Source organism: Equus caballus, chromosome 10 (assembly GCF_041296265.1).
Source record: "Equus caballus isolate H_3958 breed thoroughbred chromosome 10, TB-T2T, whole genome shotgun sequence".
Lineage (NCBI taxonomy): Eukaryota > Metazoa > Chordata > Mammalia > Perissodactyla > Equidae > Equus > Equus caballus.
Genome location: NC_091693.1, coordinates 26,057,876 through 26,128,088, shown reverse-complemented (window position 1 = coordinate 26,128,088; position 70,213 = coordinate 26,057,876). Strand labels below are relative to the sequence as shown.

The 70,213-nt window shown below is 48.2% G+C and overlaps 4 protein-coding genes and 1 long non-coding RNA gene across 14 annotated transcripts in view; 3 read left to right on the top strand and 2 right to left on the bottom strand.

Annotated features, from left to right (window-relative positions):
- The window catches only part of OR13S2 (olfactory receptor family 13 subfamily S member 2), an 11,524-nt gene extending 2,732 nt beyond the window's left edge, over positions 1-8,792 (bottom strand). The window contains exon 1 of the mRNA XM_070222780.1: positions 8,675-8,792. The gene's annotated coding sequence lies outside the window, so the exon portion shown is untranslated. The remainder of the gene's footprint in view (positions 1-8,674) is intronic.
- Positions 8,793-21,367: 12,575 nt separating this feature from the next.
- ZNF835 (zinc finger protein 835) lies at positions 21,368-28,156 on the top strand. 5 transcript variants are annotated; one of them, XM_014730972.3, is made up of 4 exons: positions 21,437-21,712; positions 22,849-22,938; positions 23,228-23,317; positions 25,768-28,156. In XM_014730972.3, exon 4 carries the CDS (start codon positions 25,813-25,815, stop codon positions 27,436-27,438), a length of 1,626 nt encoding a protein of 541 aa, XP_014586458.1. In that variant the 5' UTR covers positions 21,437-21,712; positions 22,849-22,938; positions 23,228-23,317; positions 25,768-25,812; the 3' UTR covers positions 27,439-28,156. The 5 variants fall into 5 exon arrangements, with proteins under 5 accessions (XP_005596627.1, XP_014586458.1, XP_023507251.1 ...); XM_023651483.2 differs by having other exon boundaries at positions 22,849-23,050; XM_070224954.1 differs by lacking the exon at positions 21,437-21,712 and adding an exon at positions 21,730-21,766.
- A 3,661-nt stretch (positions 28,157-31,817) lies between these two features.
- SMIM17 (small integral membrane protein 17) lies at positions 31,818-61,243 on the bottom strand. 6 transcript variants are annotated; one of them, XM_070224968.1, is made up of 5 exons: positions 61,222-61,243; positions 56,403-56,472; positions 41,999-42,259; positions 39,634-39,710; positions 31,818-33,622 (listed from the first exon to the last, which is right to left on the bottom strand). In XM_070224968.1, exons 3-5 carry the CDS (start codon positions 42,159-42,161, stop codon positions 33,512-33,514), a joined length of 351 nt encoding a protein of 116 aa, XP_070081069.1. In that variant the 5' UTR covers positions 42,162-42,259; positions 56,403-56,472; positions 61,222-61,243; the 3' UTR covers positions 31,818-33,511. The 6 variants fall into 6 exon arrangements, with proteins under 6 accessions (XP_070081069.1, XP_070081071.1, XP_070081072.1 ...); XM_070224970.1 differs by lacking the exon at positions 61,222-61,243 and adding an exon at positions 58,018-58,182 and having other exon boundaries at positions 41,999-42,252; XM_070224971.1 differs by lacking the exon at positions 61,222-61,243 and adding an exon at positions 56,655-56,720 and having other exon boundaries at positions 41,999-42,252.
- Positions 37,226-38,537, top strand: LOC111775462 (uncharacterized). Its single transcript, XR_002811165.2, has 3 exons — positions 37,226-37,350; positions 37,487-37,578; positions 38,306-38,537. It is a non-coding gene; the product is annotated as an uncharacterized lncRNA (long non-coding RNA).
- LOC100147097 (zinc finger protein 420) lies at positions 61,220-68,954 on the top strand. Its single transcript, XM_023651479.2, has 4 exons — positions 61,220-61,986; positions 65,544-65,622; positions 66,026-66,152; positions 66,528-68,954. Exons 2-4 carry the CDS (start codon positions 65,590-65,592, stop codon positions 68,159-68,161), a joined length of 1,794 nt encoding a protein of 597 aa, XP_023507247.1. The 5' UTR covers positions 61,220-61,986; positions 65,544-65,589; the 3' UTR covers positions 68,162-68,954.
- Positions 68,955-70,213: the final 1,259 nt, after the last annotated feature.

Sequence of the window (70,213 nt, the reverse complement as noted above, 5' to 3'; positions counted from 1 at the left end):
ATAGGTTAAAGCTAGATATTAAGAATAATATTAATAACAAAGGTGAGGTATAAAGGAAATCTAAAAGAAAAATAGCATGTCCTGCCATTTATTCATTCATCATTACTTCAACAAATGTTTAACACCCGTTTCCCAAGACTTTGTTCCAGGTACAGAGACAAGCAGTAAAGAAGTTAATGTGCCTGAAATCAAAATAATTCCAGTTGGAGTGGAGATGAGATTATAGCCAACAAGCATGTAAATAAATTACCAAACAAACCCTCCAACCCTGAAGTGGGGTATCGTGGGAACTGGGGAGGAAAGGTATGCAGATTGTGCTGGGTTTTGTCCTTGGTGAAGAGTTTGAACATCCTTAAGGAAAAGGGTCTGCCAAGGGGACTGATAATGGCCCCTACCTCACAGGAAGAGTCACCACGCTCTGGAAGCCGGTGTCACCGTCACCAAGTCTTTTCACTGCTCATGGTCTCAGCTCCTCATCCGGGAACTGGGAAGAATTGCCCCCACCATGTGTAGACGTGAGTTGGGGGACTGAATGAGAGGAGAGCAGTGAGGCAGGAGACTGGCCAAGTCCATCCTAGACACTGAATAAACACAAGCTCTCCCACCTTTCCCCTTACCAACCGGGAGCTCCCACTGCTCCTGGAATGACCAAAGACCTTGCTCTGTTCCCACTGCTCTCCCTTCCCTGAGAAACTGTATCTACATGTATCCTTCACCAAGTCCTGCAACTTCTAGGAATTCATCATACGGATATGATCACACACACAAAATGAGAGATCAACAGGACTAGTTTCAAACACAATTTAAAAAAATGTTAAGTACTAGTTTATATTCCGGAAGATGGAAAACTATCTCAATATCTATAAATTTGGGACCAGGTAAAAAAAATTATGATCCGTCCATAACACAAAATACTATGCAGAAAGGGAAAGAATAAGGCAACTTTTTATACTGATACAAATAGATTTCTAATGCATTGTTAAATGAAAATGAGGGGGAAGAAGTTTGATGGAGGCAGTAAGTGGGACGGGAGCAGTGAGTGTGCTACAGTGAGGGAGAGAACAGTGGGCATGCAGCAATTTTTTTTAAATGGAGGAGAAAATGTGTGTATACCTTTATCTCCTCCTGTGACCTGACACCCAAATTGAATACTGTCATTTGAAGGGGATGCAGGGGGATATGTGTGTAGGATGAGACAGCACAATGAGAACACTACAGTATCTGCCTGGCGCTTGTAGGAATTTGAGTTTCTGACATGAGTGAAAGTGACCCTGCCCTAATCTGAGAGGACAAAAATGCTTCCCAAGGAACTGATGGAAGAATGTTGGGAGAAAAAAAAGTGACCCTGTCAACATGGCAAAGAAGGAGAAGGAAGAGCATACCAGGGAGAGGGAACAGGTTGGAGATGGAAGGATGGAAGCATGGCTGGATGATGAATGAATGGATGTGTGGATGGATGAATGGGTGTGTGGATGGATGGATGGATGGATGAAGAGATAAAGATGTATGGATGCAACATCCTCTTCCCACACTTCTCCCATACCCAGCCACACACCTGGACCTAGAAGGGTCTAATCCAGGAACTTCACCCTTTCCTTCCATGAAGAGACCACACAGAAACAGGATTCAGGCTGCTCTTGAACTTAGAGGAGAAGAAGAACATAATTCCTAGCAGCGCATGTACAAATTCTTGGATCCCAGCACTTTCTCAAGCAGTATCCCTGAGAATAATAATGTCCCATCTCCCTCTCTCTCTATCTTCCCCTTCAGTCTCCCACACAGCCTTCTGAAAGCCCTGTGGAAATGGAGAGGCAGGGAAAGAACTGAGGAAGCTGAGACAGCTGAATAATTGAAAGACCCTTCCCCTTGCAGTCTCTGGAGGTTCCTGGGCACCACCTGGGGAATTGATGCTCATTAGCAGAAGATTGGACGTGAGAGTTGGAAAAAAAAAAACTTTCAGGATCCCTCAGAGTCATTAGAGGAAAATTTCAGTGTGAGTGGTTCCTCTTTCCCACCAGCATCTGTGCTGCTGTGAGTGTGCAGGTGACTGCAGATGGAAACTCACGGCCTGGACATGTGGGTGTGATCCCAGCTACATCACGGATCATTTACAGGGCCTTCTGAGGGTGACACTCCTTATGTGTGAAATGGACAGTGAGATCCCAGTTGTTGTGGCCCCAAGAGGACTCACAGACTTGGAGTGAGAACACTGTGGGTGACTCTGATGTGAGAAAGAGAGAAGCAGCCCTGGACACACAGAGACTGGCACTCACAGCCAGGCCTTGGTGTTCTCCTGTGGAATATCCACAATGTCACAACATACTGACATCAGACAAGGCCATTCTGTGACAGTCATGGGATGAGACATAAGCAAGACCACCTTGTAATCTGTGTGAACACAGACAAAGACGTTCATTGGCCAAATGTAACCAAGGCCTCCCCCACTTTTAGGGTGACTGATGCACCCCAGTTTTCCCCAGCCTGTCCATGTTTTAGGACTGAAAGTCCTGTGTCCCAGAAACTTCTCAGTGCTGTGCAAACTAGGCAGTTGGTCAGCCTACCTGGAATCTTGAGATGGCATGTTGCTATCCTTGGGCTTCAGCTTGTGCAAAGCAATTGAGGGGCTTGGACCCTTAACTGGTTTTCAAAATCTCTCTAGGGAGAAAGTAGGTTTCTGTTTGGTTGTTTGTTGGCCCCAAAGAAACAAAGGCAAAGGCAAAGCTTTCTGGGAAAACCACACGATCTCACTTATACATAGAATCTAAAAATGTCAAGTACGTAGAAGCAGAGAGTGGATGGTGTAATCAGGGGCTGGGAGGTGGGGAGTGGGAGATGTGGGTCAAATGGCACAGAGCTGCAGTTACATGGAATGAACAAGTCTTGAGGTCTAATGTACAGCATGATGACTGTAGTTAATAATACTGTGGTGAACACTGGAAATGTGCTGAGAGAGTAGACCTCAGGTGCTCTCATCACATGCAAAAAAATGGTACCTTCGTGAGGAGATGGAATATTAATTAGCATGATCATAGGAATCATTTCACTATATAGTATATACAGTATATATAGTACATAATGTATATACATTATATCAAATCATCCTGCTGTACACCTTAAATACATACAATTTTTATGCAAAAGTTACATAAAAAGAAGAAATTAAAGAGGACCTACATAAATGGAATCATGGTATGAATTTGAATAGTCAGTCACTGTAAGTTTCATTTTTACCTGTAATAGTTTATAGATTTTGTCATCCCAATCAAAATCCCACATATGTATATGTTTGCAGTTATAAGTGTGTGTGTGTGTGTGACCAGACCAACTGAATCTAAAACTTACATGGGAACATAAAGGACCAACTCTAATGGAAGGCAATGCTTATCTCAAACCTACAAAAATTAACAGTAAGGAAATCTGACCAACAAATCAGCCAAGAGAGCAAAGAAACAGACCAACATATGGAGGTTTACTTCATTTATAGGAAAAAATGGCATTGTCAAGAAGTGAAGAAAGAACAGCGTTTTCAATAAGTGGCTTTAGTCCAAGTCACTACTACTAAGAAAAAATGTGTGATTTTCTCAGACTCAAACTATTCTGAAAATTAGGTTCCCTCTAGAGTGACATCAGCATCATGGCAGAGTGAGCTTGCCCGGACTCTCTCCCCTCCAACATACAACAAAAAGGAGCAACCATATTCCAACAAAAAATATCCTAATAGCACAGGAATCCTCGGAAACCCACAGCAGCAAAATGACGGAGGGTGGAGGGGCTGGAGCGCCACCCCCTCCCCCCCAGGAGCTGGAACAGGGTAAGAGAGATCTTTGCTCCCTCCCCTAACGACTGGGATCGCGGGGGTGAGGGAAGGAGTGGGGCAGGGGGGATATGTGTCCGCAGGATCACCCAGGATTCCCTAGTGCCCTTGCAGCCTGGAGGGAAGCCCTCTAACAGGGTGAAAGCTTTCGCCTGGGGTGACCTCATCTAGCCAAGACCCAGGAGACCAGATAGTGAGAGCTGATTGGGAAACCTGGGTCTGCGGGCAAGAGAAAGTGCCGCCACCCCAACCGGCGCTGTGCCGGCCATCTCGGCTGAAGGCGGAGGGCTCAGAAGACACGGTTCTCAACCCACCCCACCTAGTGGCAACAGGCTGTAACTGCAACTGAATAATATCACTGAAGAAAAACCTTACTTCTAGCGTCAAACAATTCATAAAAGCTCCAGACCAGAAGGAAAACAATAAAAACACAGAATTATGTCCTGAGGACTTGGAAATAAATAAACTAAATGACAATGATTCAGAATAGCTATAGTCAGAAAACTCAATGAGGTAAAGGAAAATGTAGAGAAACAAGTCAACGAGTTCCGGAGTTACTTCACAGAAGAGATTGAAACTATAAAGAAGAATCAATCAGAAATACTAGAGATGAAAAATACAGTTGATCAGATAAAACAAAATATGGATTCCCTGAATGCCCGTGTGGACGCCCTAGAGGAGCAAATTAGCATAATCGAAGATAGACAGGTTGAATGGCTCCAGACAGAGGAAGAGAGAGAACTAAGACTAAAAAGAAATGAAGAAAATCTCCAAGAAATAGCCGACTCAATCAGGAAATGCAACATAAGAATTATAGATATCCCCGAAGGCAAAGAAAAGGAGAATGGAGCAGAAAGCGTGCTCAAAGAAATAATAGAGAACTTCCCAAATCTAGGGAATGAGAGAGAAATGTGTGTGGAGGAAGATTTCAGATCTCCTAGATATGTCAATGTGAAAAGACCTACTGCAAGTCATATAGTAGTATGGCAAAAATGAATGACAAAGAAAGAATACTCAGGGCAGCAAGGCAGAAGAAAAGAACCTACAAGGAACCTGTATCAGACTTTCAGCAGATTCCTCTGCAGAAACCTTACAAACTAGGAGAGATTGGAATGACGTATTCAAAACTTTAAAAGATAAAAATCTTCAGCCAAGAATACTCTATCCAGCAAAAAATATCCTTCAGATAGGAGGGAGAAATTAAATCTTTCCCAGACAAACAAAAGCTAAGGGACTTTGTAGCCATGAGAGCCCCCCTACAAGAAATCCTCAAGAAGGCCCTCATACCTGAAAAAAGAAAAAAAGGGAGAAAGTGGTCACAAAACCAGAGTAGGGAGACACATAGATAGAATCAGAATAGGATAGCAAATATTCAACTATAGCATTAGGATAAAGGGAAGGAAAACACCAAAAGCAAAGACAATCTTGTCACTTTAACCACAAACTCACAACACAAGTTGGAATAAGAGATGGAGGGGAGGGGGAAAGGGACTGAATCAGTCTAGGCTAAGGAAATAAGAGGCCACCAGAAAATGGACTATATTATACACGAGATTCTGAATACAAACTTCAGGGTACCCACTAAACTAAAAAACAGAACAGAGACACAAAAAATAAATAAGTAAAAAGCTAAGAAACCCAGCATAAGAAACTGCAGAAGTCAAAGGGTAGGCTAAAACAGGATGAGAAGCAAAGGAAACGCAGGAAAATCAGAAAATGAGTGACAGAATGACAGCATTAAGCCCTCATGCATCAATAATCACCCTCAATGTAAATGGACTGAACTCTCCAATAAAAAGACACAGAGTGGCAAGATGGATTAAAGAAAAAGATCCAACAATTTGTTGCCTCCAGGAAACACACCTCAGCTCCAATGACAAATACAGGCTCCGAGTGAAGGGGTGGAAGACGATACTCCAAGCTAATGGCAAACAAAAGAAAGCAGGCGTCGCAATATTTATACCAGACAAAGTAGATTTCAAGATAAGGCAGGTAAAGAGAGAAATAGAGGGTCAGTATATAATGATCAAAGGGACACTACATCAAGAAGAAATAATGCTTATAAATATCTATGCACCCAACACAGGAGCTCCAAAGTTCATAAAGCAACTCTTAACAAGCGTAAAAGAAGATATCAAAAATAACATAATAATAGTAGGGGACCTCAACAGCCCACTCACATCATTGGACAGATCATCCAGACAGAAAATCAACATGGAAACAGTGGAATTAAATGAAAAGCTAAAACAGTTGGACTTAATAGACATATATAGAAAACTCCATCCAAAAACAGCAGAATACACATTCTTCTCAAGTGCACATGGAACATTCTCCAGGATGGACCATATGTTGGGAAACAAGGCAAGCCTCTATAAATTTAAAAAAAAAATGAAATAATAACAAGCATCTTCTCCGATCATAATACTATAGAGCTAGAAATTAATTACAAGAAAAAAGCTGAGAAAGGGACAAAGATGTGGAGACGAAACAATATGCTATTGAACATGCAATGGGTCCTCGAAGAAATTAAAGAAGAAATCGAAAAACATCTGGAGACAAATGAAAATGATAACATGCCATACCAACTCATATGGGATACAGCAAAAGCTGTATTAAGAGGGAAATTGATCGCAATACAGACACTCCCTGACTTCAAAACATACTACAAAGCTACAGTAATCAAAACAGCATGGTACTGGTACAAAAACAGGTGCACAGATCAATGGAACAGAATTGAAAGCCCAGAAATAAAACCATACATCTATGGAGAGTTAATCTTTGACAAAGGAGCTGAGGGCATACAATGGAGAAAAGAAAGTCTTTTCAACAAATGGTGCCGTGAAAACTGGAAAGCCACATGTAAAAGAATGAAAATTGACCATTCCTTTTCACCATTCACAAAAACAAACTCAAAATGGATCAAAGACCTAAAGGTAAGACCTGAAACCATAAAATTTCTGGAAGAAAATATAGGCAGTACACTCTTTGCCATCAGTATTAAAAGGATTTTTTCAGACACCATGTCTTCTCAGACAAGGGAAACAATAGAAAGAATAAACAAATGGGACTTCATCAGACTAAAGAGCTTCTTCAAGGCAAGGGAAAACAGGATTGAAACAAAAAAACAACCCACTAATTGGGAAAAAATATTTGCAAGTAATATATCTGACAAACAGTTAATCTCCGTAATACATAAGAACTCGTAATACATAAAGAACTCACACAACTCAACAACAAAAAATTAAACCCAATAAAAAAATGGGCAGGAGACATGAACAGACATTTCTCCAAAGAAGATATATGGATGGCCAATAAGCACATGAAAAGATGTTCATCATCACTGATCATCAGGGAAATGCAAATCAAAACTGCATCAAGATATCACCTTACACCCATTAGAATGGCAAAATAAGCAAAACAAAAAGTAACAAATGTTGTGGAGAAAAAGGAACCCTCATACACTGCTGGTGGGACTGCAAACTGGTGCAGCCACTATGGAAAACAGTATGGAGATTTCTCAAAAGATTAAAAATAGAACTACCGGGGCTGGCCCCGTGGCTGAGTGGTTAAGTTCGCGCGCTCCGCTGCAGGAGGCCCAGTGTTTCGTTAGTTCGAATCCTGGGCGCGGACATGGCACTGCTCATCAGACCATGCTGAGGCAGCGTCCCACATGCCACAACTAGAAGAACCCACAACGAAGAATACACAACTATGTACCGGGAGGCTTTGGGGATAAAAAGGAAAAAATAAAATCTTTAAAAAAAAAAATAGAACTACCATATGACCCAGCCATCCCACTACTAGGTATCTATCCAAAGAGCTTGAAGTCATCAATTCCAAAAGTCCCATGCACCCCTATGTCCATTGCAGCATTATTTAAAATAGCCAAGATGTGGAAGCAACCTAAGTGCCCATGAAGTGACGATTGGATAAAGAAGATATGGTGTATATATATACAATGGAATACTACTCAGCCATAAAAAGGATAAAATCGTCCCATTCACAACAACATGGATGGACCTTGAGGGTATTACATTAAGTGAAATAAGCCAGATAGAGAAAGACGGTCTCTGTATGACTCCACTCATATGAGGAATTTAAACATGTAGACAGAGAGAACAGATTAGTGGTTACCAGGGGAAAGGGGGATGGGGGTGGGCACAAAGGGTGAAGGGGTGCAGCTACAACACGACTGACAAACAATAATGTACAACTGAAATCTCACACGTTTGTAAACTATCATAAACTCAATAAAAATTGACTTAAAAAATTAGATTCCCTCTAAAGAAAAAGATGAAACTAAAGTGAAAAAAAATAAATGTCTTAGAGGATAATATGAGACGCCTTTCTCTGGAGAATGTTTACACTTCTGAACCAGCACAATTGATAAACTCAACTACTTAGTTAAAGTAGTTAGACTACGTTAAGACTAAGCACTCTATCCCTCAAAAAAAAAAGTCAAGATCCAGTGTGGGAAATAATTTGTCACAGATATATTTCAGAAAGAGCTCATATCCTGAACACAGACATAACTCTTATAAAGTAAAGAGAGAAAAAAACTTCAGAAAAAAAATTGGGGAAGAAATTTGAACTAACATATCACAAAGGAGAATATGAAAGGCTATTAGTACAAGGAAAAATCCCCAAACTCGACAGCAACTAGGAAAATGCAAAAGAAAACCCCATGTGATATTACTACAAACCCTTGTATACAGAAAACGTCGAAACAGCGCTAACTGCCAAGTTTGGGGATGGAAGATACATGGCAATACCCATTCACTATTACTTGGAATGTAAATTGGTCAACTCTGGCGATAAATTTGGCAGTATTGTTACCGAACCTGAAGTGAGTTCGCTCACCTGTTGTGCAGCAAGCCAATCTCTGACACCGGGTGTGGTGGAAGAAAGTAGGAATTTTATTTTTGCACAGCGCTGAGCAAGGAGAGAGGGCAGCTAACGCTGAAATCCCAAACTCCCCGAAAAGCTAAAAGGAAAGGTTTTCATTTGGGGCTTTAGGTAGGGGAGGGGGAACATATGGCCTTGTTGGTTGGAGCTTTCCCACCAGCCTGTCTTCGGCCTTGAGACTACTTGCAAACAGGAGGGAGCTCATGACCTTGCTGGTCAGCAGCTTTTCCACCAGCCCGTATCTCTTTGCGGGAGGAGATAGTCCAGGTGCTTGTCCTTGACAGTGTCTGTCTCCATGGAGGATGGTGGATTCAGGAGCCACGAAGCCAGAGAGTAAGCAGGGAATGAGTGTTTTGGTTTTAACCCCATATATGCTGGGTTTAATGTGGGGAAACTGATATCAGGGTCGATATCAGTATTTGCTAAAGGTTAACGTACGAAATTCTATGACAAAGCAATTCCTCTCTCACACGTGCATTTGATGGTCGTGCACGGACCTGAGCGCCAAGACAAGTACAAGAACATTTACAGCAGCGTCAAACAGGAACCACACAAATGTCCACTAACGAGTGTGTGAAAAATTTGACCCAAAAAAAGCAATAAAAATGTCCAAATGTCACTTACATGCAACAACATAGTTAAATCTCACAAATGTGTTGACCAAGATACCCAAGAAGATCTAGTGTATGAATTCATGTATATAAAATCCAAAAACAGCTAAAACGAAATTAGACTGTCAGACACCAGGACTGTGCCTGTGTTTTCGGGGAAGAGCGAGGGTAGTGATGGAAGGAAGCATGAGTCTTTGAAATACTAAAATAGATTATCTTACTAGACATGGGTATGGTTGTATGTGATTACTGTTGAATAATCCATTGCATTGTAAAACTTTGTTCTGTGTACTTTTTCTATACGTATTATATTTCACAATAAGAAGGTTTGAAGTAAACAGACTGTTTACTTTTCCATGACTCAAGAGCGCCCCCCAGGGACTACACAGGCACTTGATGAACTCAGAGGTATTCTCTCAAATTACAATAGAGAAAATAAATGAGATACTTTTATACTGAGTATGTTCATATTTGTTTGGGATTTTTATTTAATAAGACTTTTTCCCCAGATTCCGGTCATTGTGCACATGGCCGGGAAAGGCTGCAGGACTGTGCATATGTCAGCGTCACGCCTCAGTGGGATCCTGCAGCCCTGGCACGGACACAGATGGGTGAGTGACTGAGGCTGGGTGTCACATCAGCTCACCTCCCAGACGGGTGCCTCAGAGCAGAGTGAAATGACACAGGCACGCCCAGCACTCCTGCTGTGAGCGTGGTCCTAGGAGGGTGCGCATTTGACAAGTGAGAACTCTGAGCTCAGAGAGGGGAGTCTCCTGGCTGTCTGGCCCTGAGCCCAGGTCTCTCTCATCAGCACCCCATCCTCTCTCCATGAACATCCAGGGCCAGGTGTCCTGGGCCACCTCCCAGAGGAGGGATTTCAGACCTGGCTTCCCTCTTCCCCCCTTGGCTTGCACATTTGGGGTTTAGGGAGGGTCTTAATAAGGTACATATGGGGCAGGGAAAATGCCTGAGACTCCAGTTTGGTTGTCCATGGAGTAGTCTCAAAAACTCTCTTTCAACCACACACACTCACACTCACACACACACACATACATACACACAGATGAAGAGATGCGTCTGAGTTCTCCTGGGGCTCATACAAACGGGGTTCATAATTACACGAATCACAATATTTCACATCCAACATGTAAACAGATCTGGAAATGACTGTCGTTAAAAGACAGTTTGTTACTCACATTTCCAAGAGGCGGGACCTGCCATGCCAAGAGGGGTCGCATGGGGAAGCACCAGGTGGGTCACCAGGCAGAGTGAGGGGGCTTCTTGATTGTGGCTTCTGTGGGGAGGAAGGGGCGAGGCTGGCTGAGCAGGCTTGCGATGGGCTGGTTTGTATCATTTCAGCAGGCTCTGGTGCATAAGGACTGTTCCCGGGTGTCTGGTCCTGCCCTGGGAGATGAAGGCAGGAGGATAGCCCCTGGGAGTGTGAGAAACCATAGGGGAGGTGGTGGGCTGTGGGCTCAGGATGGGTTGGTTTGCATATGAAGGCACACTCTCAGAAGAGTTGTTTCCCGTCTCCAGGAATTGGCCAGCGCTGGGAGGAGCAGTCCCTCCAGGGTCAGCAATGCCCCAGAAAAAAAAAAAATCAGAAATACAGAAAATAGGGGCCATCCCCATGGTGTAGTGGTTAAATTTGGCCTGCTCTACTTCAGCAGCCTGGCTTCACGGGTTTGGATCCCGGGCAGGGACCTACTCCACTCATCAGCCGTGCTAGGGTGGCGACTGACATACAAAAAACAGAGGAAGATTGGCAAAGATGTTAGCTCAGGGCTAATCTCCCTCAGCAAAATAAAAAAGAAATACAGAAAATAAAAACCATGGTTGGAACATACATCCTCACGAAGGCCCCCTTACTCCCTTTGGATCTTAGCCATCTGTGGAGGTGGATGGTTATCTTCACCGACATCACTTCCCTTGAAATTCCAGGGGATTTAAATATCACATAGATGAGTGTTTCTCAACCAGGGGCAATTTTGCCCCCAGGGGACATTTTTGGTTGTCACCACAGGAGGGGGCTGCTGAGATGCAGGGATGCTGCTCAACACCATACAGTGCGCTGGACAGCCCTGCTTCAGTGCAGCAAAGAAGTATCCGGCCAAAACTTTCAGTGGTGCTGAGATGAAGAGACGCTGATACAGATGATCCCTGCCACACCCTGGACTACTTACATATGGACGGCAGCTCCTCCAGACATGTCCTGTCTGAACACCCTTAGCCATGCACTCTCATCGGCATTGACATTATCAGTAATTGAAATTGATCCATCTCCTGGGCTCAAATATCTCATCTCCATCATCACCTCCCATCTTCCAAGTCAATACCTCTCTTCGCCTGATACTAAAAATCCCTTCATCGCTTTGGGACCGACACGCCGTTGACTCAACCATCTTCCGCTGACCTCACCCCATCCCAAGGTCACCTCCCATGGTCAATCACTAGACTCACTTCCTCATCACACACTAGACTCTCTTTTCCACATTCTGCCTCCTGTTGCTCTCTTAGACAAACCCACCCTGCACAGCTCTGCCTGCCTGCTCTCTTCCTCGCTATGAGGACGCACGTGCTGGTGTGGGCCATCCACTCCCCACTGACTGACAAGGCAGGGGGTACACTGAGAGTCTCTGGGGATGGCAGTCACGGGGGGCTTCCCTGAGGAGGTGACTTCTGATTAGAGGCCTGGATGTGGACAAGAAAGAACCACATAATGACTCGGAGGAGGAGCGGTGGGAGGAACAGCAGGTGCAAAGGTCCTGAGGTTAGTTCTTTGAAGGGACAAAGAAAGGCTGGTTGGCTAGAATCTAGTGATCAAGGGGTAGATAAAGTCAGCAAGGGTTTGGGGATCTCAGCAGGGCCTGGCGGGACACCAAAGAATTTATTCTGAGGAAAGAAAGAAGCCATTGGGGGATTTAATCAAGCTTGTGCCTTCACTTCACTTTCTTCGTTCTCTAATTCATGCAGCTGAATGTGGCTGTGGCAAAACCTCTTGGATTCCACCCCTAAAAAAGATATGTTGGAATCCTAACCCTCAGCCCCTGTGAAGGTGACCTTATTTGGAAGTAGGGTCTTTGTAGCTGATCAAGTTAAGATGAGCACATTAGGGTGGGCTTTAAGCCCTAATGGTGCCCTTATAAAAAGAAATTTGGACACGGAGACACATGCACACAGGGAGAGCACCTTATGAGGATGAAGACAGAGATCGGGGAGATGCATTGACAAGCCAAAAAACACCAAAGATTGCCCGCAGACCACCAGAAGCTAGGAGAGAGGCGTGGGACCGAAGAAGCCAACACTGCTGACACCTTGATCTCGTGCTTCCAGCCTCCAGAACTGCAGGAGAATCCATTTCTGTCACTTAAGCGCTCTGTGTGTGGGACTTGGCTACCGCAGCCCCAGGAAGCTAGGGCACTGTCACTTTAAATTCATGATGACTCCTCTCAAGCGGGCTCTGAGTGTTGCCTGGCAACCAGCCCAGCTGGTCCTGCTCCTCACTCTCCTGCTCCCCCTGAAGAACATCCATTCCCTCTGTGCCCCCACACCCAACACCCATGCAATGTTCTCCCCATTCTCACTCTCCTGGGTGAGCTTGCTTTATTATCCACTGAGAGAGAAGCAACCAGAAGACAATATGCTCAAGCGCTCACTGTCGTTTCTACCCACATGCCACCATCTGTCCTGTGAACCCTGCCTTCCACTCCTTTGAGCTCATCGCAACCAGCTCTCCATCCACGCAGTGACTCCCATCCCTTCTCCCCACCCCTAGGACACAGCTTTAGAAATCCTCTCCTTTCTCCCACTGCATCAGCCCTGGTCCCTCTCCTGGATCATTCGCACCAGTTAACAAATATATCTTATTGCTTTTTTATAATGATATGGGTTGAATTGTGTCCCCCCAAAATTCCTGTGTTGAAGTCCTAACCCCCAGCACCCCAGAATGTGACCCTATTTCAACCAGGGTCTTTGCGGGTATAATTAGTTAAGATGAGGTCATACTGGAGAAGGGTGGGTCCTACTCCAATGTGATCGGTGTCCTTATGGAAAGGGGAAATGGGGTCACAAAGACAGGCACAGAGGGAGAATGCCATGTGAATATGGGAGTTATGCGGCCACAAGCCAAGGAACCGCCTGCAGCGAGGAGAGAGGCCCCAAACCGAGCCTTCCCCAGCGCCGTCAGAGGGAGCGGGCGCGCTGCCACCGTGATCGCAGACCTCCGGCCTCCAGAACTGAGAGAGAACAGGTTTCTGTGGTTTAAGCTGCCCAGTCTGTGGCACTTTGTCCGGCAGCCCTACCAAACTCATAGTTTAAAAAAAATATCTCCCTGAGCCACATTCTCTGCTATGGCCATATTTCTATCTTTAAAATGAAACGTTAAGAAATATTGACTTCAAAATGTTTTAAAAGGCAAAATTAAAAAACATCTAATCAAAAGTTTACAAAATATGACACTATTTCAACTAGATAATTTCAACTCAACCAAATAACTGTTACTGAGGGATGTCGTGCATTTCGTGTGACAGGGCATCCTATGGGTGGCGCGTCCGGGGCCTGTGGAATTCATAACGTCGGTGGACGATGGATTCATCTTATAGTTTCCTATCATTTCCAATTTTCTACTATGAGTACATATTGCCAGAAGAAGGAAAAAAATTCAGTGAATGTTTCGAAAAAGTATTTTAATGAAAAAGCTTAGGAAAGATTGGGAATGAAGAAGCCCCTGTCTCCTTATCTCAGTAAAGACTTGTGGACTGTGTATAAATAAATAAACAAAAAACCCAAACAGGTAGATAAGTAAATAAATAGTGTTCCATGTCAATTATATCTCAATAAAGCTGGAAAAAATTAATTTAAAAAATGAACTTCTCAAAAGAGTTTTCTAGACAGCTCGAATGGGTGGACAACTCCATCAATACTGTTCTTACTGTGGCCTACGGCGCCCTGCGCTCTGCAGGGCCCAGCGGGAAATTCTCAGTCTTCCTTGGCCCAGAAGCATGACTTTACGTGGTTATTTACGCTTCCTCCCTAAATACTTCTTTTCTTGCCTGTCGGACACTGCACCTCGAGGTCCCTGGTTGTTCTGTCTCAGTCTCCTCTGCAGATTCTCTCTTTTCAGAACTACATCTTAACTTTGGCCGGAGCCAGGCACCCATCCTTGGACCTCTCATTTCCTCCTCTGAATGAATTTCAATACCATCTTTTATGCTAGCGACTCCCAAGTTTAGACCTTTAGTCCAGTCCCCTCCCACGAAGCCCAGACTCCTCCATGTAACTGCCCTCTGGAAACCTTCAGTTGAGATCTATAGGAGAACTCAAACGTGGCACCCTCACCAAAGAGACCCTAAAGTGCCACCACCCTGTCTGCCTCTCCCACGATTTCCACCACCTCAGTTAATAGTAACTTGATGATTCGTGTTGCTCAGCGTTGAAAACTTCGGTGTCACGCTTGCCATTGTTTCTGACATACAAATTATAAGCCAGTAGTTATCAATTTCTAGCATACTAGATAATTAACTTATTCAGTCATTAAGAGTCTTTCTTCTTCCAACAGAATAGAAGACCCAGGAAGGCAGGAATTTTTATTTTATTAGGAGATGTGTCCCTGGTGACTAGAGCAGTTTCTGGCACGGTAGGTACTAAAGAGATAGATAGATAGACAGACAGACAGATAGATAGATAGATAGATAGATAGATAGATAGATGGATGACAGATTTGTTGAATGAATGAATAAGCTCTCCAATTCTCATCATAGCCCTATGAGGGAAGTACATTTATTGTCTCCACTTTACTGATGAGAAAATGGAATCTCAATGTATCGATGCTTCTGAAACATTACATATTGTATTTCTGAGACCAAAACCCAGAAGTTCTGATCTGGTGAACCTGATTGGGCCCCAGCATCAGCACCATCACCACCACCACCATCATCATCACCATGGTTCCTATATGGCACTTACCAGGTCAGACACCCTTCTGGGTTCTCTGAACTGCACAACACCCACAAGAGGCGGTGCCGTTCCCAGCATTCTCCCCATCTTACACATGGGAGAAATTAAGGCACACGAGCTAATGTGGCTTAGCCAGGAGCCAAAGCACAGAAGTCTAGCTCCATCATCCACACTTTTAATTACTGTATTTTTCAGCTGTCTCTAAAGCAGTGCCTTTAATCCGTGGGATGGTATATAGCAGAGGCTCATGTAATTAATCCCATTCATCATAACCAGCATATTTTTAATGAAATAAAATAGGAGAGGCTGAAATGTAATTATTTAAACAGCAGCGTGCATTGCTACGGAGGATTTCATCCCTGGGGACACCACCCCGCCCTCCCCGTAAGCGGGGAGGCACACGGAGGCTAAATCGTTGGCCCAAGGACACTCAGCTAGGAGGTGGTGGAATCAGGTTGGAACCTGGGTCCTGTGCAGCACAACCGCGGCGGCTCCTCGCAACGGCTTCATCCTCACCCAGTCAGACCAGCGCCGCGAGGGTTAAAGATAAAGGCGCGTCAGGACGCCGGCTGCACTCCTGGACCGGGCTGCACCGTCGTCATGGCAACCTTTATCTCCTCCGCTCCCCGCACGCGGGGCCCCGGCCTCTGAGAGGCGAGCGGGCAGGAACACGGTGTTCCTTTCAAAGTCAGATCCCTTTTCACTCTTAGAAAATTGCGTTCAGAAAAACGCGTGCATTTTAAGTGTATTCCTTGCGCTTCCAGGAGCCCGTTGGCGAGGATTATTCGGAGGCAGAGGGAGCTTAAAACTGCCTTTCCTGGGCCTAAGGGACTGAGGATCCCAAGCCGGCTTAGAGTGACCTTTGTGCCATCCCCGCCCTCCCCCTTGATCGCAGAGCCATCGCTGCAATCTTCTATTTTTTCCATTTTCAAGGGAAAGACTTCGAGCAGGTTTTCCCCTTCTTCCTGTGGGGCAACAGCGCCCTCACGTGATCAATAGAGCCGACACTCCACCTCCTTTGAGAAATGAGGACGCATGTATCTTTGCAGCCTCTTTGGAGGGGACTGAAGAACAAAATTGTATTTATCGTGGTTTACATTTGGCCTATTTCCTTTTTACTTTTTTGAAAATAGAACTTATTGGTGATTTTTCTAATTATGCTTAGAGCTAACGTTTCTCTTCTGTCTTTCTCTGCCACTTCTCTCTACACATCCCCCTCCTATCCACTTTCCCATGAGACTCCTGCAATGGTTAATTTTTTATGTGTCAACTTGTCCAGGCTCTCGTTCTAAGCGACTGAATCAAATGCTAATTCAGGTGTTTCTGTGAAGGCGGTTTGTAGATGCGGTCAACATCTGCAATCAGCTTGCCCGAAGTAAAGATTACCCTCAATAATGTGGGTGGGCCTCGTCCAATCAGTTGAAGGCCCTAAGACCAAAAACTGAGGTTTCCCAGAGAAGGAATTCTGTCTCAAGACTGCAGCGGCAACTCCTGCCTGAGTTTCCAGCCTGTGGGCCAGCCCAACAAACTTTAGATCTACCACTGCCCACAGTAACCTGAGCCAATTCCTTAAAAGACATCTCAAGCTCTTGATAGATAGATAGATACAGATGATAAATATAAATACATATGTAGAGAGATCTATATATCTATACTATTGATTCTGTTTCTCTGGAGAACCCTAACTGATTCTATTTATTTTATCACCCATTTTTTTAAACTTTTTATTGAGACTATGATAGTTTACAACCTTGTGAAATTTCAGTTGTATATTATTGTTTGTCAGTCTTGTTGTAGGTGCACCCCTTCACCCTTTGTGCCCACTCCCAACCCCACCCTCCTTTCCCCTGGTAACCGCTAATCTGTTCTCTTGGTCTACATGTTTAACTTCCACATATGAGTGGAGTCATACAGAGATTGTTTTTTTCTATCTGGCTTATTTCACTTAACATAATTCCCTCGAGGTCCATCCATGTTGCTGTGAATGGGACAATTTTATCCTTTTCTATGGCTGAGTAGTATTCCATTGTATATATACACCATATCTTGTTTATCCAATCATCAGTTGATGGGCACTTAGGTTGCTTCCATCCCCCACTTTTAAACTGGGAAAACCCAGAAATTAACAGCAACATCTTTCATCACAGTGAGAATCTGGAAACCTCATACGTGCTCTTCAGCTGAGGAGTGGCTCAATAAGTGTAAGGTGGCATTTGTGCACATGCCAACCTTGGACTTCTTTTACCAATAAGGAACAGAGAGATTGAAGTTGTACTTGAGAATACATCATAACATGACAATAATTATGTCTGAAAGGGGCCGACCTGATATGCAAGGTCTGGAAGTAACGTCACTTGAGAAGTAGTTAAAAGATCTTTGCACATTCTTTATAGAGGAGGAGTGTGTGTGTGTGTGTGTGTGTGAGCCCAGATTGTATCCAGTTCACCATATTTATGTGTGTGTGTGACAGATCGCAAAACAATGACCCTAATTTTCCACCCCTCCTTGAACCCACCCCCTTTGCGGCGTGTCCATTTTTCCACTCCTCGAGTCTGGACTGTACTTGTAGTTCGCTTTGGCCAACAGAATGCCATGAAAGTGAAAATGTGTTCATGCAGAGCCTACAATTTGGTGGCTTTGCAGATTCGGCTCGCTCCCCGGGATCCTACCCAGCTGCAAGTGAACAAGGTCAGGCTGGCCTGTTGGAGGACGAGAGACCACGTGGAGCAGAAATGAGCCGCCTCAGCTGAGGCCATCTCAAAGGAGCCAGCCCCCGTCGGCCCCGCAGCTGGCCGCAGAAGCGTGAGTGGGCCGGGTAAGACCAGCCCCGCTGCTCAGCCAAACCCAGCCCACAGCAAATTAAATAAAACATGGTTGTTGTTTATAGGCTCCGTGTTACTTTGCTGGGGAAGCCGCAACAAAGCGCTGCAGACTGGGTGGCTCACACAACAGAAATTCATCGCCACACAGCTCTGGAGGCTGAAAGTCTGAAACCAGGGTGTCGGCAGGGCTGGTTCCTTCTAAGGGCTGGGAGGGAAGGATGTGTCCCAGGCTCCCTTCCTCACTGTGGATGGACATCCACTGCTCCACTGCCCGTATCCTTTCGCCGCATCTTCCTTCTCTGTGTCCAAATTTCCCCTTCTTATAAGGACACCAGACATAGTGGATTCGGACCCACCCGAATGACTTCATTTTAACTCGGTCACCTCTGTAAAGACCCCATCTCCAAATAAGGTCACATTCTGAGATACTGAGGTTAGGACTCCAACACGTCACTGGGGGAGTGGGCACAATTCAGCCCATAACAGGTAAACATACCTTTATAAAGAAAATGCTTGAAAAATCCTACTTAAAGGAAAGGAATGTTTGAGCTGTTCCCTTGAGAAAAATGTCCCTTCTAATGACTTCAGCAGAGTGGACAGGGGGAAGGTAGCAAATCACTGTAGTAAAACCATCACTGTTTTCCATCAAAGAAAAAATAGTGACATTTCTCTTGGTATACATATGGACTATTCTGCTTTTCTTCAGTAAAATCATATGTGCTGCTGTTTTCTATCAAAAATAAAGCTAATTGGGGCCGGCGCGGTGGCGCAGCGGTTAAGTGCACATGTTCCGCTTCAGCGCCCAGGGTTCGCAGGTTTGGATCCCAGGTGCGGACATGGCACCGCTTGTCAGGCCATGCTGTGGCAGGCGTCCCACATATAAAGTAGAGGAAGATGGGCACGGATATTAGCTGAGGGCCAGCCTTCCTCAGCAAAAAGAGGAGGATTGGCAGCAGATGTTAGCTCAGGGCTAATCTTCCTCCAAAAATAAAGAAATAAATAAAGCTAATTTTAATTAAGAACATGGACTTCTGCTTCTGGCCAAGATGGAGTAACAGGGACCAGATTTCCTCTCCCTTATGAAATAACCATAAAATGTGCAAAATAGAAAATACACTGGTTTTTAAGACAGTGGACATCAGGCTACAAATGACAGTGATTTCTGAGATGTGGGAAGTGAAGGAGGGAGCCCTTTGATTGCCCAGCTTACCGTCTTCAGAGAGGTTCCAGGTCACGGTGCAGGGGAGGAATTGGGCCAGGCCCTGTGAACCCCTGAGTGGAAGAGATGGAACTGAGAGAGCAGGAAGACCAAGGTGGCCGGAGTTTGTGGGAAGAGCCCCGAAAAGGATGGAGCTGCAGAGAGAGACCTCCAGAGAGCCGCAGAGTGACCCCTCCAGCACTTAGCAGAGCAATGACCTGAGGCCAGGGAAAGAACCACCCAGAAGGGTTAGAGGGAAGAGTGTGCTCACATCAGGCAGGGACACATATTGTCATAAATGCAGACTCTTCCAGCTTTAAAAGAAGAAAAAGCACAGCCGTGACCCCTACCACCCTCAGGAGATGCTCTTAGCACAGCCCACAGGAACCTGAATTACCTACATCTGCAGCCTCATCTCTTGGCCTTGCCTCTGTCGCAGTCAGCAATTCCCACTAAACTGCCATGTAACAAACAGCCCCTCCACTCAGCGGCCTGCTCCTGGATCGCTCCTCTTGAAGCCCTGAACCACCATATAAGAAGTCCTACCACTCCGAGCCCACTGTGCCGTGAGGAAGCCCAAGCTGGCCACACGGAGATGTCCGGCCGGCCCCAACAGCCACCATGTGGAGAAGAGCCCAGATCCCAGACCAACGGCCCCGATTGAGTCATCCAGCCATCTCCAACTCTCCAAGCCGCCCCAGAGGACACCCCACCATGGAGCAGGGATGAAGCCCTCCCCGCTGTGTCCCGCCTGTCTTTCTAAAGCACAGAATAATGAAACAAGCAGAACAGAATGTTTTTCCACGTGATAGGCCTGAGTACAAGGGTCCTTTCCTCTGTTTGAATAACTCCTGCTTCTTATTTCCCGGGGTAGGGTGGGGGGATGGAAGCTTCTTAGTGATCAAAAATGCTGCAGTTTTCTGAACTCCCAACATGGGTTGTAAAGAATATGTGAGCAATATTTTAAAAATACAGTCATGCATCGCTTAACAACAGTGCTGCGTTCTGAGAAATGCATGGCTAGGCGATTCCGTCGTTGTGCAAACATCATGCAGTGTCCTTACACAAACCCCGATAGTACAGCCCACTACCCACCGGGGCTCCGTGGTGCTAATCTTATGGGACCACCGTCATATGTGCGGCCTGTTCCTGACTGAAACGTTCTATAGCACATGACTATATTCAGATGTAAACCTAAACCAGAAAAAAAAATTTCGGTGGCTTAAACCCACAATCCTTTCTTCTCACACTCATGGGTCTGTGGATTCGCCGGGAGGCCCTGCTCCAGGAGTCCCAGGCTTGGAGACACACTGGGCATGTTCTCACCATGACGAGGCCAGAAGCTTCCAGAAGGATGAGGGGAAACACACGTCTCTTGAGATCTACATATAAAATAAAAATTTGCCGTGTAAAGAAAGTGTGTGTGGTGGTTTAACGAGGAACCTGGGGGAACATGAAATCATGTGTCTCACAAGGAAGGGTGTGTTGGTTTTGGTGAGATACACTTATCTTCCACTCTGTGTTCATGTTTCTCTGCTTTCCCAATTATCAAAAAAATCTTTTTTGCCCATTTTTCTAATGGCCAAGGAAAGAATTTATGAAAGTTAACAAGATTCCATCATAGGAAGCATCTCGTAGGAAACTGGCCAATAGTAAATCCTATGTACATGTGAGCTATTATACTCATTTGCCCAAGTCAGTGGATTTGTCATCTTTGCTCTGGATTGGAATTACATCAAATTCCTGAGACAGACGATTTCCATGAATTAACGGTGAACTGTGGCTTGCAAACCCCAGCTCCCATCCTTTCTGTGCTGTGTGGCCTGGGGTAAGTAATTTAGCCTCTCTGATCCTTAGATTCTTTTTTCTAAGCTTATGGACTCTGCCCCGCCTCTTGAGGCAGAAGAGTCCCGCCCCTATGTTGCTGGCCCCGCCCACCACTCCCCTGGCGGACACACCCAGGCCCCGCCCCCAGCCGTCCCGCCCTCCTCGGCTCTGGTTGCTGGGACCCGTCGTCCCATTGCGTGAAGGCGCAAGGCCTTCTGGGAGTTGCAGTTTCGGTGACCCAGGAGCTGCGGGCCTGAGCGGCGGCGCCCGAGGGGCGTGATGCCTTCTGGGAGTTGTAGTTCTTGGGAGCCGCCCGCGGGCCGTAACTCTGCCGGCGCGCACGCGCAGTCCGCGCCGGCCTGGCGCTTGCGCCTGTCTGCGGTGCGCTCATCCTTGATCTGTGCGGATGGCACATTCGCGCCTCCACGGGACGAGGGGTCACCGGGGATCGGCGAGGGCCCGGTAGGGCCGGAGACCGAGGAGAATCTGACCCGTGCCCACAATGCTGGCAGGAGCCGCTCCGGGCCTTCAAAGCCGTTCCGGAGGCGAGGGCGCCCGTGTGTGGCGTGCGCATGCGCGAGTGAGTGTGCGCAAGTGTGTCTGTGTATGTTCATGATCCCAGCGGCGTGTGCATGTGAGTCCCGCCCCTCGTGTCACCGTGTTTGCACGTGCATGCCCGTGCAACTGTGCATGTGACACTGAGTGTGAGTCCATCCCCGCATGTTGGCTTGTTGGTGACTCCATCAGTTTGTGCCCTCGCTAGTGTGTTACTTGTTCATGCGACTCAGTGTGTGAGACTGCCCCACGTGTCACTGAGTGTTTGCACGTGCCTGACCCCGGCGGCGTGTGCCTAGGAAGGGGAAGTAGTATGCGTAACTGAGCATGTGTCTGTGCATTTGGGGACCTCTGCCCATGTGTGACTTGGGGCATGTGTGGAATTCTCCTGGGTGTGAGGTGTGCGATGAGACGTGTGTGTGTCTGGGTGTGCAGCTGTGTAGGATGGGCCTGCCAGCATGGAGCTGGCGGCCTGGGTGTGCCAGTGTCATTCTGTGTGTGCCTGAGCATGACTGTGTGTGTGGAGGGCCGTGCAGGTTGTGACAGGATGTGTTTGTGAGAGACACCGTGCAGGTATGGCGTCGCTGTGTGTGTGCTTCTGTGCATGGGGAGATCCTGCACACATGTGACTCTGAGCACATGCAAAGCTCTGCCCAGTGCATGTGACTGTGTGTGTTGGGGTGCACCATGGTGGTGATATCCCAGTGCGTTACCTGCCTGTGTGAAGCAGGGTGGTGTTGTGACCTTGTCGTGTGTGCAGCTGCGTGTGCCCAAGACCCTGTGTGAATGCACAAGGGTGACTGTAGGTGTGCTTGGAGCCACGAGGGTGTGCGAGTCTGCCTGTCTCCTTGTGTGTGGGGAGGACTGTGTACCACAACAGAAGGGTGTGTGTGGCAGGGCGGGGGTGGTGTAACTGCCCCCCAAAGTGTGCTTGCATGTGACTCTGTGTGTGTGTCTTTGTGTGACGTGACGTGTGTGTCTGCCTCTGAGAGTGTCTGTGTCTCTTTGGCTGCCTCTTTGCGTGTGTGACCATCCTGGGTTCACCCCGCCCTGAATCCACCTACCCTCCCCCACACAGAAAAAACGTCCTGCGTTTTTGCTCCGTGCACCTTCATCTACCCCACCATCTTCCTTCATGGTCCCTGTTTCTTTCTCCTACAGATGCCAACTGGACCCACTGAGGCACAGTAGCCAGAGTGGGGACCACAGCCTGAGTGACATGGACAGGACCTGATGCTCCCGAGACCACAAGTGGGTACCACTACCTGCTCTGGGGACCCAGCCAGGCCTGACGGGGCTGAGGGCTGCCTGTGGACGGGGACTCCCATCAGCAGAGTTCCGCTGCACAAGACCCTGCACGACGGTCTGACCCTCCCCCCACCACACTTAAGGGCCCTGCTCTCCGCCTCGGTTGCTCTGGTCCAGCCCCCCAACCCCGGCCTTGTACTTTTCCTCTCTGACCCCAGTCATGGTCTTGCCCAAGGACCCTTGCACCTGCTGTGCTTGCAGCCCAGAACACTCACTCCATCACTTCCATCAGGTCTGCGCTCAGAAGTCTCCTTCTCAGTGAGGCCTGTGCTGGGGGGAGAGCATTCCAGGCAGATGGAACAGCCGGTGCAAAGACCCTGAGGTAGGAATGTGCCTGGCACGTTTGTGGAACAGCGAGGAGGCCTGTGGGTGGAACAGGGCAAGCCCAGGGCAGGCGTGAGTGTTGTACAGGATGAGGTTGGAGAGGTGCCATGCAGACTGGAAAGGAATGTGCTTTTGTGAAGCCATTAGTGTATTCAAGCCAGGGAGTGAGAGGAAGAGGGAGAAGTCTGGCAGCCTGGGCGTGGGCCCTGGCACTGCCGCGTCTGCGAGCCTCAGTGAGGAATAAATGAACTAATGCATGGCAAGAGCTTTAAGGATGCTGGGCACACAGCTCTGTTCCACAAGTGCTGGTGGTCATTGCTACTGTAATAACATCCTGTGTTGGCTTCAGAGTGGCCGAGACCAGCGCCTCTCAGACGTTCCTGTGCCCACGAATCCCCTGGGGCTCTTGTTGAAAAGCAGGTTCCAAGTCACCAGGCCTGGGGAGGGGCCCAAGCTCTGCATCTGTCACAGGCGATGCCCACGCTGCTAGTCCTCAGGCCAGGGCAGAGCAGCGAACTTTTGCCACATATGTTCATAATCCCTAAAAAATAAATGGCTTAGTTTTGCCTGTTTTTAGGCCTCAATAGCGTCATTCCTGATGAATTCTTGTGCATCTTTCCTTGTTTGCCGACACTGTGTATTTGAGGCTCTGAGCTGCCGCACCAGCTGACGGGCATTCGTGTCGTGCTGTGAGATGTTCCTTCGTGCGAACACACCCCCGTTTATTTGTCCATCCCTTTGCTAGTGGACGGTTGGATTGTTTCTAGTCTTCGGCAGTTACAGACAATCTCAGACAGGGCTGCTAGTGCACACATGTGCACGTTTCTCTTGCTCACATTCCAGAAGAGGTAATTATTGGGCCACAGCAGATGTGTGTCTTCAGTTTTCCTAGAAGATGCCAGCGGTCCTCCCAGGGCATCCTCCCCCCCAGCAGCAGATTATGCATGGAATGTGGGGGCTGCTTTTTCCTGTGTGTAGGGAGCAGACTGATTTCCTCTGGGAAAGAAAACCATCTCTCTAGGCATGACGGTCAGCTTGGGCTGCCATAAGAAAATACTGATGCGGGGTCGGTGAGCCGAGGAGTCAAAAGAAAGATTTCTTAGACTCTCAAGATCTGGCAGTAGTGCTCTTTTATTTAGAGACTAGTGTGGAATAGCTTGGGGACAGGACCCATGGGCAGTCAGAGCTTCTGCTGCCGCCGCTTCTGCTGCCCCCGCTGGCATGGGGACAGGGCCCATGGGCAGGCAGAGCAGCTGCTGCTGCCCCCGCTGGCATGGGGACAGGACCCATGGGCAGGCAGAGCTGGTGTGTGGGGACAGGACCCACGGGCGGTCAGAGCTCCTGCTGCTGCCCCTGCTGGCATGGGAACAGGTCCCATGGGCAGGCAGAGCTGGTGTGTGGGGACAAGACCCACAGGCAGTCAGAGTTCCTGCTGCTGCCCTGAGTTGAGGGTTAGGGCTAATTTTATAAGGCATGGGTACGTGACTTATTTTTACTGGAGAAAAGAAAAGATGATGTAAAAAGTCATTAAATGATTTCAGTGCAGATGGGGTCTGGTTATTGTGCGGTCATATAACTTTAGATACGAATCTGGCCATATAGATCGGCATGTAGGTGAGGATGCCCTGGGCTTCTCGCCCTGGGCTTCTCTCCCTGGGGCGGTCCTAATTCATACCATAAAAAAAGTCCACTGGGTCGTATAGTTTGGCGTGTAGGCCAGGTCACCTTGGGCTTCTCTAGCTGGGGAAGCCTTAATCCACATCAATACCATAGACTGGGCGGCTTAAGTGACAGAATTTTATTTCCTTGAAGTTTAGGAGGCTGGAAGTCCAAGATCCGGGCGTTGGCACCGTCAGGGTCCTGGTTTGTGGCCCTCGGCTGTGTCCTCACATGCTGGAGAGGGGGCTCTGCTGTCTGCCTTTTCTTCTGAGGACACTAACCCCATCCTGGGGCCCCACCCTCATGACTTCAGCTAAAGCTAATCACCTCCCAAAGGCCCCCTCTCCAAACGCCAGCACTTTGGGGGCTTAGGGCTTCCACATATGAACTTGGGGGGCACCACTCGGGCCATAGCACACGTTACGAGGCTATCTTTAAGAGCTGACAGATTCATATTTTTTCCAGAGATCTTTAAAATTGTTTTCACTTCCGTTAAGTCAGTGGTTCTCAGCCAGGGACCGTTTTGCCCCCCAGGGGACACTTGCAATGTCTGGGGACATTTTTGGTTATCACCCTGGGGGTGGGGGGGGAGGTTGAGGGGAGAGTGCTACTGGCATCTGGAGTGTGGAGGCCGGGGATGCTGGTCAACATCCTGCGATGCACAGCCTGGCCCCACCACAAAGAGTGACCTGACCCAGCTGTCACTAGCCCAGAGGTCAACACCCTGTGCTAAGCCTTTCCACCCTGTGACAAATGACAAAGCTGTTTGGTTTTTTTTCTTTCTTTCAGATCCGGTAGAGATGTGAAACCGAGGCAGCAGCTTGAGAAGCGGGGATGGAAGGACTCTTGACCGTGGGCGGCCCCCAAGAATCGGAGTTGGGAGAAACCTGGAAACACGGGGGTCAGCTCAAGGGCCGACACGAAGGCTGTTTGAAGCAAGAAGCCGAGGGCCACGAGGGGGACCCCACCGGGGCCGGCCTCCCGGAGCGCGATGAGCTGGGCGGAATCCCAGGAACCAGATTGAGACTCCCCACCCCCGAGGTGAGCAGCAGGCCCCAGAAGCGGGGGCCGCCCAGGAAGAGCCCCAAGCCGAAGACCACAGAGGCCAGCGAGGAGGAGCGCGGTGGCGGCCGTAGGAAGCTGTGGGAGTGCGAGGTCTGCGGCAAGGCCTTCAGCTACTGCTCGGCCTTCACACTGCACCGGAGGACGCACACCGGGGAGAAGCCGTTCGCCTGCAGCGAGTGCGGCAAGGCCTTCAGCCAGAGCGTCCACCTAACGCTGCACCGGCGCACGCACACCGGCGAGCGGCCCTATGCGTGCCCCGAGTGCGGCAAGGCCTTCAGCCAGGGCTCCTACCTGGCCTCGCACTGGCGCGTGCACACGGGCGAGCGGCCGCACCGCTGCGCCGACTGCGGCAAGGCCTTCGCGCGCCCCGCGCACCTGGCGCAGCACCGGCGCGTGCACACGGGCGAGCGGCCCTTCGCGTGCGGCCAGTGTGCCAAGGCCTTCGGCAGCCGCGCGGCCCTGCGCGAGCACCAGCGCATCCACACGGGCGAGAAGCCGTTCGCGTGCGCGCAGTGCCACAAGGCCTTCCGCTTCTCCTCGGCGCTGCTGCGCCACCAGCGCACCCACACGGCCGAGCGGCCCTACGCGTGCGGCCAGTGCGCCAAGGCCTTCACGCAGATCGCGCACCTGGCGCAGCACCGGCGCGTGCACACGGGCGAGAAGCCCTACACGTGCCCCGAGTGCGGCACGCCCTTCAGCCAGAGCGCCTCGCTGGCCGAGCACCGGCGCATCCACACGGGCGAGAAGCCATTCGCGTGCGCGCAGTGCGGGAAGGCCTTCACGCAGGTGTCGCACCTGAGCCAGCACCGGCGCGTGCACACGGGCGAGCGGCCCTACGCGTGCCAGGACTGCGGCCGCGCCTTCAGCAACCGCTCCCACCTCGTGCAGCACCACCTCGTGCACACGGGCGCCAAGCCCTACAAGTGCCTGGAGTGCGGCGCCGCCTTCAGCCACGTGTCCTCCCTCATCGAGCACCAGAAGATCCACACAGGCGAGAAGCCCTACCGCTGCGGGGACTGCGGCAAGGCCTTCGGCCAGGGCTCGTCGCTCACACTGCACCGGCGCACGCACACGGGCGAGCGGCCCTACGCGTGCCCCGAGTGCGGCAAGGCCTTCAGCAACCGCTCCTACCTGATCCAGCACCACATCGTGCACACCGGCGAGAAGCCCTACGAGTGTGGCGGCTGCGGCAAGGCCTTCAGCTTCTCCTCGGCCCTCATCCGACACCAGAGGACGCACGCCGACAAGAAGCCCTACTCGTGCAGCCAGGGCCGGGAGGCCTTTGCCCAGCTGCCGCACCTCACCCGACACCTGAGCTCCCACCAGGAGGAGAAGCCGGTCGGCAGCAGCGACCCTGTGGACACCGCGCTGGACCAGCAGCAGAATAACGGCTGACGTTTACCAGGGCCTCCTTCTGCCAGGCACTCCTCTGAGCACTTTCACACCTCATTTCCAACCTCAAGGCACCAGGGGGAGATACCCATCGTCCCCATGTTGCCCGTGAGGAAACCAAGGCTCGGAGAAGCTCAGTGACTTGCCCGAGGTCACACAGGGAGGAAGTCACAGGGCTGGGACTGGACCCCACATCTGCCAGACTCCCCTCCAGCGCCTCCCTGGTTCAGAATTACAAATGTGACCCTCCAGAGTAGACCCAGAGACATCTCTGTGGGTCTCTGGCTGGCCTTTTAATTGATGTTATGATTGAGTTGGCATTTGTTCAATAAATGTAATTGAATAAAAGGTCCATCCCCCTTAGTGAGGTTCACATATTAACTAAGCAGGATCTGAAGGAGAAATGTGGATTCTCTAGGACTTAAGACAGTGCTTCTGACATCAGAGAAAATGAGTGGGAGAAATCATAGCAGGAATAGTTATTCTATGCATATATAAGCACATGTTTATACGAATGTTTGTTTCTATCATAAATATGCTATAAAGTTGTATAGTAGACAGTACACCGATGGTGCACGTGGCATGCAGTTTTCCATCCTGCTTTTGTTCACTCGTATTCTGAGGCACTCTGGATCGTTAGGCAAGGGGATGGGCATTCTCCTTTCGCAACGTTTGGATCTGAGGTCTCTTAGGTAATAGAATCACTTATGATTGTTCTGATCTTCTTGCTGAGGTTTCTTTGGCTCCAGAAAAAAAATCAATGAAAAATATTTTTCAATTATGAGTTAAGAACACCTTTCTTACAAAGTTGACCGACAAATTGTCCTGTGTCATAGGACAACACAGCCCCTTCCGCATAAAAAAGAATTCCCCGTGTTTTAAAAAAATTTTGTTGTGGTTTTTCAATTATACAGAAAAGTGTGAAGTACAATAAACACCCATACATCCACCTAGATTCAATGCCTTTAAAAAAATAATTTTAATAAATACCTATACAAATTTTTAAGTATCAAAAGTTACCATATTTTACAATATATATTTGCTTTTAAAAATAGGTCATGAAAATATGTATGTATATTTTCCTGGTCTATTTCAAAGTAAACTACAGACGTAATCTCACCTCACTGCTGGTGCATCTCTAAGAAAAAGAAAATATCTTCTATGGAACCACAATACCAGTATCACACCTAACGAAATTAATAACTTCTTAACATCCAGTGTCCAATCCATACTCAGATTTCCTTGCCTTTCCAAAAAAGTTTGAAGAAGTGACAACCTATCAGAAAATGATGTGCCAAGCCTTGAAAATAACACAACTGATCTTTAATATAACTGTGAATAGTCGGGGGGAAGCTAAGACCTGCAGTGGGGAGAGACAGACACATTTGCCTCCCTGCCCACGAGCTCCCTCAACGCAGCCCTCCCAAGGGAGCTGGTGAGGGGCCTGGGAGAAGACAATCCGTCTGCGTGTTTCACTTCTGGCATCACGTGCACAGGCCTTGGCACACAGTAGGTCCTGAAAAACCTCTGACCTGGCTCTGGCGTCCTGCAGGGTCAGAAACCACAGTGTCTGAGTCTTCCCTGTGCTCCAGACATCACCTAGGCCACAACACCCAATAGGTCCTCAGGAAGCGCCCGGTGACTGAATGGCTTATCGTACATCTCCAGCCCTGGGAGGCATTCAGGGTCAGGGACCACACAGTTGGTGCTCCCTGGGCTCCAGACGTTGCCGAGCTCAAGCCTCAGCACACAGTAGGTCCTCAAGAAATACCGAGTGACTGAGTGAATACATAGTTGAACATGCCCAGCCCCAGCCCTAGAGCCCTTCAGGGTCGTGGACCACACAGTCTGGCTCCTCCCTCTGACCTTCGCCCAGACCGGGCCTCTGCATACAGTAGGTGCTCAGGGAATGCCGAGGGAACGGGTAAATGAATGAAATGGGATCCTCGTTTACAGACGTGGGGCTGAGTTCAGCCACCCAAGACAGCAAGAAGGCAGGATCTCGACCGTGGAAAGCCTGGGGGTCAGCCCGGCTGTGGGCGGGGCCGTGGGCGGGGCGTCTGTACCCCCAAACCTTCCGCCAAGACTGAGGGGGCCGGGTGGTCTAGTGCGCAGGCGCAGGGGGCTCGCACGCCCCTCCAAGCGCGCAGGCGCCGGGCTGTATTCTCTGGGAGCGGCGTCTTTGCGCTGCTCTGGCGCTGCTTTACGTGTTGGCTTGTTGGCTGGCTGTGACCTCCTGTGCCTTGCAGCGGAGCAGGGCTGGGAGGTGGGGTGTTTGTGACGAGAGTCTGCCCCGAGTCGCTCCTGCTGCAAGGGGAGCTGCGACCTGGAGGAGGAGAGAATCGGCCCCCATGCAGCCCGCAGCCCCAGAGGAAGCGGCAGTTTGTTTGTAGTCCCCCCTGCTGAGGGCAGAGCGGAGCACCAGAGCTGAGTCTGCCCTGAGTCTCTCCAGCTGTGGAAGGAGCTGAGCCCCTGGAGGCGGAGTTGTCAAAAATATTTGTTTCCGAATTTTTGAAAGTTAGGGATTACAGATAACGTAAAGAAGAAAAGGAATTGGCATTCCGTGAACGCCACATCCCAGGATGCTGAAGCTGCTTCCTGGTGACGGCGTGAGGCAGTCCCAGCAACCCGAAACCACTCCCGCAATCGGAATTGCCGATCCTGGGAGTCGGCGCGGTTTCAAGATGAGAATTACAAGCTGTGGGCCACGTGGCGGGCCCGACAGGCGCCCGGGTTATTTCCCTCTGATTTCAGATTTGCCATATTTGCCACCTTATTTCACATATTTCCTCCTCCTGGATGTTTACCAAATACTGTTTGCAGATACTGCCTTAGGTCCAACCTGTCCTGTTCTAGGAGGGGCGGAGCATCTTTAAGTGCGTGGGGGAGGGAGCAGAAAAGGTGGGCCCCGCAAGCTGATGTGGGTGTGCGGGGAGTTCGGGGAGACAGAGGCTGAACTTGAACTCCACAACCCCCTCCCCCAACTCCACGTTCCCAGGACTCAGACCATCCAGGGAGAGTCACCAGAGGAGGAGGAACGGCCCTTGAGGACGCCAGATAAGAACAGCATTAAACCGGTATTTGTCAGATACTGATACAGGCTGTAAAGACAAGTGGAGAATTACCTGCAGAGGGAGGTGCTACTCGAGGGTGGTCAGGGGAGGCCTCTCTAAGGAAGCAACACTGGAGCGGAGAGCTGAAGGAGGTGAGGGAGCCATGTGAGCTTCTGGGGGAAGAGCATTCCTGGCAGAGGTATATTCCAGAGCCAGTGCAAACGTCCTGAGGCAGGCACATGATGATCTTGTTAGAGAAACAGCAAGGAGGCCAGTGTGGCTGGAGTTGAGGGAGGGAGAGTGGGAGGAATGGAAACTAGGCCAGTTCTTGTGGGGCTGGACAGCCGTTGTGAGAACTTGGGTTGTTACCCACTGAAGTAGGTGGATTATGAATGGTCTTAACCATGGTTTAAAGGGATCTGTCTGCCTGTGAGGTTCCTGGGACATGATAGAGCCCAAATGAATGACTACTGCTAATATGATTTTTGTCACTATCCTGATTGTTGTCAACATCCCACAGATTTGATTAAGACGCGGCACTGTCTGAGCCAATCACAGCCCTGTCAGCCCCTCTGGCCTGGACATCAAGGACGAGGATGGTCTCCACAGCTGTCTCCCTGTCTCCACCTTTGCCCTGCCATAGGCCATCCTCCGCCATTCCTCCAACAGCGTGTTCCTTCCTCGGGCCTCTCTTGGTCCCTGATCTCAACACCCAGGTCCCTGCAGCAGAGCAGCGATGGGAGGTGGGGTGTGTGAGGAGACTCTGCCCTGAGTTCCACTTTGCCACGTGGAAGAGGTGATCATGGGGTGGTGGTCAGCATCCCCCCAGCCATGTGGAGGAGAGGGACATCACCCCCAAAAGGGAGTGTAACTGTGAGGTCAATGGAGAGGACCGGGAACCAGCCATAAATTAAGCCAATTTCATCCCAAACTTTGGTGTAACATGAACCAACAATTAACCTCTTTGCTTATTTGAATTGAGCTTCTCTTATTTGCAACTGATAAAAGCCTAACAAATGTAACAGCTGAGGCTTGTATTCCTCTCTTTGAAGGGCCAGTTGTGGCTTGTTGGATGCAATCAGCCCGAGTGAGGATGGAGAAAGAGACAATCCCCTATTTTGCCCTGCCCTCACTTCTCCAGCAAACTCAGGAGGGGCCATGGTAAGTCCTATTAAAACAAAATGACACAAAGAGTCTAAAAAGATATGCACACAGAGGAATTTTAAAAGAGCAGGATGGAAATATCAACCAGTATGAGACGGTAAAATTTAAGGAAAAGGATTAAATTGGTTAAAGACGATCATTTTATATTTGACAAAGGATTCAGAATCAGGTTTTAACCAACATTTATTGAGTGCCACTCTATACCTGGCACTGTGCTTGGTGTTTACATATGTTATTTGATCGCAAAGACATAACAGTACTGTCCTTATATGCATCAAGTTACACAGTAGGGAATATGTAAAGCAAGGATTATAAAAATATATTGACAAACAATTGCACTCACAGATTTTCACGTAAGCTTACTGGGTTTTGACAAACAGGGTAGGCCAAAATTAAAAAACACAGGAATCTGAGCAACATAATTGACATGAGTGAGATGATTAATGGACATGTAGAGTTTTGAATTCTACAGACAGAAAATACATATTCATCTCAAATGTCTATGAAACAAGTGCAAACACAGGACATGTTCTAGTCCACAATAAAAGCTTTTAAAAAGGTTTTGGAAGCAGATATATTATAGGCCACATTCTCTGTTCACAGTGCAGTAAAGAAAAGAAAACTTTTTAAATAAACCGGATCGCTGAGTTTCCAAGCACTCTTTAGAAACAGTACAATATAGTATTTGGACAACAACATAAACAAGAACATGAACTATCAAACGTAAAGATGTGCACAAGGCTATAGCCAGAAGTACATTTATCTATTAACTATACTGTTATTGCAAATAATTTTGTAGAAAAGAGAATATAAATCGATTAAGTACTCAACTTAAAAATTGAGACAAGTAAGAAATAACTAAAAAATAACCAGTCTACACTAAAGGAAAACAGATTACAAACTAGAGAAATAATGGACGTAAATTAATCTGAATGCTGGCTCTTCAGAAAAATAATAATAAAATAGATAAACATTTGACAAATCTAATAATGGGTAAACCACAAACAAAAGTCGAAAGGAACGATAGGACAAAATAAAGAGGATATTTTGTTTAATTATAAAATAGTATGCATAATTAAGCTAATAATCTGAAAAGATCAATAAAAAGAATATTCTAGAGGATAAAAGAACACTATAAATCATCAAAATTAATGAAATGAAAAATATTAATAAGCTGATAACATGGAAAGAAACTGAGAAAGCCATGCAAGAATTAGCTGAAACTTCCCCTCCATATAGGACCTGATTACTGGTAAATTCTTTCAAAATGTCAAGGAGTTGATGCTTCTCAAGCTAGAGAATCTATTCAAAAGCATAGAAAAGGATAAAAGTTACTCAAGTCCTTCTAAGATGCGAGCTTAGCCATGATACCAAAACTTGACAAAGATAGCACCAATCTTGCATATGAAAATAGAGGCGAGAATCCTACACAAAATATCAAGAAACAGAATTCAGTATCTGAAAGGACTGGTGCACGACAATCCTAAGAATGCAAAGATGACTTGAAATGAAGAATCTACCAGATTTCATCCATCCTAAATTGCACGTTTTTTTCTCCTTCTCTGAAGGCAGGTCAGGATGCATCTTATAGTTGGTAACATCTTACAATTAAGTAGCGTCTTTTACTTTCTCAGTGGTATATAAAATAATAGGTGTTTTCCAATCGATGGTGTCTTAAGTTCCATGAAATATGGTAATACAAAACCTCACGCCAAAGGTTAAATACAAAATAAAAATCATCTTGATGGATGTTTTAAAGGGCATTTGATAATATCCAATACCCATTCCTGAATTTTAACCAGGATACTTCCCCAACATGACACTGGGCATCTATTTTGACACAATAGCCACCATTATAGTTAAATGTGAAACATCATAGGCATTCCCGTTAAAACCAGGAACAAAAAAAGGACACATACAACCAAGACGATGGTCGTTTGCTGTGGAGCTTTTGGCCACTCCACAAAGCCCTGAAATAGAAAAAAGAAGAAAAAGTGTAAATACGGGGAAGGGAGGGGCCGCCATTGTTACCTGCAGGAAAATGATCCGGATTATAGGACCGGGAATGAAACAGCACTTCAACTGAAAAGCTATTTGAATTAAAAACTACAATGAAGTGACCAGATATAATATGAAGTCAGAAATAGACCTATGACCTAGAAGAGGAAATATCAGAACAATGGTAGATGTGATTTCAAAATGATATATAGTCTTCCAGTTTTAAATACCACATATCCTCCGATGACTCTCGTGTGTGTGTGTGTGTGTGTGTGTGTGTGTGTGTATTTCTTGACCCAACCCCTCTCCTGAATTCTTGAATTGTAAATTTCACTATCTGCTTGCTGTCTCCACTTGGATAGCTGCTGGGCATCTTAAACTTTACGTGCCTGGAATCTCCCACCCAAAAAAAGCTCCTCGTTCAGTTTCCCCATGTCTCTCCCCAGGCCCTTCCAGGCCTCCAGCTGTGGCTCCTTGACTCCTCTCTCTCAACACCCGTATCAGCAAATGCTTTGTATCTTCAAAATACATCCAGCAGCTGAGCCTTTCCAGCCTCTCCACTATCACCACCCTGGTCAAAGCCACCACCATCCTTATTTCTCATCTCAATGCTACTGCCACCCCCAGCTTCCTCTCCGTGGGTCAGCCATGGTGTTCCTTCCAAAGGCTGAGCTCGCTCTGCCCCAGCCACTCTCACCTCCAAGCCTTTGCATTACGGATTCCTCTGCCTGCCTGGAACGCCTTTCCCCCCAGATATCCTCAAGGCTTTGTCCATCATATCTTCCCTCTCTCAGTTTAAACATCAGTTCCTTAGAAAACCCTTCACACACTACTCTATTTAGAACAGCACACCCCGACACCTTCCCCCAGAAGACCCCAGCACTACCCCTGGCCCTTACTCAACTTTTGTTTTCTCCTGGCCCGAGGAGGGCAAAGACTTTGGTTTGCTCATGGCTGTATCCCCGTGCCTGACACAGAGTATAAGCTTGTAAATATTTGTCGAATGAATGAATAGAAAGCCATACCATGATGAAGGGTGGGAAGACAAACTTTTAACAGTGGCAATTCTCCAAATTAACATTGAGTTTAGTGCAATTGCTATTAAAACATCGTGGAGATTTTGGGAATGGACATGACATAATGAGTTATCTGGAAAACTAGGCAGTGGTGAACCTAAAAAAAATCCTGTAAAAGAAGAGAAATGGAGGGACACATACTACAAGATGCTGGAGCATATTACAAATCATGGATGGAATTCACGTCTCCAGTCTTTGGAAAAGAACCAATTCCTCCCTCTAGCCTGCTCTCCGCTGTGGATGCCATCTCATTTCAAACCTCCCTTTCACGTCCTGGAGGGAAGAACCCACATCAGCAGCTCCCAAGCCTGGCAGAGCATCCAAAACCTCTGGAGGGTTTTTCAAGTATCTTGGGCTCCACTCTTGGAGTCTCTGATTCGGTGGCTCTCGGGTAGGACCAGAGAATGTGGGTTTCTATGAAGTTCCTCATAATCCATGCTACAGAAAATTAGGCCAACTGGACAAATATTCATTCTCCTGTGGCGACAGCAACAATGACAACCTAACAGTTCACCAGCTGAGGACATGGGTGAAGAACCATACTATAGAATATTCAGCGGCTGTAAAAAGTAAATTTAAAAAAGAATGAAAGTGATCAACATATATCCATATGGAAAGCTATCCAGAATATATTGGTGAAAACACCAAATGGCAGAATAATAATTTTGCTATATTCTCCTTTGGGGGGCAGGTTAGGAAATACACGTAGTTTGCCGTAGGATTCTATTTAGGTGAAGTTCAACAACAGGCAAAACTAATCTCTGTGAGCAGAAATTAGAATGCAGTTGTCTCCAGGGCAGGGGAGGGAGAGAGACTGGAAAGAAAGATGAGGGAATTGTCGAGGCTGACAGCAGCGCTCAGCAGCTTGATCAGGGTGTTGGTTACACGGGCACGTATGTGTGTCAACACTCACTGACCTGTGCAGTTTATTGGAAATGCCTATGCCTCAATTTTAAAAAGCAGAGTATAAAGTTAAGGAAATGTCATAAGTACAGGTCATCTGAAACCCCCAAATTTTACACACACAGCACTCCGCATGTCAGAGACCCGTCAGTCCCTCACTTGGTTCTCCTCTGTGTCTCCCCCGGCTGCTGTGGCTATTGGCTGCCAGCTCCATGGTCTGTGCTTATGTCTGTGGTGGCCCCCTTCTTCTAAGAAATGCCTTTTGCTAACGGGAGCCCCCTCCTTGGAGAATTTCCTAGGCTGTAACACTCACATCCACAACCAGCGGTGTGGCGTAAAAGGCCTCCCCATTGGCTCAGAGGAGGACTGCGGTGCTAGTCACACTCCAGAGCTTATGTGGGATCAGGCTGAGGCGGGACTGCAGTTAAACCCATATATTTGCCTCACTCCTTCTCCCCTTTCCAGCCTCCCTCACCCCCGACAGGTTCACCCGAGAGCACACTCCCTCAATAAATGCCTTGCACAAAAATCCCAGCTCGGTCTCAGCTTCTAGGAAAAATACGCCTGAAGAATATAGGGCAGCTTTAGAAAACATTCTGTAGAAGTATAACATGCAAAGGGCAAATTGCACACATCCTAAGTGTACAGCTTGATGAACCTTCAGAGAGGGAATGCCCCATGTAACCAACACCCAGAACAAGAAGCAGCTCGTGACTAGCACCCCAAGATCCCCCCTCTCATGTTCCCTCCCTCCCTCCCTCATCTAAGCCACCGCAAAGGTCGTGCCTATCTCGATTTTAATGCTGTAGACACTTCTGCCTGTACAGCAGCTTTTACCAGGGTCATTTCTGGGTGTTGGTATTTCTTTTTTATCTCATACACTTAAACAAGGTTTACATTTGTGACACATGCTGGTATCTTATGGGATGAGAGTGATGGGACTATTTCCTGCTCCCTGATTTCCTGTGGGGCCACAGAGGGGGAACTTCTGCCCTCTTGAGAATGTCAGAAAAGTAACTCCACTCATTCACTCACTCCTCCTGGTGAGAGGTGGAGGGACTCCGCTGACTAGCGGGATGGGGAGAGGCCCTCATCCCTCACCCTCAGTCCTCTCTTGGGATATCTTAGTGGTTAAGAGACATACTGGATTCAGATCCCAGCTCTACCACGCACAAGCTGAGTGACCTAGGGAAAGTTACTTTACCTCTCCGTGCCTTAGTTTCCCCATTTGTAAAATGGGATCAGGACAGATCCTACCTCAAGAACTGTTAAGAGAATCAAATAAATTGAGGTAGCCACGTGGTGAGGGCTGTGGGGCCTGGCGATTATTATTATGAAAGGTCTCTGGTCCCGGATGGCCTGATGTGCTTTCTTTTTTGGAAGGGTGCCACCTGCAGAAAGGAGGAGGCTCTGGCCATGCAGAAAGCTCAGCTGGGTCAGCATCTGACCATGAGGGGCGCCCTCGCCCCACCCAAGTGTGTCTTCCATCAATGGTGGTTGAATGAGCCGGGATGGGCTGAATGAGTGAATGAATGAATGATGTCACAGAGGCCTCTAGGCACCTCCCCCTGCTCGAGTTTCCTTATCTAAAAGGGAGGGAGACCATGCTAATAACCTCACAGGGCTCATGAGCTAATAATGAGAGTTAGTGACTGTCGGTTAATAAAGGAGTCAATAATGAGAAGACCTTAGAATTGCGTCAGGCTCCTAACACGCACGAGGTGAGTGGAGGCTCTCATCTGCATCATTCTCACCCATTTTTTTCCTAACTGGAGTTTCCTGATCGGCTCCTACACCTTCCCTTTCCCTCCGCCTCATCCAACCCCTTTCTTTCCACATGGGCTACGGTTTCTGTAGATCCTCAGATCCCTTCAATGGCCTCCACCGCCTACGAGACACACCCAACCTCCATGACATGAATTCGGCAGCCAGAGGGGTCCTGTTGAAATGTAAGTTGAAATACATCACTCCCCTGTCCAGAGCGCTCCTACAGCTCCCACCCTACTCAGAGTAAAAGCCAAATTTCTACCATGGTAGACAAGACCCTACGTCGTACTCTATCGTCACCTCCATGACGTCGTCTCCAACTTCTCTCTCCCCCTCTTCTCCAGCCACACTAACCCCCCTTCTTTCCTCACATGTGCCAGCCACACTCCTGCCTCGGGGCGTTTGCACCTGCTTTGCCCCTCTGCCCAGAACCTCCTCCCTCTAGATGTCTGCCAGTCTCACTCCTCCACCTCCTTCACATCTTTACTCCAATATCTTCCTTTCAGAGGGACTCCCCTGACAGTCTTCTTAAAATAGTAACACCCACCCTACTCTGTACTCCTGAAACCCCTTCCTCCTCTGTTTTTCTCCATGGCACTTATTCCCATCCAGTGTAATTTATAGTTTAGCTACTTATTTTGCTTATTTCAGTCAACATCAGTGACAGTAAGCCAAGTGAAGGAAGGCACCATTTCTACCCCATTCACTATTTACCCTCAGTGCCTTGAACACTGCCTGGTATGGAGTGGGGCTCAAAAAATGGTTGTGGAATGAATGAATGATCTCCTCCCAGCCAGATTTTCACCCACATCTCCCACTGCCCTCCCCTTAACTCCAACGTTCCTGCAAATGTGCCTTGCTATGTCATGTTTCCATGCCTTTGTACATGCTGTTCCTTTCACTTGACAGGCAGAAAATATGATGTTTCCTCTCCTGCTCTGTTTGGGGAATTTTTGCTCATCCCTAAAATCCCAAGTCTGTTGTCTCCTTCTCTCTGGAACAGTCTAGAAGAAGCCTCTTGGCCCACAGAGTTAACTTCTTCCCCTTTGAGCCATCCCACAGCCATGAGCACTCATTTCTGCACTGTCATGGTTTGCCTCCCTTCCCCCACTGAGTGAATAAACATCTTTTCTGGCTTAAACCAACTTGAGTTGTATTTCTGACATATGATCCTCCTGTGCTGCTGAGAGCAGTTATGTGATTTTTCTGATACATAGATAAATTTATAAATAAAAGAACCACTGTTGTTATTTCACATATTGATGCCTTCTACCCTCAAGAGAAAACAGTAGGTCTCTAAATGCAAGGAATGTGCTTGATAATTCTGTTTGGTTTTACTCATAGTATTTGGATTAAAACCTAGTAGGTAGTTAGTGAATGGATGGATATATGGATGGATGATGGTTAAGTGGATGGACTAGTGGTGCATTGATGGATGGATCAATAAATGGGCTGGCAGATGGGTTGATGGGGGGTTGGATAGAGGTGGATGAAGGGATGAGTAGGCATACAGGTGCGTGAATAGCAGCCAAATCTTTACTATGGCCAATAGGGAGTAAATGGATGGATGGGAGGGTGGATAGATGAGTGGATAGACGGATGGGTGAGTGGGTGGGCTGAATGGATGAACTGATTGCATATGAATGCATGAGTGGATGAATACGCATATAGATAACTGAATAAATGGATGGATAGGATGGGTATATGGATGATTATGCAAATGAAAGTTTAGGTAGATGAATGAGCAGACAGATGAATGAATGGTTGGTGGATGTTTGAGGAGTAGAAGGATGGATGAGTGGATGGAGGGGTGAGTGGATAAATGGGAGGGTGAGTGGACGGGAGGGCCAATGGGTAGATGGATAAGTGGGTAGACAGATGAAGTGCATGGATGGATGGATGGATGGAGGTGTGGATGGAATGGGTATGTGGATGAGTAGGCAAATGAAAGTTGGGTGGATGAATGAGTGGACATATGAATGAATGATTAATTTATGATAAATTAAGAGTTTGAGGGTATATGTGGATGGAGTTACATACACCACATGGAGACCCTTCATTCTGTGTCTGACTAAATACGAATAGGTCCTATTTCCCATGGGAGATCCTTTGGGGCTCACAAACCTGAACAGAATTTTGTGGGACAGGAAAATCCCATGCTGAGGAAGGGAATGTGACAACCCACTGAGATCTGCAGGGCAGAGCATTTGCAAAAGAGGAAAGAACCCCCAACTTACCTGGGAGCCCTCTGACTCATCGTCTTCCTCCAAGGAGCTCCACTCCTGGGGACGCCCAGTCTCTTGAGAAGACAGGTCTGGGTGGGGGCGTGGAGGAGAAAGGAGCCATGAGTGAGTGACCAGGCCAGCTGGGGCGGACTCTGCTTGCTCTTCCCACCTGGCATCCTATCCCTTTTCTGCTATATCCTATCACACACACACACACATTCTAGCCTATGTGGTTCACGGGGGTGGAAAGAATACGAGATCTGAATTCTGATCCCGTTTCTATCACTGAGTACCAGGAAGACTTCAAGTGGGTCACCTGATGTGCCCCACCACCTGAGCCTCTGTTCCTTCCACTGTCAAATGGGTAAAATAGTTCCTCCTCTGTAGGCTTCCAGCAAAAACTAAGTGAGGGAGCAAAAGAAAAAACCACAGAATTAAACCGGGAAGATGGAGGGCTGATGGAGACTTCCTCAGCTTCAGCCACCGGTGGAGAAATCTCCCCACATTCAAACTTCGGCATCCTTCTCACTCCTAAACCCAGTAGAACTGGGAGGTCAGGCCAAAGATCAGCATTTCCCACCCTTCCTGCACCCAGGCCCTGCTAGGAGCCCCCAAACCTCCTCCTCACAGCCAGAGCTGGCATCCAGATTACCCATGCCTCTGCTCCAGACCTGCTTATCTCCTGTGGAAGAAAGAAGGACCCCGACCTTGTAGAAGGTCCAGCCCCCACTACTGTCTTTCAGGTGTCCACACATCAGCAAATGGCACCACCCTTTGTCCAGCTGTTTGTGTCAAAACACCAGGAGTCATCCTTGACGTCTATCTTGTCCTCCCCTCCCCCACATCCATCAGCAAGAACTCTGATTCTCCCTAGCGAATGTGTCCTGAATCTCTCCTCTTATCTTGTGTCCACCACTACCACACCCAGCTGGGTCATCTCTCTCCTAGACAGTTGCAGGAGTCTCCTAACTGGGCTCCCAGCTTCCACCCTTGACCTCCTAACCCTGCAATTCATTCTCACTGCAGCTGGACTCAGTGGTTCCCAACCTCGGTGCTAGTAACATTTGGGGCTGCGTAATTCCTTGTGGTGGGGGGTCTGTCCTGTGTATTGTAGGATGTCTAGCAGCATTGCTGGCCTCTACCCACTAGATGGCAGGAGCATCTTCCTGGATATGACAACTTCAACTGTCTCCAGGCTTGGCCAAAAATCCCCAGGAGAGGAGCAGGGAGGGGAGGTGTAACATTGCCCCCAGTTGAGAACCACTCATTTAGAAGGATCTTTTTGAAATACAAATGAGATCTGTCTTTCTCCTCTTCAAAACCTTCCTAATATTCAAGTACCATACAAACTCCTAACCGCGGTCTGCAAGATGCCCTATCACTGGCCCCGGCTGATGTCTACCTTTTTTCCCTGTCCTCTCTGGCTCCATTCGCCACTCTCTCCTCGATCACAGCAAGCTTGCCGCCACTGCGGGGTCATTGAATGTGTAGCTCTGGCTACATGATGCTGTCCCCAGCTCTTGGAACAAGTCACACACTCTCCTGCTTCTCTCACCTTCCCTGACCACACTTAAGTCACTCTGCATTCATCCTCCTGTTTTACTGTCTTCATAGCTCTCATCGGACATACGTTTCTTTTCATTTCTCAACTTGTTAATTGCCTGTTTTCTCCACTAAACTCTGAGCTCCACTAGGGCCATCTTGTTCACTGTTAGATCCCTGGCCCTCGGCACATAGTAGGTGCTTGTGGTAGCTTTTTGCCCCAAATGGCCTCCAACTTGTTCATCACTCCCTATGTCCACACCCTTGGGCAACCCCCTCCCTCACTCAGTCTCAGCTTGACCACGTGGCTTACTTTGACCAATGGCCCTGAGCATTTGGGTTGCCAGTAGAGGCTAACAAAGTGATTTGGGACTTTCTCTCTCTTGCTGCTTGTAAGAACTCTGCAACCTCCCCCTGTGAGAATAAGCCTGGGCTAGCTTGCTGGGGACCCCTGGCCTGTCATCAGCACCATCAAGCCAGCCAGCAGCCGACACCAGCCAGACATGCAAGTAAGGTCATCTTAGACCAACCAGCTGCCCTGCTGGCTCACTGTGGCTGCAATGTGGCTCATATGAGCAAACGCAGGCAAATGCGGCAGGAGAATTGTCCCCTGAGGCCACGTCACATTGCTGACCTGTAGAATCATGAGTGGAGAAGTGACTGTTGCTTTAAGCCACTAAGTTTTGGGGTGACTTGTTGCACAGCAAAAGCTGACTGACACAGGGCTCCATACATATTTGTTGAATGAATGAGTGAAGGAAGGAATGTTGTATCTTTCCCTAGGCTCTGACACGACCTTCTCCCCCACCTCCCATGGGACCCCTGCCCCCCTCACCTTTCTCGTCAGTGTCACAGCTGGAGGCCCCAACCTCCACGGCCACCCAGTCTTTGGTGATGGAGGCGCGCTTCTCCCAGGCCCTGTTCTCCCGAGGCAGCAGCGTCTTGGTCCTCTCGGGCTCCAGCAGCCCCCGCAGTTGCTCAGGCCTGAGATTCTGCATCTCCCCAGGAGGTGGAACTTCCAAGGCAGACGTCTTCTTCTCCACCCGTTCCAGGGTCCTGCCGGCTTCCCCGGAAAACAGGAGTCAGAACCTGAGGACTGACAGGCATTTAGTCACTCAACAAATATTTACAGAGTGCCAGCTGTGTGCCGGACATGATTTCTAGGTGCCAGAGATACAGCAGTGATCAAAACAAAGCTCCCTGGGGGCCGGCCCCGCGGCTGAGTGGTTAAGTTCACACGCTCCACTTTGGTGGCCCAGGGTTTTGTGGGTTCAGATCCTGGGCGCAGACATGGCATCGCTCATCAAGCCATGGTGAGGTGGCATCCCACATAGCACAACCAGAGGCACTCACAACTATAGTATACAACTATGTACTGGGGGGGTTTAGGGAGAAGAAGAAGAAGAAGAAAAAAAAAAAAGATTGGCAACAGATGTTAGCTCAGGAACAATCTTGAAAAAAAGAAGCTCCCTACCCTGATGGGGGCTTACATTCTAGTGGGAGGAGAGGGACAGATAGCCTGTCAAATAGTGACAAGTGCTCTAAGACAAGTGGAACAAGAATAAGGAGTTTCAAGATGAGGGCCAGAGGGTAGTGTGCACTCACACACACTCGTTCCAAGCCATGAAGGATATAATCAGAAGTTTTTAGGAAGAGAGAGGACCCCAAGAATCCCTCTGGCTGCAACGTGACCCTAGTGTTCCCACCAGCCCCCTGCAGCGCCGACTTTCTTCTGTTGTCATAAAAAAAAAAAAAAGAAAGAAAGAAAAAGAAGCAGAATTTGCCAGGTAGGGGTTAAAAAATCTAATTTAAATATTCTTTAATATTCTCATTCTATATCTTGTCAACCTGAAATTCAGGAGATTGTTTGCAAGAAGCTATCTGAACTAAAATGACCTAGGATTATGTAACCCTTTACCTTGAGACTCAAAAGCTAGCTTTATGTTCTTGTTCTAGGATATAGTATGTGTTACCAACCTTGCATGATATAACCCACTGACTGCCCTTGTGAACAGTGATTTATTTTAAGGAGTAAATTCTCTTGATGTGAAAGAAAAAGCTTTGTAAGGGTTTTCTTCTTTGCTTAGGTTTATACAAATAGAAATTGTTATATCAGATTTTAAAACCACTGGGCAGATACTCTGGATTCAAAAAGAAGTTAACTCAACAATCAGATGCACATGGGACCATGTTTGGAGTCAGATTCAAAGACAGCTGCTGTGAAAAAAATTTTTTAAGACACTCAAGGAAATTTGATTCTGGTCTGGGTATTCAATGATATCAAGGTATTTTAATCGATTTTGTTGAGTATGGAAATGGCCTTATAGGTAGATACAAAAATGTCCATCTTATTTTTTTAGAGATCTTTTTGTAGTATGTAGGGGTAAATTGACGTGATGCCCAAAATTTTCTTTAAAATACTTCTGCAATGAGATAAAAAGAAATAGACAGGGCCGGCCCAGTGGCATAGTGGTTAAGTTCACACACTCTGCTTCAGCAGCCTGGGGTTCGTGGGTTCGGGTCCCGGGTGTGGACCTATACACCGCTCATCAAATCATGCTATGGAGTCATCCTACATATAAAGTAGAGGAAGATTGGCACAGATGTTTGCTCAGGGCCAATCTTCCTCACCAAAAAAAAAAAAAAAAAAAGAAAAGAAAGAAAAAAAGAAAAGAAGTAGACAAAAGGAGGTCAGAGCAAACAAGCAGATGATGATTGCTGAGCCTGGGGAGTAGAAAGATGCTGGCACATTGGTGTTATCTTTGTACCTGTGAGTATATATAAAACTTTTTCATAGTAGAAATTAACATATATGTTATGGGTATGCAGAATATGTTATTTTCTTCTACATTGCCAATCATCATGTAGGTCTTCCTTATGGGGGGAGGGTGTCACAGGCCCCGAAACTCAAATTTAAACTCATTTCCCCACATACCTCTGCTTATTCCCCTCCATCCCCAGCATGCCCTGCCTACTGGGTCCCTCGCTCTTGACCAGGGCTCCACTATCTTCCCGCCAATCTCTACAGGGATCATCGTCGACCTGCCCCCTCCTCACGCGCACACCCAATCAATCACTAAGTTCACCTGCTCTTGCCTCAGAAAATGCTGCCCCTGCTCTGCTTCTCGTCTGCTCCCCTATGGTCCACTCTACCCCTGACCCCACCACTCCTGTCCCCTAATCTCACTCCCCAGTCCACCCCACCAGCTTCCTCCTCAAGACCTGCCCTGGTCAAGATGCTTTCAATGCTTCCATATGGGAAGACCTCCAGGTTCCCAACTGCCACAGTCTGGGACAATGCAGGGGGTGGTTTTGGACACACCCAGGACTAGACAACACTGAATCCCAGGGAGAGACGGTTTCCTCCTCTTCAGCACCCTTTGGAGCCTTTGGATCACCTCAAGGAGAAAGTCTCAGTATGGCGCTAATACACCTTTAAGATCTCTCCCTGTCTCTCCCTCTCTCTCTGTCTCTTCCTGCTCAGGCAGGCAAAGTATCCAGCCAGGGTGTAAGGATATTGTTTTACTTTGCCTGTGTTTATTTTCATGGTTACCCTCAATAACTGTAAAAAGAACAAAACAAAAGTAAAAAGTGATACCTGGCTTATCATTTATAACAAAGCTTCCCTTTGAAATTAATTGAGAGAGATTTTTAAAGTGAGCTGACTCACGTGCTGGGGGGAGTGTATATTGGCTCAACCACTTTGAAAACTATTTGGCAACATCTACGAGAGTGGAACACATACGTGCCCTTGAACCCAGCAATCGCACCCTGGACGCTCACCCAAGAGAAATGAAAAGCTATATCCACACAAACGCTTGTACCTGGATGTTGCTCTCAGCTGTATCTGTAATGCAAAGCTGTTCATATTCATAGTCAAAGCTACTCGTATTCATAACAAAAATGTGAGCAACCCAGGGGCTGGCCCCGTGGCCGAGTGGTTAAGTTCGCGCGCTCCGATGCAGGCGGCCCAGTGTTTCGTTGGTTCGAATCCTGGGCGCGGACATGGCACTGCTCATCAAGCCACGCTGAGGCGGCGTCCCACATGCCACAACTAGAAGGACCCACAACAAAGAATATACAACTATCTACCAGGGGGCTTTGGGGAGAAAAAAGAAAAAAATAAAATCTTTAAAAAAAAAAAAATGTGAGCAACCCAGATGCCTATCAACAAGAGAATAGAAAAGTAAACTGCAGTTTACTCATATAATGGAGTAATATGTGGCAAACAAAGGAACAAACAAACGGAACAACATGCAACAACACAGACGAATCTGAAAACATATACATTAGACTGAATTAAAAAGCCAGACACAAAGGAGAAAATATAGAGGATTTCATTGATTTTTTTAAAAAAAAAAGCCTGGCACAGGTAAAAGGAATCTATACTGATAGAGGTCAGAATGGGCTGCGGCCCTGGGAGGGGGCACAGGGAGCTTTCTTGGGGGTGCTGGAGATTTCTCTATCTGGATCTGAATGGGGACCCCATGGGTGAGGACATTAGTGCAAATTCACTGAGCTCTGCCTTCATTTAACTGGACACCATGCACATCACTTCATGTATTTTAGACCTCACTAGAAAAGAAAACTAAAAATACAAACTGTTTCAATTTCATGTAACTGTATTTGTGGTTTGTTGCACAAGTCAGTTTCAACATATATGTACATAAATGTTTGCTTTGGGAATTGCACATTGCATATATTTTTAAAGAAGATTTAGATTTTTTATTTTCCAAATATTAAAATGTTCAGGGATGAAAATCATATAGAAATGTCATTGGAAATCAAAATCTTCTAAAATATAAGAACATTTCTAAGCTGACTTTTAAATGTGCATCTTTTCCTAAAAGCAATTCTCTCTCTGAAATAGCTGACTGCATAGTGGTAAATAGATTCTACACTGAGGGCTGAGCAGCCCCAGGACATTTGCAAGTTTCTATTCTCTGACTGCTTTGCAGGCTTATTGGCTGGGACTAGGATCCATGTTGTCGGTATTTTGTTGCACTGTTTGAACCCAGTTCTGCAGGGCCGTCAGCACCATTGTGAGGTCTTTTATGTCTGACTTTTATGTCCTGACTTAAAAGAGCTCTTCAGGTATGTATTAGTTTCCTATTGTTGCAGCAACAAGTTACCACAACTTTGGTGGCTTAAGATAATGCCAATTTATTACCCTACAGTTCTGTGGGTCAGAAGTCTGAAATGGGTCTCACTGGAATAAAACAAAGGTGTCCGCATGGCTGGGTTCCTTCTGGAGGCCAAAGGGAGGACCCATTTCCCTGCCTTTTCCAGCTTCTTGAGGGACATGCATCCCTTGGCTCGTGGCCCCTTCCTCCATCTTTAAAGCCAGCAACGGTCACTTGAGCCTTTCTCACACTGCATCCCTCCACATCTGACCCTCCTGACTCCCCCTTCCTCTTATAAGGACCCTTGTGATTACACTGTCCCTCCCCACCGATAATCCAGAATCATCTCCTCGTCTCACATCAGCTGATTAGCAACCTTAATCTCATTTGCAACCCTAATCCCCGCTCGCCATGTCCCCACTGTATTCACAGGTGCTGGGGATGAGGACGTGCATCTTCAGGGAACCGTCATTCTTCCCACCACAGGTATAAAATGAAATTGCTAGAGGACAAAAAGAGGGAGGTGATTTAAAGGAAAAAGCGTAGGTCAGTGCTAGTGAGGGTGGCTAGAATGAGGGAACAGTCACGAATGAGGAGAAAGAATAACGGGTGTTGATAAGATGCTAACTGCTGCCAGCATGGGGAGTGGTTAAGGGCCTGGCAGGAACTTCCGCTCTCCCACGCATTAGCTGTGTGACCTGGGCAGGTCGCTTTCACCTCTCCGAGCTTCAGTTTGCTCATCTGTAAAGTGGGGTGGTGATAATAACAGGCAGCTGCCTCACAGAGTCATTGTGAGCTCTCTGCTGAGACAGCAGGGGGTTTCATACACAGGAAGTCCCTGATGAATGAGGAGCAAAAAGGTTTCTCCTCTTCCTCGCATGCCCTTGCTCTTCTGTGTTGGCTTCTGGAAATCCTGCTTCAAGGCTGAGCTGAGACATCACCTCCTGCGTGACGCTGTGAGTATTTGCCACCCATGAGTGTTTGAATGGAAACAACTTTTTTGAACTGTTTCTGAGCCAGAACTTTGTGCCAGATCTGTGCTAAGTACCGGGGATTCGAAGACGAATCCGACACCCTCAGCAGCTCCCATTCTCCTGGAGGAGGAAGATAAGTGAGCAGAGAGGAAGCAGCAGACAGAAACACTAGCAGTAAGGGTCTCAACTCAAATGCCTCCAGGTGTTCAGCAGATCATACAGATAAGATAGGATAAAAAGATAAATCAAGAGCCTCCCCCCCCAATCTGGCATTTACTTTCACTCTTCTGAAAGTGAAAATGAAGCATGGTCTAGAGAAATTCTTCTCTATTGTAAGGAAAACGTAAATGCAACTGAGGCATGGTATGGGGAGAGGCAATAGGGAGTAGTGGGGATTGTGGCAAAGGAGAGATTTGGTGCCTTGTCTGAAGAAGCTGCCCCATTCGGCCAAGCCAATGTTTGTCGCGCAAAAACGTGGGCCCAGTGTCTCCCAACTTCCAATTTCTCAAGAGAACACTGGAAACCTGTACTTTTAGATGACATCTTCTGCATTTTAAAATGCCAACAATTATTTCAAATGTTTAAAAGGAAGACACTATGCGAGCCACATAGCACAGGTCATGGGGCTGGTTACACCCTGGGGCTGCCAGTTTTAAATCTCAGTGTGGGTTGGGGAGTGTGTAAGGAGTGAGGAGAGGACGCTGTGAGCATATACAACAGTTTCCAAGAAAAAAAAATATTGGCCTTGATGAGAAGGTAGTGAGAGAGAACTAGGAGGGGTTCTGTTTGTTTATTGTTTTATTTTTAATATAAGACATAAATAATCATGTGTTTAGGCTGAGGGGAAAGAAGACAAAGGAGGAGGAGAAATTGCAGGCTGGAGGGGTAACAGTTGGAGAGCCATGGGGTCCAGGTCAGAAGAGGCTGGATCCCCGTGGATGGAGGAGGAGAGAGGACAGGGTGTGACAGGGACGTGTGTGTGAGGGAATTCACACCTCACAGCTTTGGCGTTCTGCGTGAAACAGCAAACAGGTCACCCGCTGAGAAAAAAAAAGGACGGAGACACAGTAACAACAACGACCACACAACAATAACAGCAAAGCAACACGGGCAGCCACTGTTTCCAGGAGCTCCCGGTATGTCGGGTACTGCGAGCACTCCGCGCCCGTTTTCTAGTCTAATCCTCTTCCCGGTTCTCCGCGGCAGATACTGAGTCCATTTTACAGACAGAGAAGGCCCTTGATCAAAGCCACGCAGCTCGTCGGAGCTGGGCGGGGATGCTAAAAACCTCACTTCAGCGCCTGCGCTCCTGGCCATTGCAGGGTGGCACACACGTGCCCAAACAGACACACAGGGCACACATGAGCAGGTGTACGCACGGGCAGGCACAAGGACGCAGCGTGCTAAACACACGGGGAGGGCGAACACAGACACCGAGACCCCCGCAAGGCCAGAGCGCGCGCGGATCCACCAGGGCGCGCAGACACACGGGTGGACGCTCCATGCAGGGTCGTTCTCCGCTCCAAGCGCGGAGGCCGAAATTCAAGCGCAATCCACGGGCGGGTAGACAGACCGCGCTGGACGGAGAAACAGCCCCAACCCAGACCCAACCCAGCCCTCTCCCACCCGATGGGCTTGGAGAACCCCTCCCCAGACCCGCATCCCTAGAGCGCCTCTGCTCCCTCACCCCATGCACACTCACACTCACACACATTCACACTCACGCGCGCGTCCCCGATCACCACCCGCGCCCCCAGTCCCTTTTCCCCGACCCCTCCCGCCAGCGGAGGTCTCTCGAAGGACTCACCCTCCCCAACCAGACCCTGTCCTGGCACTGCAGAGTTGGTGCCGCAGCAACCGCGACTGCGCAGACGCGGAGGCTGCGGGTGAGAGGTGGGGGGCGTAGGGGAAAGTGAGAGACCTTTTTCCGTCCTCCTTGCCCCAGGGAGCCTGTGCCTGCAGGGGAGGGCGAAGGGGAGCGGAGGGGCGACAGTGACACTTGCCCGCATTGCGGTTGCGGGGGTGTGGTGCTGTGTCCGCCTGATGTTGGTCAAAGTGGGATGGGCGGTCCATCCCCCGCTGATGGGCACGTAGGTTATGTCCATGTCCCCAGTTGCAGACGCCTGCCTTTTAAGGCCAACAACTTTCACATGCCCCAGGTGGTTCTCCAGTCTATAACCGTGATGGAGAGTCGGGGTGGAAGGGAGAGGGAAGGAGCTGGGGCAGGAGTGTGGCAGCCCAGGGACCCTGAGGCCAGACCTCCTGGGGTCAGAGTCTGGCTTTGCCATTTGCCACTCATGTGTCCTTGGGTGTGTCACTTATCACCCCCGTGTCTCAGTTTCCCATTCTAAGAGGGAATAATTATGCTTACACCTGCTGGGATTGCTGTGAAGGTAAGAAATTAACACACGTACGGTGCTTAGAATAGCGCCTAATGGTGGCTACTGTTATTACGATTGTCGTTCAGGTTTTACAACGAAATGACTACCTGGCAAATCGCTCTCGTGGAAGCTACATCAAATTTTTAGATTTTTGATAAAGCTATAGGTGGAAAGAAAATGGTCTCTTTTTGTAATCTTCTTTTCTTTTCATTTCATTACGTGTTTGCTGACCCGGTTTGTTTCTTCTTTGTGAACTGCCCATTTATACTCTCTCTATATTTTATTGGTTTGGATGGCTTTTACTTACTGATTTACAGGCATTCTTTACATGTTCCGGATGTTGATCCTTTGCCTGTTATCTCCTGGTCTGTCACTCACTTATCTTTTCCCTTTGCTCACACGGTGCCTGAAGTGATGGATTTTGATAAAATCCAAGATACTATTATTTTATGGTCTTCTTCATCCTATTCTCATAGACACACTTTCCTCTATGATCTCATAATTTACAGTCTTGATTCATGTGTTTAGTTGTTTGAACCTTCCAGAATTATTTTTTGAATGGTGTGAGGTAGGGATTTAAATTTCTTTTCCAAATGGATAGACAATTGAACAATCTTGGTTACTCAGAAAAACAGTCAAAACAACTGTCATTTATCCAACAAATATGACGAGCAAAGGCATCACATGTACATTGTCTCATTTGATTCCAACAGATCCAAGTGGTAGGTATTCTTATCCCCATTTTACACAGAAGGGAACTAAGACATAAAAGAGTTAAATGATTTGTCCAGAGGACACACAGCAAGAATATTGAAGGATTGAGGTTGGTTTTCTTAGGTGTTTCCATATATGTCACATAATTGACTGGGGAAACTTCCTTTGTTTAGATGTGTACAAGATGAGTTTCCAGCCATTCCAAGGATAGTTCAGGGTGAAGAGGGGAGAGATGGATTTTAGAGTAAGACTCCTCATTCAACCCTTGCCACTTCCTCTGATAACAAGACATTTAGTGCAGGAGACGAGGAGAGATGCCCCAGATCATGGAGGCTTGGTTGGGGGGAGGTTGAGAGTTTGACCTCTAGACCCAGATCCACTATGCACCAGCTGTGCAACTTTGGGAAGTGAATTAACTGGGTCTCAGTTTCCTAATCTGTAAAATGGGAACAATAATATTTCCTTCCTCATAGGATTATTGTGAACACCAGGTGAGTTAATACACACACCTCATTCAGATTGAGTACTCAAGAAGTGTCATAGTGTTACCCTTATCATTATCAAACACCAGGTCCTCAACATGGGGGAAAATTCCAGGTGTGATCCTGATAGCTCAGATAATTAAGGGTTGTTCTCAAAATAAACTCAAGTTTGAGGGGTTTCCACAGGGTCCTGGTGGGAAGGAAGGGTACTGAATGACTTCTTAGGAGATAATTTCTTACTGAAAGAGAAGAAAGCAGCAAGGAGAAAGTGTCTGGAATCCCAATGCCTTACTCTCATCTTTCTCAAACTTCAGTCTCTTGCATATCCCATTGTCAACTTTTGCCATGCGTCTGCATCAATGGATACCACCTGATGTTTTCTTCCATTTCCACATAACATCTGTATATAAGCAAAGAGCAATTTATCTCATGTTTTCATTTTAAAGATTTTTTTTCATTTTTCTCCCCAAAGCACCCCAATACATAGTTGTGTATATTTTTTTTTAGTTGTGGGTCCTTCTAGTTGTGGCATGTGGGATGCTGCCTCAGCATGGCCTGATGACCGGTGCCATGTCTGCGCCCAGGATCCGAACCTGCAAAACCCTGGGCCACTGAAGCGGAGCTCATGAACTTAAGCACTCGGCCATGAGGCCGGCCCCTCATGTTTTCATTTTAAATGAATTCATTTTCTAAACCTTTTTGAAAGTACCTTTGGAAATGGAACTTTTGAAGACTCATAAATGGAAAGCCAGGTTCATGTGCCATAACAAAAAAATGGAAATAAAATCAAGATTAATAAATCCAGAGCTAGATGCTGCTGCTTGATGAGGTCAGTTGAATTATTGGCCGCAATTCGTCCTCCCCCCACTGTAGCACATCTTCACTCATGCCATAGCCTCAGGGCAAGTCACGGGGCAGAGAAGTAACCTCTCGTTACCGTATGACCACAGCAAAGGTGAAGACTGTTATGCCCACAGGACTTTTCCCTTTGCTGATGGTGCTTCATATCCTTTCACTGTAATCAATCATAGCCATGAGTGTGCCTGTGTGATGAGTCCTGTGAATTCTCCTAGAGAATCATCAAGCCTGAGGGTGGTTTTGAGAACTTGCAATGCAGCCCTCAGACTCTGGACCAGCACTTATGACCACTGCTGTACAAGGAATTGAGTGCTGTTGACATGTCTTTGGAATCCATGACTAGCTGAGAATTCATACACACATTCGCTCATTCAACAAATACTTATTAAACACTTGCTATGTGGCAGATGCTGTTCTGGGTGACCAACACAATCAAAGTATATGGCTTAATGAAGTTTAAAGTCTAGTGATGGAAACAGGAAACAAACAAGTAAACTAATAAATGTAAAGTAAAATATAGTTTTTGCTAAATTCTATGAAGTACATGAAACAGATCAATGTTCTAGTAACTGTGAGACCATTTTATATGGGTGTGGTCAGGGGAGGTCTTTTGGAAGAGGTGGCATTTTTAGCTAAGACCTGGAAAGTGGAAAGGAGCCAGTTATGCAAGAATCCGTGCCAGAGAAGAGCAGGTGCAAAGACCCTGAGAAACAACAAGGAGACAATGTGGCCAGAGTAGTCAGGCAAGAAGGGGAGTGATGGGAGACAAGATCAGAGAGGCGTTCAGGGTTTTGAAAGCCACAGTAATATCTTTTAATGTTATTGTAGGTGTGTTGGGAAGCCATGGAAGGGTTTTGAGGAAGGGTGTGATATAATCTGACATACATTTTCAAGGCATCACTGAAACTGCCGTGTGGGGAACGCTCTAGAGAGGGCAATAGGTACAATGGGAAGACTAGTTTGTTGCAATAAGCCAAGTGTGAAATGTTGGTGGCCTGAAGTTAGATGGTGGCAATGAGGGTAGACAGCAGTGGACAGATTCAGGATATACTCTTGGAGATGGAGCTGAGAGAACTCACTGATGGATGGGATGTGAGGAGTGAGAGGAAGGAAGGAATCAAGGAAGACTTTTGAGCTTTGAGCCTGAGCAGCTGAGTGCGCTCAGCTTGAGTAGGATCAAGTATTTTTGTGCATGGAGAAAATCCAGAATTCTCCTTGGGGCATGTTAAGTATTTGGTGCCTGAATTTCTGAGGTTAACTCTAGGAGAGCCTGTATTACTCAGATATCAGCACTCAGAGATTCTGGGGTAAGGTGGGAGAGTGGGCTCAGGAATCGGCTCAGAAGAGCACACCCACCTAGAGAGGCAGCAGTAAAAGTAGGCTCCTAGTACTGTCCGCGGTGCTGAACCTTTCAGCCAGACCTGTCCGCGGTGCTGAACCGTTCCAGTCTGTGCTGTCCGTGGTGCTGAATCTCTGGTCTGACTAACTGAGAGCTTTCGCTCGCTCCTCTTTTTTTCAAAAAAAAAAAAACAAAAAACAAAAAACCTATCCGCCTGGGAAAAGCCTTGATGTTGCCTGGAAACAAAGCTCTCTGGGCTGTGGCAAGCGTGGGATGAAAGCAGATGAGGGCAAAAACTGCAGGGTCATTTTTAAGAGGCAGCTTTGGCTCTTAAGACAGCAGGACCTGGCTACAACCTGACTTGAATTATTAACAGGGAGTTTCCAAAACATCTCTGAGGAAAATAACACACAAAAAGGAAAACAAGCTATAGACGTGCCCAGGATTCAAGCTGTTGGTCATCTTGGGTTGAAGGAAACAGGGAGGAGCTACATAGGTATATGCGAGTTATTGGTAAGGCCCTAGTTTTTATGTTGCAAGGTGGGGTCACAAGAAGGTTATTAATGTAGATTTATATAAATACAGCATGGCTATATTTTATGATAACTTGAATTATAAACATGTGAAATTGTGAGCTTTGGGTGGCAGTTTTTGAAATGACAAGATGCCTTGCGATTTAAAAATCCCTCAAAACTTCATACTTTCGAATGTGATCACTCGTGTAAATTGTAAAGTGTATTTGTTATTTCAGTATCACTTCAGCTGATGAAGAGACATGCCAACCATCTTTTGTTAGGATTATTCTTGAATTACGTGGGGTTTGAATTGTGCAAGGTTTTCAAGAATTGAGTTCCTAGCATAAAATCCAACCACTCTGGGATTGTTGACTGAAGGAATGAATTAACATGTTTGTTCTTCCCAAAGATCTGGTCGCCAGGGAAGCCACAGCTGCTCCTATCACTCAAGAGACAGACATTCATAAAGCACTCATTATGTGCTGGACATTGTAGGGGAGACCCAGGATGCCTGAAGCATATCCCCTTCCCCTAAGAGGATGATTTCCACACCTCTTCAAATGGCAGGAGACTTTGAGGCTCTGACATGACCTCTTTGATCAGCTAGAGTCACTATAATCCGGCTCTTACCTACTTTCTCTCTTTTCATAGAGTTGTTAGCCCACAGGGGATTTTTTGTTTTTGCTGAGGAAGATTTGCCTTGAGCTAACAACTGTTGCCAATCTTCCTCTTTTTTGTATGTGAGCCCATGTCACAGCATGGCCACTGACAGACGAGTGGTATAGGTCCACTCCTGGGAACTGAACGTGGGCTTTTGAAGCAGAGCACACTGAACTTAACCACGAGGCCACCGGGGCTGGACCCCTACTGGGTTTTGATATTCCAAATTCTCTAAAGAAGATGAAGCTCATTACATTATATATATTTTTCTTGCTTATTGTCTGACTCATCTTCTAGAATTTAAGCTCCATGCAGGTAGGGACTATGTGTTTCTAATTCATCCCTGAGCCTCCAGCACCTAGAACATTTTTTTAACCAGATGTCCTATGAATTTCTTTTGAAGGGTTGAATGAATAAAAGGTAGTGTTTGTAAATGTAAAATATCCCAATGTCTTAATGTTGGCAACTCATTAAATTGAAAGATGAGTGACCTGAACCAAGCACATCAGTTGGCTGGAAGCAGCCCATGATCTTCCCAGTTGAGTCATCATGATCACGGGGTCCCTGCTGAGCAAGAGTCTGCCATGAGGCCACTCCATGAGCAGGTGACCCTTTGTTCCCTCCTCCAGGCCATTGGCTGCAATCCAGAAGGCAGGGTTGTATGGCACTAACCAGGGAAACTTGTCAGTAAAGATCATCCCACAAGGATAAGAAGCTGCTTCATTCTTTTAACAACTGCAGGAAATTAATCCCACTGTGTGGATGCATCTAGTTATTGTGGTCATTATCCCAACTGGCAGACATTTAGGTTATTTCCAAACAGTGATAATTTGGGAGCTTCAGACTCCTTGGGAGAAGCCCAAATTCAACTTGTAAATGGCACAGTCAGGATTTAACCAAGGGCAATTTGTTGCCGAAGACCTTGTTGTTTCACTAACACTGAAAATTCTTCAGTTTATTCTGTGGGAAAAAAGAAGGATGTTTGAAGTGAGAAAACTCACCTACTTGCCTAGAACCTTGAAGTATCCAGTCACTTGGGGTGCCTGGGGTGAAATCCTAAAAAGGCAGTGAATTGCCAAGTCTGCTTAGAGAAGGAAATGCCCTTGCCCCCTCCCCACCCCTGCTTTCCTGCAGAGTTAACATTCTAAACACAGAATCTGATAAATCAGGTACTGGAACACTTATTGATAGCTTGTTGTGTCCTCACCAAGATGCCGTCTGTTCGGTAACGTTATTATCCTCATTTTACAGAACAAAATAGATCTTTGTGGACTGATACGGAAAGGTCTCCAAGACACATCATTGCTTGGAGAAAAGCAATTTGCAGAACCACAGATGTAGTCTGACATCACTTACATGAAAACTCAACAACAAATAAAACAATGTCAGATATTTTCTATGGATGCATAGATGCATACGTAAAGGTTTGCCAAATTTAAAACACAAAAGTTATTTCAAAGAAAAAGCTCACAGATTACCAAGTTTATCAAGGTTGCATTTGTTCATTCATGATGAAAAACCAGTAGTTTTATTAAATAATTATCACAGCCAGAAATTTCATAACATATCTTCAAATCTCAGCATGGCAAAACTCAGAGATACAGATGTTTTTGCTTAAGATTACAGGCTTACAGGAAACGTCTTATTATTTGGCGACCAGGACTAGACAGGACGGCCCTGTTATATTTGGTGAATCTCAGCGTGCAAACTAACTTTTCTTCCTGACTTTGGTATGCCATGAATGTGACAGTTTTGCTTATAAAAGAAATAGTTGGAATCTTAAAAAGAAAAAAACTGAAAAAATCCAAAGATATTGACAATTGTAAGACATAGTTCAATGTCAGAGACGTTAGAATGTAAAAAAATAAAAAGTGCACCTTTGCATCAATGAAATATATATGACATATGATATATATGAAATATGATGTATACATATGATTTAATTATCACATCTTATTCAATAACAATAATGCATATCTCATAGTAAGTGGCTGATACACATTCAGCATTGTTACTATAGGATGGGTAATATTAGCCAGGCTCATTCTATGGATAAGGAAAGTGTGCTCAGAATCAATGCATTCCCAGATATGCACACACAAATTACGTCTGTTTCTATAGGCACAGATATGCTAGTAAATGAAAAGAAAAAGTGCCCTCCCAGCATACCCCAAATCCACAACCATCACTCACCTCTAGAGCAGAGACTGGGGTTGACGAAGTGAGATCAGCAGGAAACCTTTCTTTATCAATATGCTTTGACCTTTGACAAAGAAAATGTATTGACTTATTAACTGTCAAGAAATAAAATAACTTTCAAAGAGGGATTCAGAGAAGGTAAGCAAGTCCCCCTCTGAGAGGTGAGATGTGAATTGTCTTGCTCATCCCTGATTCTCAGCGCCTGGCACGGCAGCCACCCTTCAGATAGCTATGAAACCGAATTACCTGCTCACACAGCCAGTGAATAGCAGAGTCGTGACTCAGGCTGGAGATTGACTGGCTCTAAAGCCTGCCCCCGTCCTACGCCATGGCGCAGCCTATTTTTGAAGGTTTCTCAACACCAGGAGTGACAGCCCTCCCCTTCCCAGCCTCACCCCAGGGCTTGCACACTCCCTAGGGAGGGGGCTGGGGATGGCTGGCAGCACCAACTTTGTTCCGTCTTTGCCCTGGGTCTCTGCAGGAGTCCCCTTCTCAGAGAGGATCCCAGGGCCATTCTTGGGAAGCCAATCTGTCTTTTCTTTCTATCCAGAGAGATGGTTGATTCCCATGGAAACCCATATCACCCTTCTGCAGATCTAGACCACCAGTGATGGGAAAGACAGTCCCACCGTCTGATTTCCTTGTTGGCTGGCCCTGTCAGGATCAGAAGAGATGCGTGTGTGTGTGTGTCTGTGAATGCATACACCATTTCTTGACGGCTTCAAAAGAAACAGATAATTGTGGTTGCCAGAAGGGAATCCAGTGTTGGAAGATGAAGAGATCCTTGCTTTTTGTCATAGATTCTTTTGTCCCTTTCGAGTTTTGTATCAAATAAGCTCTTAAATGAATAATAAATAAAGTGGAAAATTAGGTAAATTTTTTAAAGGGCTAGGATAAAATGAATGCATAAAGATCTGGGATATAATATTGACATAGATGTACGGTGGCTTAAAATTTCTTTTTAAAACCAAAATCATGTACCTCCATACTTTAAAAAAATCAAATAGTTCTGAGTGGTAAATAGGTGGGAGGCCAGTTGTCTTATTCTCTATACTGTCCTTTAGGCTTGAAGTATTTCATCCTTACTATTTAAAAAGCATCAGGAGGGTCCTAGTTCCAGTTAAGATAGAGTAAGTACATTCTGCTCTCTCTCCTACTGAAGCACGTCAATAAATTAGCAACCTGTACAGAAGTAGGAGCCAGTCTAACTACTTTAATCACCAACAGCTAGCATCCTTTTGGTGATACAAAGGAGGGGACAAGGCAGCAGGAGCAGGGGGCTTCAGGGAGCTTCAGCCAGCAGCTATTTACCAACTTTCATGGAAGGGTCTCAATAGATTACCCACTGTACAGAAGTAGTACTGTTTCTTCATATACTTTTTCTACATATAAATATATGGTTATACATATTAGCTATATATACAAAAGCATACCTATATATACTTTTTAAAAACACAAATGAGAGTGCACAAAAAATACTCAATTGTTGTTTGTTTTTTCATTTAGTACTGTGACTCTGAGCTCCTCCCATATCACTATATTCAACCCTTCCTCCCCATCCCCTACCGAGCTGAATCCTAACCTACTAGCCAACCTTCTAAGTACGGACCTTGGGTGTTTCCAGTTCTTCCTATCTTCCAAGCAAGGCTCCAGTGGACACTGGGGAGAATTTGCTTGCCCCGGACAACCATCCAGCTGTCTTCTCTTTTCTGAGCAGGGCTCTGCTCCAATGTCACCTTCTTAGAGACGGTTCCCTGACTGCCCAAGCTGCAGTAGCCTCCCCCTTCCCTCTCCGCCTTACTACCTCTGATCACACTCAGAGATTAGCGGTGGTGGCTCCCTAAGACAAGGGGCTTGGTTCACTCACTGCTGGATTCCCAGTCCTGGGGACAGAGCCTGGCACAGAGTAGGTGCTCAGATATTTGTTGAATGAATGACTCCCGCTCACCCCGAAGTCTCTCATCTCTTGAGATTCCTGCTCATCAGAGGATGCAGAAACGCTAGGTGTTCATATATTAGGCATCCACCTTCTTATTTCTTAGAACAGCCTCTCCCCCACCACTCAGGGGAAAAGGAAAAAAATCACACACTCCTTCTTGCCCCAAATCTCTCCTCCCCCTTTCCACACACTTCTGCTCACAGCAACCTCCCTGTGCTACATTGACTTCGGCAGTGAGAAAATGCCAACTTCATACCTGCCTCTCCTCCTCCACTTCTTCCCACCTCTCAGTCTTTCTGTAAAGCAGGTGATCGCCTACAAATAAACATCCACATTCCCTGTAAGCAGCTTTTTAAAGAAATTTTGGCAAAAGGAAAATTCCCCCTATGAATTTTCATGCCTCGGGAAATATTTATTGGGTAAATGAGTATCTATGATAAAGGAGATGGAAAATCTATCGAGCCCCCTGGGGTGGTGGTGCTGGTGGGAGATGGATGGCTGTAATTTCCTCCTAATATTTCTCCCTGGTCTCAGGAGACCAATAAATCCCAGGGAAACTTGTTCTGAAAATAGGCACGGAGGACGGTGGCACTTAAACCTCACATCAACCTTAGGAAGAGATAATGAAATTATTGTAATGCTAATGACGACACATCACAGACCCTCCTATGTGCCAAGACCGGCTCTAAATGCTTCCCTGTATTACTTCATTTGTTCGTCACAACAACACTATCAGGTAGATACTATCCTTATCCTTATTATACAGATGAGGAAACTGAGGCACAGAGAAATGTAGTCACTTTCCCCAGGCTCCTTACGAGGGTAGTGGCAAAACCAGAATCTGAAAGCAGCCATCCACCTCCAGGGAGCTCTCATTTGATGCTGCCACTTGCACATCATTGGTCAGAACCTAGTCACATGGCCACCAACTGCAAGGGAGCCTGGGCAACACAGCTAAAACCTAGGGTTCTATCACTACGGAAGGAGTGGAGACAAGATGCTGGAGAACAATGGACAGTCTCTACCCACCCCTCCCCTTGGGATTCTTCCATGTAGTGAAGATCAAAAAAGTTAGGAGCACACAGCCACTCCCCCCTTGACGGACCAGGCAGTAATTAAGACAGACATTCTTACCCACCTGAGGTGGAAGTGCCAGTAGGAAAACTGTTCTGGAAAGGTGTATCTGTTAGTTGCTAACTGATGCTATCTCTGAGTAGATAGTGTCTCCAATACCCAGCTGGTATTGGAGAACTGCTTGGTGGTGTGGGGGAAATGCACACATTGGAATTGGTCAGAATTGGAAGGTCTAACCTCCAAAATCTGACAGAACCACTTCCGCCAAATTCTATTGGTCAGCGCAAGCCACAGGACAGCCCAGATTCGAGGAGTGGGAAGAGTCCAGCTCTTGATAGCCAGAGCTGCAAAAAAAATATGTGGCCATTTTTAATATCCAAATGAGAAAATTTTTAAAGGAAAAAGGAAAGATGGAGCGGGGATGGGAAGAGAAGAGAAAGGGGCAAAGGAAAATAACCAGCTTATGGGAAGAGGTAGTGTGAGATTCCCCAGTCCAAGGACCACACACGCGCCCCCAGCGTGGTGGCCACAGCTGTCAGGGGAGGCGAATTCTGCTCTGTCCATCCCTTCTTTGTGAGCTCCAGAACTTTCTAGCTCAGATCCAAGTAAAGACAAAAACACAACCACATGCTATCCCCATCTTGCTGGCCCTGTCCTGTGGCCTTTCCCAAATTTATTATACCTAAATCTCTCCTCCTGCAGTTAAATGACATGATATGTGTGTCAAGAGTTTCTCAGGGGGCCTGGCACATAGCACACACTCAATAAACAATAGTAGTAGTAATGGTGTTTTTGTGAAAGTTTTCCATTGTGAGGGGCACATCTTATAGATACAAGGCGAGAATTCAAAGGGTTAATCTGTTACTGAACATAAACACAGGTTCTTTTACCTGCCACACAGTGGGGCCAATAACAGAAATGTCAGGCATGAGCATCAGGCAAGGAAAGAGGTTTACTATTATTGAAATGCAGCCAGAGGAGGAGATGGGAGTTAGAACTCAGATCCAATCCCCAAAAGGAAAAAGGCAGGGGTTTTTATCTGGGGTTTTAGGTAGGGGAGGGGGAGGTGGCCTTGCTGGTTGGCGCCTTCCTGTCAGCCTGTGTTTGGCCTTGAAGACTGAATCTTGACATTTGAACCTTGAATTTCTGGGGAAGACAGCTCATTCATACACTAAAGAGGGACAGAAAGACCCGGCTAGTTTTGAACAACAAACTTATGTTGAATACGCACAGCTGCAGTTAGCAAAGCTTATCTTATCCAATGCAGTAGCTAGTAGACACATGTAACTACGAAAATTTAATTAAACACAGCTAGACACTCAGTTCCTTGGTTGCACTAGCCGCCATGTCAAGTGCTCAACAGCCACATGTAGGCAGTGGCCACCATATGGGACGGCACAGACACAGGACACTTCCATCAGCGCGGAAAGTTCCACTGGATAGCGCTGCTTTAGGTCCCAGGCCTTGCTGTAAGAACTTTACGCGAATCTACTCGTGTACCTCACACAACAGCCTGATAGGGAGGTTTCCTTACTCGCAATCTCAGTACAGACGAGGAAGCGAGACTCAGAGAGTTAGGACACCGGTCAGAGGACACAGTGGAATTTGAACGCGGGCAGACCCAGTGCCAGAGTTCCTGTTCACAACCAGCTCTAACCAATCACCTACTTGTTCTTTTCAGTCTCGTGAATGTGATTTCCCTTTCTTCCCTCCCCCATCCCCTCATCTTCCCCCTACCCCTCCTTCCCCCTCCTCGGTCCTCCCCCCTTCCCTACACAATCTCCCTCCCACCCCTCCTACCTTCTCTCTTTCCTCTCTCTCTGCTCCCCTTCTTCCTTCCCTTCCTCCTCCCTCTCCCTCCCCCCTCCTCCCTCCCCCCTCCTCCTACCGCGTCCTTTCCTGCCGCCCTCTTCTCCTCCACCCCCTTCTCCTTCATCCTCCTTCTCTCCCCTTTCCCTCCTCCCCCACGTCCCTTCCCTCCTCTTTCCATTTCTCTCATTACTCCCCTCGGCTCTCTTCTCTCCCACCCCTTCTCCTCCTCCCTATCCGCACCTCCCCTCCCTCTCCTCTCTCCTTCCTCTCCCCGCTCCCCTCTCTTCCCTACCACTCCGCTCTCCAAGCCCCTCCCCACTTTCCTCTCCCTCCCTCCTCCGCTCTCTTCCTCGCCCCCTCCATCTCCTTCCTCTCTTCCTTGCTTCCTGCCTCCCCCTCCCTCTCTTCTTCCCCCGCTTCCCCTCCTTCTCCTCTCTCCTTCCTTTCCTCTCCCCTCTCTCTTCCCTCCCTCTCTCCTCTTCCCTCCTCCCTCCTCCTCCTCCCTCCTCCTCCTCCCTCCTCCTCCTCCCTCCTCCTCCTCCCTCCTCCTCCTCCCTCCTCCTCCTCCCTCCTCCTCCTCCCTCCTCCTTCCCCTCTCGCTCTGAAGTCGCGCGGAGACATTCAGGAGTGAGGGGTGGGCGTGGTCTCGCGCGGCGCGGGGGCGGGGCGGGAGCAGCGGTACCGCGCAGGCGCAGACCACGCTCCCGCCAGCCCGACCGCCGCCGGAGCCCCACCGCCGCCCGGTGGCCACGGGTGAGTCCGCGCCGCCCGCCGGGTTCTCTGGTCGGTCGCGTTTCCGTCCTGGGGGAGGACCTCGCGCCCCGCATCGCGGGGGGGCACCCCGGAGGGCGCTCTGAATCCCCTCCCCTCCGTGCCTCAGTTTCCCCGCCTAGACAGTGGGTCCGGGGACAGCACATGTGCGAGGGGGCCCGCGGGGCTCCGCCGTTGGAGCTGCTCCTGTTCTCGCTGTTGTTTGGTAATAGTAACGGCGGCGCCGCCCTGGCAGTGGCGGGGCGCTGAGCTGGTGCTTCGGTCACGTGTACCCCTGCGGTGGCTCCGTCCCTCGGGCTATCAGAGATGCAGATTCGCCGGCCGCCCCGGAAAGGCAACGCAGACTCGCAGGGATGGGCCCCGGGGCCGTGGCTCCTCCAGCTCCGTGGGTAATGCTGTGCATACTGACGTTGGAGACACCCTCTTAGCTCAGTAAACCCTCACAGTCGCTCGACCCGGTACCCACTATGATTCTCCCCATTTTGCAGGTGAGGAAACTGAGGCACAAAAAAGAAAAGGCCCCCACAGTGCGACTTAATAACCCCTTAGGAAGCCCTGTGCTGGGCACCATTCTAGGTCTTTAGCTACATTGATTCACTTAATCCTCACGACAGCCCTGTAAGGCAGCAGTACTATGTCCCTAACCTTACAGAGGAGGAAACTGAGAGCTTGAGTGACCTGCCCAGGGTCATACAACTGGGGAGTGGATCCAGACAGTGGCCTCCGGGGTGGGGCGTGTGCCAGGCCACCCGGTGGGGCACAGCCAGAGAATGTTAGAGCTGGTGTCCGTAGGTCGGCCCAGTCTGAGCAGAGTGATTCAGCTTTAGTCTTTAATTCTAGGATGCGAGTTCTTTCAGTTTAACATCTCTGAAATTAGGATATGTCTTACCACTGATGGTATATTGTGGTTTAATCGGCAGATTTTTTTTTTCCTTAGTGAGATAAAATCATGGTTTCTTTCCATCGATGGGCTCTTACAGTCAATGAAACATGGTATATAGTAGAGTATGCGTATGTACATATATAGGGTATTTGGTGTAGTAAAGTGTATAGGTGTAATTACGGTATTTAATGTGAGTATCTATATATACACCTTATGTACATGTATATACGGTACCTACTATGTCTATATACACACCTTATTTACAAGGGTATCCGGTATTTAGTGTTCATCCACCTCATAGACATGCATATATGGTATTTGTTGTGTGCAGTGTCTATGCCCATGCATGTGGTGTTCAGAACAGTGATGTGTGTAATCAGTTTACACATATCTTACACACATGTATCTATGGCATCTAATGTGCATGATTACACGTCATATACAGGTATACGTGGTATTTAGTACCGGAGCACACAGATATAAGGTCACATATATCTTATATACACGTTGATGTGGTATTTTGTGTGTGATTGGACCTCATGACATGTGGATATGACATTTAGTGTGTATACATCTTACATACATGTCGTCTTTCAGTTCATATCCACCTCACATGCATGTATCTATGCTATTTAGTGTGTGATTACAGCACATATACACATATATGTGGTCTTTAGAGTGTGCGCACCTATATACTTACGGTATATTGTGTGTGTGTGCCTTATATACCTGTGTACTCGGTATTTAGTGCTGTAGCCCATGCATACAGGGTACACATATTTTACACACAGGATGTTCTCTGTTATGTATCATGAACGTACGGCGTTTTGTATCGTGTACTTGTATATCATTTAGAAATAAACACCCACGGGTTGCTGCTGGGCTCAGTTTTCTTTTTGTACCAATTGGGGTTTGTGATTACAAGAGTTTGAGGGGAAGCTGGAGCCATGTCAGGGTCACTAGTGGGAAGCGAGACTAGTTAGAAATGCAGGTTCCCAGACCCTGAATCTGAGCGAGGTGGGGCCAGACCCTTGGCTCCAGATGACCTAAAAGGCCCTGTTCCCCTCCACCTTTGTATTTCCAGAATTTCTTTTTGTAATGTAAAGTGGCCTGTTGTTGCTGTGGAAAATCAGTTTGGCAATTCCTCAGTAAGTTGAACACACAATTACCACATGACCCAGCAACTCTACTCATAGGTGTATACCCCAAGAACTGAAGACAGGGACTTAAATAAATACTGGACCACACGTATTCACAATAGCCAAAAGGTGGGAACAACCCACATATCCATCAGCAGATGAATCGATAAGTGAAGGTGGTATGGTCATACAATGGAGTATTATGCAGCCATGGAAAGGAACAGAGCACTGATACGCACCACCACATGGATGAATCTCGAAAACGTCATGCTCAGTGTAACAAGCCAGACACAGAGGGCCACATAGTGTATGATTCCATTTGTATGGAACGTCTGGAATAGAAAAATCCATGGAGACCGAAAGCAGATTTGTAGTTGCCAAGGGCTGGGGGGAGGGGTATATGGGGAGGGGCTGCATTGGGGTGATGGAAATGTTCTGGAACTAGACAGTGGTGATGGTTGCACAATATTGTGCATGTGCTAAATGCTGCTGAACTGTGCACTTTAAAATGGTAAATTTCATGTTACATGTATTTGACCACAATAAAAAAAGGAGGGGGGTTTATTGTGAGCCAAATCCTATGCAAGTTGCTGGGATGAAGGCTACTAAAGGGAACCCCAGTTTAGTGGGGGGAAATGTCACATATACAGAGGGTGATAATAAAAAATAGTAACAATAATAATAAAGCATTTCTGTATCCCTTACCACACGGCAGGTGTTGTAAAGGGATTTACTTACACTATCTTGTTGAAACCTCATAGTGACCCTGTGAGGTGGATGCCTTATCCCCATTTTCCAGATGAGGAAACTGAGGCACAGAGAGGTTGAGTCACTTGTGCAAAGTCACAGAGTGGGTAAGCAGCAGAACTGGGATTTAAACCCAGGTATCTGGCCTCTGCAGCCTCACAGTTCACCAGCCCAGGGTGACAAGTGTCAAAGGACAGTTGCAGGCAAGGCCTGGGTCAGCGCAGAGGAGAGAGGCCTTGGTTCTCTCTAGAGCCCCATGAGCTGGGTCAGGGATGGCGGCCACCCTACATCTCAGACAAGGAAGCTGACACAGCAAGGGACAGTTGAGGGTGTGGTGGACGTTTTGTAGCTGGGACTGATTTCCCTGTCCCGGGACCTTTGTCCTCTGGGGCCTCTTCCTCTGGTAGTGGAGCTGGACCCCAAGTGTAAGCGGGGCCTGGGGCAGTGGCAGGGGCCCGATCAGTTGGGCCTGAATGGCTCCTAGGTCCACAGCCTGGCGGGGGTGTCTAGGTAGAGTGGGCCTGGGGCTGATCCTGCCTGGAGAAGTGCCCCACTCCCCACCTGCCCAGCCACACAGTGGGGATAGTGTCTGGGTTGTGAGCCCAGGTGGTGTATCTGCTGCGTCTCTGTGTGTTTCTATGGATGAGAAGGGCGGGGCGGTGGGGGGAGTTGTGTTTGCTGTGTGTGTGTGTGTGCGTGTGCACATGTGCATCTAGGAGGCAGAACTAGGCCTGGTCTCTTACTATCCCCTCTCTCTCTCCCTCTGCTAGAGCCCCAGCAGCCCCTTGTCCCCCAGTCACCATAGGCAGTGGAGGGATGGCCACCCAGCTGCTGGCTGACGAGGCCCTGGTGAGTAGTGTTGTCCCGTCATCCTCTCATGGGTGGCTCAGCCTGGGTGGCCAGAGAGTCCCATGAGCCCCTGTCCACCCTAGTCCCCTCCATGGCCTGTGTCTCTGTCACCTGGGGCGGGGTGGCTGTGAGTATGACTTTATGCCAAGTCCTGCAAGTCCTCGTAGAGAATCATCAAACCAGGGGATGGCCTTGGGGACCCCAACGCAGCCCTCAAACCCCAAACCAAATCAGCCCCAGCCCTGTAATGATAATGGTCACCACAGTCACAGCACTTACCACGTGCCCGGATGGTGCTGGGAAGGTCCTCCAGGGATGACCCACTGAAGCCAGCAGCGTGCCCGCCTCCCACGCTCCCCCCAGCCTGGTGGCCTGGGTGAACCAGACGTCTTTGTGATTGCAGGAGTTGGTGACATTCAAAGACGTGGCTGTGGACTTCACCCAGGAGGAGTGGCAGCAGCTGGAGCCAGCTCAGAGGGACTTGTACAAGGATGTGATGCTGGAGAACTTCCGGAACCTGAGCTCGCTGGGTGAGGTGGAGGGTCCTCCTCCTGGTTCATAGCCGTTTTCTTGGTGTCCTCACATGAAGGAAGCGATGAGGGGGTTCTCCGCAGGGTCCCTTTTATAAGGGCACCGATCGCATTGTTGAGGACTCTGCCCCTATGACCTAATCACCTCCCAAAGGCCTCACCTCCTAATACCATCACTAAGGGGTTAGGATTTCAACATAGGAATTTGGAGGTGGAGGGCGGGGGCACATTCAGGCCATAGCCGCAGGCCTTGCCTAGAGCCCTTGGGAGGTGCCTAAGGGGGCTTCTCTTTGCTTTCCCAGCCCCCAGCCCTCACCTCTCCCAGCTCCAGGAGCAGGTGGTGTGAGTCACATTCGTGTTTTCGGTCTCTTTCAGATTTGGAGTGCAGGCCTGAGACAGACGGCCCAGAGGAGGCTGTCCCTGCTGGAGCGCCCCCCAGGCTGGCCCTGGGAGGGCTGGGAGGGGGCTGCCCCTGGCGCTCTGCGTCAGGAGAGGCCGGGACACCTTCAGGAAGCGCCCCTGCAGAGTGCGGGCCCCGAGACCCCCAGCCAGGAATTCCAGAAGAGAGGGGGCCCCACCAGTGTGACCCGCGGTGTCCCGGCTTGGAGAGCCCCCGGCAAGCCCCCGGCGGCGGGAAGTCCTGCGTGTGCCGGGAGTGCGGCGAGGCTTTTGCGCAGCGCACTGAGCTGGCACAGCACCAGCGCGCACACGCCCAGGACAAGCCGTTCGCGTGCGGCGAGTGCGGGCGCCGCTTCCGCAGGAACGCCACCCTCGCCGTGCACCAGCGCGTCCACACCGGCGAGAAGCCGTTCACGTGCCCTGAGTGCGGCAAGGCCTTCAGCCAGCGCGCCAACCTCACGGTGCACCAGCGCATCCACACGGGCGAGCGGCCGTACCGGTGCGCCGAGTGCGGCCGCGCCTTCGTGCAGAACATGCAGCTGGTCGGGCACCGGCGCACGCACACGGGCGAGCGGCCCTACAAGTGCGGCGACTGCGGCAAGGCCTTCACCCTCATCACCAACCTGGTGGACCACCAGCGCCTGCACACCGGGGAGAAGCCCTTCGCCTGCGACGTGTGCGGCAAGCGCTTCACCAAGCGCTCGTCCCTGCTCGGGCACCAGCGGGCCCCCGCAGGCGACAGGCCCCACCCGTGCAGGGTGTGCGGGAAGGCCTTCCGCAAGAAATCCGACCTGGTCAACCACCACCGCACGCACACGGGCGAGCGGCCCTTCAAGTGCTACGAGTGCGGCAAGGCCTTCGCGCAGAGCATGACCCTGGTGGAGCACCAGAAGACGCACACCGGCGAGAAGGCGTACCAGTGCCGGCAGTGCGGCAAGCGCTTCACCAAGTCCTCCGCCCTCATCCTGCACGAGCGGATCCACACGGGCGAGAGGCCCTTCCGCTGCGCCGAGTGCGGCAAGGCCTTCAACCAGAACGTGCAGCTCGTGGTGCACCGGCGCAGCCACACGGGCGAGAAGCCGTTCCAGTGCGGCGCCTGCGGGAAGTCCTACAGCCAGAAGGGCTACCTCACGGTCCACCGGCGGACCCACACCGGGGAGCGGCCCTTCGCGTGCAAGGAGTGCGGCAAGACCTTCAGCCAGAAGGCGCACCTCTCCATCCACCTGAGGATCCACACGGGCGAGAAGCCCTACCGGTGCAGCGAGTGCGGGAGAAGCTTCCGGAAGGTGTCGTTCCTGTTCCAGCATCAGGCCGTCCACAGCGACGAGAGGCCCTTCCAGTGCGGCGTGTGCGGCAAGGCCTTCGTGCGCAAGTCCACCCTGGTCCAGCACGGCCGGATCCACACGGGAGAGAAGCCCTATCAGTGCGGGCAGTGTGGGAAGGCCTTCCGGCACCAGCCCACGCTCACGGCACACCGGAGGATCCACACCGGGGAGAAGCCCTACGAGTGCAAGGCGTGCGGCAAGGCCTTCAGGCGCATCGGGAACCTCACCTGCCACCAGAAGACCCACACGGCCGGGGAAGTGCCTCTGGGCGGGCCCAGCACGTAGAGAAGGCCTTCCTCCCAGATAACCACCAACTGAGGCCAAGTTTCAGCCTGCTCTCTCTTTAGAGTTAACTTAGGGACATCAAGAGATGCCCAAAAGGCTTGTGTCACATTCCCGAGAATTCACTGAGGACAAGCCACAGCAGGGCCTGCTTCGTGGGTGTGCAACCTGTGCAACCACACAGAGCCCACACTCGGTTTCATGCTGTGCCATCGCCATCTCAAAATCCTTATAATCTCAGAAGAAAGGGCACCAATTTTCATTTTGCACCAGGACCCCCAAATTTCACTGGTCCCAGGAGAGAGCAGCCCAAGGTTAGACCAGCGGCCAGACCTGCTTTTGCATGGCCCAAAAGGTAAGAATGGTTTTTACATTTTGAAAGAGTTGTAAAATAAAATGAAAAGAATATGAGACAGAGCTTCTGTGGCCCACAAAGCGTAAAATATTTACCATCTGGCCCTTCACAGAAAGTTTGCCAACCTCAGCCATCAACGAACAGTTATTGGTGGGAATTCCACACTCTTCTTCAACATACTCTGGCAGAGTCACTGTTTGGTCTCTTGCTTCTTTCTGTGGTTCCCTTGGGGTGGGCTTCTCCAGTGCAGGTGGAGGGATGCCGGGGTGGGGCAGCTCCTCCTCGGTCTCTCCTGCTCGCCATCCTTTTGTTGATCTCCAGCCCTCGTTGTGGCTCAGACCAGCCGCTGTCCTTGGTCCTGAACCCCATCTTCTGGGAGCCACGAGTGATCGGTGTGTCTGGCACTTCATCGAGAATGGAATAAACGCAATTCTCTGTTTAGTGGCTGCTTGTTCACCGCCCGATCTGGGTGTCTCACGCCAGGAAGGTTTGCCCCGTGGGACCTCTTCGTAGCTCAGTCTACACACTCACTGCATTCATTTTCTAGGGCTGCCATGGCAAGATACCACAGACTGAAGGGCTTAAACAACAGAAATCTATTTTCTCATGTTTCTAGAGGCTAAAATTCTGAGGTCAGGGTGTCAGCCGGGCTGGTTTCCCCTGAGGCGCCTCTCCTTGCCTTGCAGACGGCTGTCTTCCTGCTCCCTCTTCACGTGGTTGTCCCCCTGTGCCCGCGTACACCCTGGCGTCTCTCTTCTAACGACACCAGCCATTGGATTAGGGCCCACCCATATGACCTCATTTAACCCAATTACCCCTTTAAAGGTCCTAGCTTCAAATACAGTCACATTGGGAAATTACTGGGCGTTCGGGCTTCAACATATGCCTTTGCGGGAACACATTCAATCTATAATATCCCCAAATGGCTAGAAACGTAACCTTTTATAACTGTAGCTTACGTCTACATGGTTTGGCAAGCATGAACTGAGCACTCACCTCGTGCTTTGATTGAGTGTCAGGGAGAGCCAGCGCCACCGAAGCTCCTCACTTTCCTTCCCGCCTCCATGGCGCAGCGTTGGTCCTGGGACGGAGCCAGCCGGCCAGAGAACGCACTTCCCGCCTGCATCCAGGAGGGGGCGTGGGCCGCTCCTCCCCTGGGGAGGGTGAAGGGAGGGAGGCGTCCACAAGAAGTTGGGACTTTGCCGCTTGCCCTTCCTCCACCCACTGCCTGGATGCTGACCCCAGGGCAACTCCAGAAGCGGTGGATTGAAGATGATGGAGGGAGCTTGGAATAACTAACGCCCCAGGTCTTAGGAGTTTATTGCTGCATTTAGTCCATCCTGACCAGCGGGACGTCTGTGAGCTCGCCCATCACCTCCACCTTTTGCGCGAGGTCGGGCGTCACCCCCACTTTACAAAGGAGTCGCCGCGGAGGGAGCTCAGCCACCCTCACCTGGTAAGTGGTAGAACCAGCGACTGAACCCAAGATCCCCTGACCCCACAGCCCGCTTGATCACTCCGCGACCCTGCACAGGCTGCAGACCAGGGGTCGAACCTGCTGCTTCCCCCGCTGTAGTCTGTGTGGCCTGTCCAGTTCTGGCCCAAACAGCATTTCGTAAATAAATCTCGAATTCCGTGCCATTTAGAAAACGGAGACACAGTACATAAAAAGTCTGGCTTTTCGGCTCCATGATCTCGAG

Excerpts from the sequence above, each read along its gene's own strand:
- ZNF835 (XM_005596570.4), top strand. The coding sequence starts at position 25,813 with ATGGAAGGACTCTTGACCGTGGGCGGCCCCCAAGAATCGGAGTTGGGA.
- SMIM17 (XM_070224968.1), bottom strand. The coding sequence starts at position 42,161 with ATGCAGAATCTCAGGCCTGAGCAACTGCGGGGGCTGCTGGAGCCCGAG. Across the intron at positions 39,711-41,998 it reads CTGTGACACTGACGAGAAAG|ACCTGTCTTCTCAAGAGACT; the intron begins GTGAGGGGGGCA and ends GCCCCCACCCAG. Across the intron at positions 33,623-39,633 it reads ATGAGTCAGAGGGCTCCCAG|GGCTTTGTGGAGTGGCCAAA; the intron begins GTAAGTTGGGGG and ends TTTCTATTTCAG.
- LOC100147097 (XM_023651479.2), top strand. The coding sequence starts at position 65,590 with ATGGCCACCCAGCTGCTGGCTGACGAGGCCCTG. Across the intron at positions 65,623-66,025 it reads TGCTGGCTGACGAGGCCCTG|GAGTTGGTGACATTCAAAGA; the intron begins GTGAGTAGTGTT and ends TTGTGATTGCAG. Across the intron at positions 66,153-66,527 it reads CCGGAACCTGAGCTCGCTGG|ATTTGGAGTGCAGGCCTGAG; the intron begins GTGAGGTGGAGG and ends GGTCTCTTTCAG.